The sequence below is a fragment of the Pogoniulus pusillus genome, chromosome 31 (genome assembly GCF_015220805.1).
Source record: "Pogoniulus pusillus isolate bPogPus1 chromosome 31, bPogPus1.pri, whole genome shotgun sequence".
Classification (NCBI taxonomy): domain Eukaryota; kingdom Metazoa; phylum Chordata; class Aves; order Piciformes; family Lybiidae; genus Pogoniulus; species Pogoniulus pusillus.
This window is the reverse complement of record NC_087294.1, coordinates 11,937,161-12,009,249: the sequence shown is the minus strand read 5'-3', so window position 1 is coordinate 12,009,249 and position 72,089 is coordinate 11,937,161.

Here is a 72,089-nt window from a genome sequence, read left to right as displayed (position 1 = left end):
AAGATATTTCAATCTCTTCCATTAATGACTGATTAATGATCTATGGAATTTCTCTACCTGCTGAAGATATGCCCGTGGAGTTACAAACCTTTTCATGACTGCTTATTCTGTTTTATTATGATGTCCCAAAAGACTTTGCTCTACATTGCACAGAGGAAATATCTGCCTGATTTGTTGCATTTTTTTACCAGCTCCTAGCAATACCAGCAAATTGTAACTCACTCTTCCTCACCTTTATCCTATGTTATTTTTGCTTCCATGTTTCTCTTTCTTTGTAATTTCATAATTTCATGGATTTTTTTTCTTACTTTAACTGGATGAGGCACTTGGTGCCATAATCTAGTTGACTGGATAGGGCTGGGGAATAGGTTGGCCTGGATGATCTTGGAGGTCTCTTCCAACCTGGTTGATTCAATGATTCTATGATTCTATGATTCTGATTACTTTTATAAGCTAATTACTGCCCAATTTTAATTCTAAGCAATCAGTGTACATGGTATATTACATGGAAATATCACACTTATTCCAACAACATTCACTATATACTTCATACAGTTAGAATCATAGCATCAGTCAGGGTTGGAAGGGACCACAAGGATCAGACAGTTCCAAACCCCCTGCCATGCCCAGGGACACCCTGCTCTAGATCAGGCTGCACACAGCCTCATCCAGCCTGGCCTTAAACACCTCCAGGGATGGGGCCTCACCCACCTCCCTGGGCAACCCAGTCCAGCCTCTCACCACCCTCATACTGAAGAACTTCTTCCAACATCCAGTCTGAATCTCCCCACCTCCAGCTTTGCTCCATTCCCCCCAGTCCTGTCACTCCCTGACAGTCTAAAAAGTCCCTTCCCAGCTTTCTTGTAGCCCACTTCAGATACTGGAAGGCCACAAGAAGGTCACCTAGGAGCCTCCTCTTCTCCAGACTGCACAGCTCCAACTCTTTCAGTCTGTCCTCTGAGCATCCTTGTGGCCCTTCTCTGGACACACTCCAGCATCTCCACATCCCTCTTGTAATAGGGGCTCCAGAACTGGATGCAGTTAAATGAACAATAAAATCTTTTCCCTTTTTCACATATTGTAAGCAGGTTATTTATCCACCTCTAGTAACTAATCTACTATTTTATTCCTTCAGTAAACACAGAAAGGAAAAAAACCCACCCAAATAAATAAAACTCCCTTTATGTCCCTTTAAAAGTAATATATTTTCTCTTTCAAGATAAATACAGAATAAACAGTTGTGATAATGCTAAGATACAACTCCAGAAAAAATATTTTACTTCTGGTGATTATATTTCCCCCCCTCAAGGAGCTGAAATTTAAACTGAACAGACACAGAGGAGTGTTTTGCCACACTGAATATTTCTGGTTTGCTTGGTTGTTTTTCTCATAGTGAACAACAATGAGATCTTAATCTTAAATTTCTTTTGAAATTGAAAATTCAGCTCTCAACTCTACTCTAACTTAAATGCCACTCTAAATCAGGTTAATATTTAACAGAATGGAGCCTGTGAAAGATCCAGCAGCAATCAGATTACAATATAACAAATAATATACTTAATAATAAAGCAATCTCAATTAGGCAACACATCCTTGTACCTTCAGAACTAATCATGAACCCACATTCACATATGTTGTCACTGGCATTAATCCAATGATACTGTAGCCATTTATTCCTTGTTTATACATATATGGGGAGCGAGAAAGGTATTGTCTCTGAGTGAGTGATGTCCCTGGAGGTGCTCAAGCAAAACCTGGATGAGGCACTTAGTGCCATGGTCTGGTTGATTAGCTAGGGCTGGGTGCTAGGTTGGACAGGATGATCTTGGAGGTTTCTTCCAACCTGATTGATTCTATGATTCTTACTGGGTCTATTCTAACATTAAAACTGCAAAGCTTGATGTATATGAGAGAGCTTAAATGTTTTTGTTACACTTCATTTGTACAGGCTGGCCTTCCTTTGTTGATTTTGCTTTATATTGACTGTAAGAATCACAGACATTAGAGAGCAAAGGTTCAGATTGATCATCTGCTACATTTTTATGCTAGAGCTGTTTTGGGTTTTTTTATCTATAACATCTCTGAGTAATTTGTCCAGCATACTTTTAAATCATCCTTTTCCACTTCTTCAGACTTACAGAGCTGTTTCTGCTTACATTCATGCAGCATATTGCAGCACTCAGTTTCATCCAAGTACTTCTACCTAATACTGCGCTTAGATTATGCTACAAATGTTGGGGGAGAGTTGTTTGTTTGTTGGATTTGTTTGTTTTTCTGATTGATTGTTTTCCTCAGGCAAATTTTTGACCTCTGAAATGCATAAGTATCTCACTTTGAAGCCAGGAGGATGTGTGTGTGTGTGTATGTTAAAGAATTAACCTGCTTCTTACTATTTACAGTAATGGTAACTCCCTTTCCCTCTATCATTCTTGAATCAATAGAGACTATATGGGATCTTTCAAATGAAATCAGATATGTGCCCTGGTGTGTCTAATTCAGATATTCTAATAAGCACTTTCTCAACACCTGTCTCCCAAGAGAATACCCCCAGCTTAGAGAAAATATCCAAACCCCAATGTAAAATGCATGAAGCGAGGTAAGCACTACAGAAAAGCACATAAAAAGAACCTGCATTCTCCTGCTTAGAGCCTAATAAATAGGCAACAGTGAATGTAAATGTAAAACTAGGATTTTTCCCATCACTGAATCTATGGCTTTTCAGCTCTTGGCAACTGCTTCCACCCACTCCATATGTAGCATCTCAAATAATCTTTGAGGGAAAAAAAAAAGCTTTTGTTCTAAAATATGAGCCACCAAAACGTCATCAACAATTAAAACCCAAACAAAAGAAACAAAGCAGAAGACTTCAAACCCAATATCTTATACAGCTGCTCATACTAAGGAGACAGGATCACCTGCTTCATAGCAGTAGTTCCCAGAGTCAAGGAGAAAATGTTAAGCACTGCTCACAACTTTCCATCCTTTAAAAATGTTTCAGGGTGGGTACAAACTATTTGTGGCTCAATCTGAACAAAAACAAACAATCAAACAAAATAAAACCAACAGCAAACCAAACAAAAAAAAACCCCACACACAGAAACTGGAAAAAAAAAAAAACCACACAAAACCCTAAAATAAAGCACACAAAATCCCCTAAAAACACACACACACACACACACACACAAAAACAACACACAAACCCCCTAAAAAAAACACACACAACCCCCCCTACACAAAACCCCCTAAAAATAAAACCCACACACAAAAAAAAGCTAAAATAAAACCACATAAAATCACCTTAAAAAAAAGCACACCAAAAAAATTAAAATAAAGCACACAAAACCCCCTAAAAAAACCCACACAAAACCCCCCTAAAATAAAACACACAAAACTCCCTTAAAAAAACCACAAAAAACCTAAAATAAAACACACAACCCCCCCTAAAAAAAAAAACACAAAAAAACCTAAAATAAAACACACAAAAGTCTCTTAAAAAAACACAAAACACCCTAAAAAAAAAGAAACCCACACCAAAAAAACCCTAAAACATAACACACAACCCCCCCTAAAAAACACACACACAAAAAAAACCCCTAAAATAAAACACATAAAATCCCCTAAAAAAACACACACAATAAAAACTAAAACACACAAAACCCCCTAAAAAAACACACACAAAACCCCCCTAAAATAAAGCACACAAAACCCCCTAAAAGCACACACACAAAAAAACCTAAAATAAAACACACAAAATCCCCTAAAAAAACACACACAAAAAAACCCTAAAATAAAACACACAAAACCCCCTAAAAAAACCCCACACAAAATAAACTAAAATAAAACACACAAATCCCCCTAAAAAAAACACACACAAAAAACCCTAAAATAAAACACACAAATCCCCCTAAAAAAAACACACACAAAAACCCCTAAAATAAACCACACAAAACCCCCTAACCCCCCCCCAAAACCTAAAATAAAACACACAAAAGCCCCTAAAAAAAAAAAACCACAAAAAAAAACCCTCCCACAAACCCCCCTAAAAATAAAACCCACACACACACAAAAAAACCCTAAAATAAAACCACATAAAATCCCCTAAGAAAAAAGCACACAAAAAACCTAAAATAAAGCATACACCCCCCCCTAAAAAAAAAACCCCCACAAAAAAACCTAAACCAAAACACACAAAACCCCCTAAAAAAAAAACCACACAAAAAAGCCTAATTAAAAAAAAACAACCCAACAAACCAAAGAACCAACAAATCAGATGATTATTACCTTTCTGATGAAATATGATATTCATTCTTGAATCATTTTCTCTCTAGATACAACTTCACTTTCATGGAAAAAAACAAAAGATTGTTTTGAAACAATCTCATGGCCCCAAAAGCTGAACTTAAGGAACGAAAAACACCAAACTCAAACACACATTGTTAATAGTCATTAAAAAATATTAAAGTTGGCAGTACTCACATGTAATGCTTTTCATCCAAGGACTTAAAAGGATTTGACCAAATTAAATTAGGCCTCTCAATACTCATGAAGATCAGATAGGCTGCTCTTATGGACGGCAAAAGAGAGGTTTGGGGAGGTTAAATGTTTTAGCAAAGTTCACCAAACAAAACAGACTTAAAGCTGGGAGAATTCATGAGTTCTTATGACATTCAGCTTCACTATGAGACTTCTCACATATATCTATTTAAACATTATGTATAGTATATACATAGCATATAATAATATTATATATTATATACATACCTAATAATAATAATAATAATAATAATAATAATAATAATGACGATGTTAACAACAATAACAATAAAAATATTATAACAATAACATAGCATTAATATTATATAGTGTAGCATATTACAATATTATTATTAATAAATTTATATATAGAGAGAAAGATATTTGCTGTCAAAATAAACTCAAAAAATCTCCATGCAGTTCTAAACTTAAGTCTTTAAGTTTAGAACTTAAATATACATATATATGTTTAGAACTTATATAATATAAATATATATATAAGTTTAGAACTTAAACATACAGATATCTATATCTATCTATATCTATAGATAGATATTGATAGATAGCTACAGATAGATTTAGATAGATATAGATATCTCTATCTATGTCTATAGATATAGACAGATATAGATATCTATATCTACATATATCAATAGATAGATATATATAGATAGACAGCTACAGATAGATATAGATATCTATATCTATTTATATCTATAGATGGATAGATATCTATATCTATCTATGTCCATAGATATAGATAGATATAGATATCTATATCTACATATATCTATAGATAGATATATATAGATAGACAGCTACAGATAGATATAGATATCTATATCTCTTTATATCTATAGATGGATAGATATAGATAGATATAGATTTCTATATCTACCTATATCTATATATAGGCATATGTAGATGGATATAGATATAGATATAGATCACAGTATCACAGTATATAGATATAGATATCTATCAATCAATATCTATAGATATATGTTTAGAACTTATATAATATATATATACAAGTTTAGAACTTAAGCATATAGATATCTGTATCTATCTATAGATATAGACAGATAGCTACAGATTGATATAGATATCTATATCTATATCTATATTTATAGATAGATATAGGTATCTATATGTTCAAATTCTAAACATATATATATAAGTTTAGAATTTATATAATATAAATATATGTATATGTTTAGATCTTAAATATATATACAGACAGCTATATTTATCTATCTATATCTGTCTCTATATATACAGAGAGAGATGTTTATGATAGATCCTGTGTTATGGTATTGATGTTTCCACCCCTCTCTATTTTTCATTGTTGTGGCTTGCTATAACAGCCTTGTACCATCATGCATCTCCTATATTAGCTTCTCAGTGAATGATCAAAACCTTGGGAAATGACTCGTCCATGTCTCTTGCTCACTCATACCTAAGAAATATGTGGAAAAAAATCATTTGGATCCAGTATTTTGTCAGCATTTCAGTTTATCTTCCTTTCTAGATACACTATGATCATAAAACTATTATACAAACCCCTGTTCCTCCCCTAGGATGTTTCCTAGATTTGATCTTCACTTGAGAAGGGAATAAATTCACACTCACAGTAATGTCAAATGATGGTTTGGGTGTTTCTTGCCCCCCCCCCCACACTTTGGGAATCACCCAGACTAGATTCAGCCAGCTCTGGAAATTGAATGAAGCTTATTTACAGCTTAGCAGAATAGACAAGCAGATATTTACAGTATATACAGTTATAGACAGAAATATACAAGGGAAAAGGTAATACAGAAACACAACAGCCCTCCCAGAAACCTGAGTCCCCAGGAGGGGCTCCCAACCGCCCCTTCACCTTTCCCCTACCCCTCTCAACCTTACTCCAGTCCCAAGGAAGAATGGAGGTTAGGACAGAGGGGTTAGGATGTAAAGTGGATTAGGAATGAAAAATGGAGGGTGAGGTTAGAGAGAGAGATGCAGCTTGGAGCTCCCCAGCAGGAGAAGTGCCTTATCTATGTTTTGATTCCTATTCTTCTACATCTCAGCAAGCCAATGAGTGAGGTAGACATCAGCCTTGTTTTCCTTCCACAGCCTATAATCTAACTCTTCTCACCAAAACATTCTAGCTAGGCTCAAACTAACATAATCACTTATTTACTATGTTTTTTTCTTTTCATTCTGATGACATAGCTTTATTTCCGCCCCCCTGCTATTCAAGAAGATATTTCCTGGTGTTTTAGATGCCCCTGGATACTTTATCTTAGTTTAGAAGGTTCTAAAAGGAGGCATCAACAGACAGGGGAAAAAAAAATCTCTAATCTCTGTATTCCATGTGTTATATATTTTCTCAAGAGATAAAACTTGTCTTGAATCTCTCATTTTGTCAAGAGATTTGCTACCCAATAACAATGCAGTCTTTTGGGACAGGTCAGCTAGGAGGTCCACATTAGTATTATCAGACACACACCACAATGTCCATGTATTATTGCCACCAAAAGAAAAATGCCCATGTGTGGTGGGTTGAAAATTGACCCCCAAAAATAAAATCCCCAGACTAGCTCATAAGATTTAGAAGCAAAATGAAGCTATATTTACAGCAAAGCTCAACTCTAAAAGAAGGTCATTACAGTGGGGGTGGTGAGACACTGGCACAGGTTGCCCAGGGAGGTTGTGCACAGAGTTCCCCCTCCTCTTTCTTTGATGTTTGAATGCTCATTATAGGGAAATGAAGTAGTAGTACAAAGTTCATTCAAAAACTAAAGATTTCATTAGACAGTAGGATTTCTGTGTGCATGGTTTGCTGCTTTCACTGGAGAAGACCAAATCCTACTAAATCTCTATTAGCCTGAAAAGACATAGCGATAACATGAGACTTTGCTGATTGAAGCTGTGTACAAAATGCATGGCAAATTGGAGTTTGACAGAATCCTTAGTTAGTCACAGCAATATCTTGTTGCCATACAGTTCAATTCAATGACTAATTCTTTGTCTGCAGTCAGAAAAACTGCCATATCTAATACATGATACTATTCTCATCTAAATTGTCTTTATTGATTGGGATCTCAGCTAGCTGAACAATTAAAATAAGATATTTAATCTGCATTTCAGCAGCAGCAAGCAGACTTCAACAGATGCATTGCTTTGCTATGCTTTTTCACATAAAATCCCAGGGTGAAAGAAACAGTGTGGCCAGGTGGGGGTTGGTATCTTCTCCCAGGCAACCAGTGACAGAACAAGAGGACACAGTCTCAGGTTCTGGCAGGAGAGAGGTCTAGGCTGGATGTCAGGAGGAAGTTGTTGGCAGAGAGAGTGATTGGCATTGGAATGGGCTGTCCAGAGAGGTGGTGGAGTTGCCATTTCTGGAGGTGTTCAAGCAAAGCCTGGCTGAGGCACTTAATGCCATAGTCTGGTTGATTGGCTAGAGATGGGTGCTAGGTTGGGCTGGATGATCTTGGAGGTCTCTTCCAACCTGGTTGATTCTATGATTCTGTGGTCTAATTAATTGAATAGGGCTGGGTGATAGGTTGGGCTGGATGATCTTGGGGGTCTCCTTCAACCTGAGTGGTTCTATGAAAAGAGAAACATAGGCAGTGCGGTGCTGAAATTTCCTTCACATAATCACTACTTTCCCATTCAGATGCACACAAAAAAGCCCCAAAACAAAAAACAACCAATAGTAACCTCCAAAAAAAACCAAACAAGCAAACAAAAAACCCTGGTTAAGATGTTTAAGGTGTTTAGAGGCAGAATAAACAAAAAAAAAAGCAATGCTCTTGTTGCATCACCTTCTTTTTGCTATTCATTGGCTTAAACGACCCCAGAGCAGGTACTTGTGCTATTTTAGTTACTCTAGGTGGTCAGATTAAAACACTAGTTGGAATGCTACTGGTGACTCAGAGAGAATAGTCAATATGATGTGTGTGTGCTGTGCAGTCCCTTAAGACAGCTAATATATCCATGTAGCTAAGCAGGTACTTTGCCTCTTTCTTGCTGAAGAGATGTTCAGATGCTTAGTCAGAATAATTTAACAGTTCCTCTGAGAAATGGGAAGTGTTCAAAGAAATGTTATCATGGATGAAGATCTCATCTGATGTCTTTCCACCTCCTCATAGATTTTTTTTTTCCTTCAAGCCAGGCTTATATTCTACCTGATGTGCTGAGGTTCCTTCCTGCAAATCCAATTTCCCTTCAAATATTTGGCACCGCTTCAAGGAAAATGATCAAATGATCAAGTTCACCTTGATCCCTTAATTTTGAAATTGCTTGGCTTGCTGTTTTTTCCCACAGTGTTGGGTCAAGATTTTCTTCTCAGGGTGAGTTTCAGTTCATATTCTCTATTTTTGCCAGCTGACTTGCAGATTTGTAGTATGTCTGTCAGTTTGTTGTAGCCTTTTTCTTTTTTTTAAAGTGTGTCAGGCTGCTTGTCCTTGAGTGTTTGCCAGTGTGAGGAAAAGAGAAAATACCTAACCAGCTAAAGGAAGAAGAGAATTCTAAGTGTGCAATTAAAAGATGAGTTCAAAAGTAATTGCACTTTTTCTTCTCTCTTTCTCTCTTTCTCTCTTTCTCTCTTTCTCTCTTTCATTTTCCTTCTTTCTCTCCTTCTTTCACACCTTTTCTCTTTCTCTCTTTCTCTCTTTGGTGTTGTTTCAGATTTTCCCTTCCCATCCCTTCTGTTTTCATCCCTTCCCTTTTTATCCCCTCCCTCTCTTTCCCTTTCCCTTGCCCTTGCCCTTGCTGTTTCCCTTCCCCTTCCCTTCCCTTCCCTTCCCTTCCCTTCCCTTCCCTTCCCTTCCCTTCCCTTCCCTTCCCTTCCCTTCCCTTCCCTTCCCTTCCCTTCCCTTCCCTTCCCTTCCCTTCCCTTCCCTTCCCTTCCCTTCCCTTCCCTTCCCTTCCCTTCCCTTCCCTTCCCTCTTCCCTTCCCTCTTCCCTTCCCTTCCCTTCCCTCTTCCCTTCCCTTCCCTTCCCTTCCCTTCCCTTCCCTTCCCTTCCCTTCCCTTCCCTTCCCTTCCCTTCCCTTCCCTTCCCTTCCCTCTTCCCTTCCCTCTTCCCTTCCCTTTCCCTCTCTCTCTTTCTTCATGTAGGCACTGTCTTTTCAAGAAAAGGATGATATAAAACCTGCAATAAAACTCCATTTTCAACCAGAATTAAGAACGCTCTTCCCGTGCCACCTCTCCTATACAATATGTGCTATTGTAATTTATTTTCCCTTATTTGTAACTGAGCATTTATTTTTTTTCTTTGCTGATGGGCTCTGCTGCCAGATGAGATATTTCCCAAAGCAGTTTGCTGACAGATAATTGACCATTTGACCACTGGTCCACATTGCTGTGGAGATGTGAGTATAACTTTCAACTCCCTTTCCCCCCCCCTCCTCCCCTCCTGTCCGTCTGCTTGCAATTTCATAGCATTCTGGAATGTCCTTTCCCTGCAGAATTGCCAAGAAAGAGCACAGTAATAGAGGTCATCTGTGAATGTAATGAAAAGTCTCATAGGAATTACTCTGCGTGCACAATGTCAGTGGAGGTGTGAGCTTTGCTGTGATTTTATTCCAAGCTTGGAGAGCTCTGGTTCCTTCTATACAACTCTTTTTTATGGCCCCTAGTTCACATCATGTCAACAGTTTTGCTTAAGACTCTCTTAGTTCTTTACTCTTTTTGTAGGTCTACAGTTAACTATCACACTCTCATTCTAAATTGAAAGGCAAAAGCTAAGAAGGTTGTTCTACAGAGGTTTCCACATCCTATTTTTTAAAAAGAAGAAAATAATATCATTTCCATTGAAAGATCCAAACCAGTTTTGCAATTAAGCATAGAATGGTTTAGGTTGGAAGGGACCTCAAAGATCATCTAGTCCCAAAATCCCACCATGGGTAGGAACACCTTTCATTAGAACAGGTCACTCAAGGCCTCATCCAACCTGGCCTTGAACACCTTCAGGGAGATCGTGGAGCACAGAGTCCTTCCTCAGCTTTTTTTCTAGCCCCCCTTCAGATATTGGTAGGCCATAATAAGGTCACCTCTGGACTGAACAGCCCCAACTCTCTGTCTGTCCTCATGGCAGAGCTGCTGCAGCCCTCTGAGCATCCTCGTGGCCCTTCTCTGGACATGCTCCAGCATCTCCACATCCTTCTTGTAATAGAGGCTCCAGAACTGGATGCAGTGCTCCAGGTGAGGTCTCAGCAGAGCAGAGTAGAGGAGGAGAATCACCTCCCTCGACCTGCTGGCCACACTTCTGGTGCAGCCCAGGCTCTGCTTGGCTTTCTGGGCTGCAAGTGCACACTGCTGGCTCATACTGAGCTTCTCATCCAGCAGCACCCCCAAGTCCCTCACCTCTGGACTGCTCTCCAGCCACTCACTGCCCAGCCTGGATTTGTGCTTGGCATTGCCTTGACCCAGATGCAGGACTTGATCTTGTTGAATCTTATGATACTGGCTTGTGCCCACCTCTCCAGCCTGTCCAGGTCCCTCTGGATGGCATCCCTGTCCTCCAGCATGTCACAGCTTGATGTTGTCAGCAAATTTGCTGAGGGTGCACTCAGTGCCACCATCCATGGCACTGACAAAGATGTTGAACCACTGCGTGCCTTGCAGCAGAAACCACTGAACGTTGGTGAATCGAATACCATGTCTCCAGGTTTGTAAAAATCCATGTACTCTATGACAAAAATGACTAAGAAATTGAGCTGCAGTTGTCAATATCCTGGCCCAGACCATGGCATCCTGTCAGAATTAAACATTAGGGCAAGAATGATGTGCATGTGGTTCGGCAAAGACAGCAAGTGTCATTGGGCACGGCATTAATGAGAACAAATAATGTTCCTCAGAGACCAGAATGGCTATGCTAATGTACCCAGTGAAGTCCTGAGCATGTTCAGCATGTACTATTTGTTTCAAAGGCCTGCTCAAAGATGAATCATTATGATTATACAATAGATGAAAAACTCTCATAGCTACTTGAATTTCCAATTCCTCAAACAGAATGGTTCAAAACCACTGCTTCTGCTAATGACTAAAGCTAAACAGACTGTACAAGAAATTTACTTTGCTTCTCCAGGCAAATGTTTCTGATTTTCTTTTTCTTGTTCATCCTGCATCTGTGCAAGCAGCAGATATTACCATTAAAGATAGGAGAAGTTTCATTTGCACAAAATCTGTATAATGGAGGCTGCAAAGATTTCCATCTGCAACTTACTAACCTTCCCACGGGGAGGTTAGCAATGCTATCCTAATAACCATCCTAATAGTGCTAGCCTAATGCTACCCTAATGCTATCCTAATAACTGCATCTCACTGCAAAGCCTTTTCCTGAAGGGGGCCTACAATAAAGCTGGGGAGGGACTTTTCAGGTTATCAGGTAGTGAAAGGGCTAGGGGGAGTGGAGCGAAGCTGGAAATGGGTACGTTCAGATTGGACATGAGGAAGAAATTCTTCAGCATAAGAGTGGTGAGAGCCTGGAATGGGTTGCTAGGGGAGGCAGTTAGGGCCCCATCCCTGGAGGTGTTTAAGGACAGGCTGGATTGGGCTCTGGTTAGCCTGATCTAGGGCAGGGTGTCCCTATGTCTATGTCTATGTCAGGGAGGTTGGAACTAGATGATCCTTGTGGTCCCCTCCAACCCTGACTGATTCTATGATTCTAATGGAGTGTAATGAAAGGAATATGTTGTTGCATTTTCATATTAACTCAAGTAAAGTCCCTGCTTTTCTTTAATATTCTCCAGTTTAGCACTGAGTTATCAAAAAAATAAATCTCTTCTCAATGAATTTCACAGCTCCATGTTTTATTTTAAGGAAGATGAAATGGAAAGCACTTGCCTTTGAAAATGACCCTCTGACACTGTGCCGAGAACTTCTTTCTATTCTGATCTTTTTGATGACTTCCTTCACAAGTTTTCATTTGCTAACCCCTCTAGTGTCCTTACTCCTCAAGGTCCCCTTTAGAAAACATAATTTTCTGCCTTTTTCAGTGAGCAATAACAGCAACTATTATTGGCATTTATTGTTACATGCTGAGTCTTATGGCAGGAAGTCAGATATTCTCTGTAACTTTCTCTGTTTGCCCAATTGACCAAAGTTTTACTGCTGAAGCTAACAGTAAGGTAGTTAGGTTTCTATTCTGCAGAACTGTAGTTATAAGGTTACTACTCTCTTGAGTTTTGGGTTTGATTTTGGGTTTATTTTTTTAAACTTAAAACAAAATAAAATTACAGACAAGCAAATAAACAAACAAAAAAACCAACCCAACCCTGTTAATTGAGCTGGGGTTGTTTAGCCTGTAGAAAAGGAGGCTTGGGAGGACCTCATTGCTGTCTACAACTACCTGTAGGGAGGCTGTAGCCAGGTGGGAATTGGTCTCTTCTGCCAGACAACCAGGGATAGAACAAGGGGACACAGGCTCAAGTTGTGCCAGGGGAGGTCTAGGCTGGATGTTAGGAGGAAGTTGTTGGCAGAGAGAGTGATTGGCATTGGAATGGGCTGCCCAGGGAGGTGGTGGAGTCGCTGTCCCTGGAGGTGTTCAAGCAAAGCCTGGCTGAGACACTTGGTGCCATGGTCTAGTTGACTGGCGTGGGCTGGGTGCTAGGTTGGACTGGATGATCTTGGAGGTCTCTTCCAACCTGTTTGATTTTATGATTCTATGATTCTATGAATTACCTAATAGTAAGTAAATTAATTACCTAATAATAAAACCTTTATTTTTAAAATAATTACAATCCAACACTGCAACAAATGAAATAGCCTTCTGCACACACAGAGTCACACTCCTGTAGCAATGTAATTTATCAGTGTAAAGCCACCATCAAAACTAAAATAGCAAGATGCAGGCATTTTAGACCAATTTAGGAAGAGGAATTCTCTTTTCAGAAAGCTCTTCCTTAGCAGCTTACTGCACATAAAGCATCCAAAATGCAGATTAAAAAAAAAAAGCAGGCTGAAAACACCTCATACCACAGTTCACAGAATCACAGACATGTTCTGGTTGGAAAAGACCTTCAGGATCACCAAGCCCAAACGATATCCCTGCTCTACTGGGTTTAAGCCAAATGGTATCCCCAAGCAACACATCTGAACGACCATGAACACATCCAGGGTTGGTGACTCCACCACCTCCCTGGGCAGCCCACTCCAATGCCTGACCACTGTTGCTGGGAAAATAAATTCCCCCCTGTTCTATCACTATTTACCTATGAGAAGAGACCAGCACCAACCTCTCCATAGTGTCCTTTCAGGTAGCTGAATGTTCTTGAAGGAGATTTATACAGAAGTGTCTTTTTAAATACCCACTTTCCAGCCACATTTTCTTACAGTTGCATTCAACTCAGCTCTCATTCTACTGCCCTGTTTAATTCGATTATGTGGAGGTTTATTTGCTTGACAGACATAATAGTCAATTAATGCTAACACATGCTAAATCCTGTAACATCTTCTGCTCTGATATCCAACCCAAAGTACCTCTGATAGTGTCAGCAGTTCACATTCTAAATTTAGACAAAATAATTATCTGAAGAATGATAGGTTTTTATACATATCAGCAGCCATTCATGCAGGGGGATCTGCTATGGTCCATTGTGTTTGTAATCCAGGGATTACATTCTGAGTGCTCATTGACACGAGCAACAGTAACAACTCCATTATGGCCTAGCATCCCAACCAGCCATGAAGCTGAAAATGGTCTCCTATGTGATCTTCTTCTATCCAATTCTTTTCATTACTATGTGAAAATAAAAGTACAAATTAAGTATAGAAATTGTAAAATGGTCTTCAATTCTAAAACCTTACAAATGTTTGTACAGAACAAAAGGAACGAATGTCAGGTTTGAATCACTGCTCCAATTATGCCATTTAGGGTTCCCGTGCTGCAGCATCTGTCACTTCACCCTAGTCTGAGGCCAAAAAAAGCACTTTATTGAAACAAAATCAAGTGAAACCTTGAAGGGTTGAGTGCTCTTTTTAGTGAGAAACCCATCTACAACAAAAAAGAAGCTGAGTCAAATCTTCAGCTCTTGTAGAGTTGTCAATGATCATTTTCATGGCTGTAAGTCGCCATCCCTGGAGGTGTTCAAGCAAAGACTGGATAAGGCACTTAGTGCCATGGTCTGGTTGACTGGACAGAGCTGGGTGCTAGGTTGGATTGGCTGATCTTGGAGGTCTCTTCCAACCTGGTTGATTCTATGATTAATCCTTCAAGAAAACTTCATCTAATGGGTCAGAGTTTTGCTGTCTTCAACTGAATATCTGTGCTTTGACTGACTACCAAAGTCAGACCCTACTGTTTCTCTTTGCTCAGGACAAGATGGCCAGATTCAAGTTGCCTAAAATCTCCTGCACAGATTAACTTGCATGACCATTTCTTTTCCCTACAGAGTTTTTTTTTTCTGCAGTAGAGAATTTAATCCAAACATGCATATACACAAGATGACTGTAATTGTATATATGTCAAAGACAAGATGTAAACTTTATCAGAAGATACACTTCCTTTATTTATTCTGCTCAAATAATTCAAGAGCAAATGCTGACTTCATCCACTCTGTGGCTGACAGCTGTCTTTCCATTTATTTTGAATGGATCTGAAATATATATACACATGTAAGTCAGTCATAGTTCCTGCAGAGATCATATCTGTGTGCCTAATCAGGTATAGTTTTGTAAGCTGAGTACTGGAGATTGAGCGCAGTCATGCTGCAACCAATTTGGAAGGCAAACTATTGAAGTTTTAGCCTAGAAGTATTGTTTATTTGTTGTTTTATTCTTCACTAGTTACACAGCTGAACTATATTTGTAATGATTGTGTCCCAAGAGTGTTCTTGGATATGCTAACTCACAGAATCATAGAATTAACCAGGTTGCAAAAGACCTTCAAGATCACTGAGTCCCACCTATCACCTGAGACCTTCTTATTAACTAAACCATGGCACTAAGTGCCTCATCCAGCCTCCTTTTAAACACCTCCAGGGACAGGGATTCCACCACCTTCCTGGGCAGCCCATTCCAATGGCAAATCACTCTTGCTGTGAAGAACTTCCTAACATCCACACTAAACCTGTCCTGGTGCAGCTTAAGAATGCATCCCCTCATTTTGTCACTGGTTACCTGGCAGAAGAGAGTGACCCCTACCTGACTGCAACCTCATTTCAGGTAGTTGTAAAAAGCAATAAGATTTCCCCTGAGCCTCCTCTTCTCCAGGCTAAACACCCCCAGCTCCCTCAGCTACTTCTTGTAGGGCTGTGCTCCAGCCCCCTCCCCAGCCTTGATGTACTTCTCTGGACACATTCAACCACCTCAATATCTTTCTTAAACTGAGAGGCCGAAAACTGGACACAGTACTCAAGGTGTGGCCTGACCAGTGCTGAGTACAGAAGCAGAAGGAATTCTCTATTCCTGATACAGGCCAGGATGCTATTTGCCTTCTTGGCCACCTGGAAGAACTATTTTCCCTGTTGGATAAAATACATGACCTCTGAAATTGGGATGCTTTCTCACTAAACTTTATAGATGACTGATTTCAAACCATTCCTGTAATTTGTAGTTATTTTGGAACAGAAAACCTTCAATATTTCAATATATTATTTTCCTTGTCAAATCTTTTCAGGTATAATATATTCCCTGTTTCTGAACCAGCATGTGCTTAAATTTGTTGTCTTTAAACCCTCTAACAACGCACAATACATGACAATACATCTAATACAGTCCTCAAAGTGTATGTTTTCTCTGTTCCAGAGTAAACTCATCAGTAAATAAAGATAAAGTGGGAGGATATTAGTGCTAGAAGCAACAGAAATGGAAAAGGTGGCATATATATTGCTGTGTGATATATCTAAATGCCAAACATTTTCCCATGTGGCTGTTAGAGCTAGATTTCTAGCTCAGACATAAGGCAGGGGTGAACATTCTAGGGATAGGCCATAGAATGGCAACAATGGATAAGTTAATATCATTTCAATGTTGCATCAAGAGCTTTATGTCTAGAATCATAGAATCAACCAGGTTGGAAGAGACCTCCAAGATCATCCAGTCCTATCCCCCAGCCCTGTCCAGTCAACCAGACCATGGCACCAGGTGCCTCATCCAGTCTTCTCTCGAAGACCTCCAGGGACTATGCCTCCACCACCTCCCTGGGCAGCTCATTCCAATGGGAAACCACTCTCTCTGTGAAGAACTTCCTCCTAGAAGCACAGCTTGGACCTTCCCCTTGCTGCTTCTGCCGCTTCAGCTACGCCCGCTGCTATCTTCCCCCGCTGCTGTTTTGGCTGCTGCTGCTTCACCACTGCTTGACCCCATCCCCATCTTCATAAAGATTATTATATTTGATGACACAAAGCAGTGATCAGTACCAAAAAAATATTACATGTTGCAGTTCAGAAATGATTTTCTGATCAGAAGTCAAATACCAGTGCTGAATCAGGAGGCAAAGAGCTGATAATCACTCATTATCCTGTGATTCATAATTTAAATGTTCACCTCAGTACTACAGAACAAATACTGAGCTGGGACTATTTCTTTTTTAAAGCCTAAATCTGACCCTGCCATTCTCCAGGTGAAAGTGCTGCAAATTCAGCACATGTGAGGTTCAGTATAGGTACAACTGAAGTGTGTAAGACAGCTTGAACAAGCAAATCAGAAGAGGTTTTGCCTTGGTAGGATATTTCATAAATAGCTGAGGTAATTCCCTTGTACATCATGCATTTATCTTTGCAGTTTAATAATTCAGATGATTCTGGTTTCACCACGGTGTAAAATTTAAGAGCTGAAAGAGGCAGAACCTTCTCCTATCTACTCTCGTCAGCAGAATTTGGGGCAAGATTGCACAATACCACTAAGACCCTGGGGGTGATATATCAGTAGGCTGTGTTGAGGCTAGGAAATAAAATTGGTGTCATAACACAGTTGCCCTAAGGAATTCACGGTCTAAAGTCTCTTTCCTGCAAGAAGCTCCACATGTGAACTGTCATCAGATACACACTGCAGCCTGTACAAACAAAGTTTAATAATGAGAAATAAAATGGGGGGAAAAAGGCAAACCAAACCTCAAACAAACAAACAAACCCCCCACAAACACGCACAAAAAAAACCCCACCCGAGCCACAAACCCTAAGAAGCCTGCATAAAATGTCATTATCTTTAATATGTTAAACACAATTGAAATGGATTTAATTAAACCATTCTCTTTTTCAATTTTCTCATGTGAAAATAGTGGGTACCTAAATTAAGTGCATTTGTATTTGAATGAAAGTACAGTGTTACAGTGCTTTTCACATGAGGGTTGTCAGATATTTTCAGGGACCTCAAAAAGAGAAAGGAAGCTGTAAGAGGAAAAATATTAAGAGGTTATACCTATGGATTAACTAAAAATATGTTTTTCTCTTAGTCAAAACCATGGCATTAGCTTCTATTAAATCTGAAGTGATCTGTTCCTTTTTTTTGTGTCAGGTGTGATAGATTTATGCAGACAAAACTTTTCCCAGCCATTTCTTCAGGGGCTATGAATTGACTTAAGAAGGAATCACTGTGTTTGTATTGGAAAGTAATTAATTCTCCATGCTATGGTCCCAGCAAGAGTTCTGGTCTCCTGCAATGATGTACGATGGCTCTGTAATGTGAGCTACTATGGGAAAAATACAAATCAGAAACTCTCAAATGCTTTCCAAAACTATGCATCAGGCTTTAGCTAGGGCAGAAGCTCATGTAGGGCTTCATCCAGCATATCAAACTAGACATCAGAGCCTAGGGGGAAAAAAGAAAAGAAGGCTTTGGCAGAAATCAGTGCCAAATATAAGCTTTTGTTTTGATGTTTAAATTTAAGATGTGCTAAACATCTTGAAAACAATTATTGGTGATTAGTTCAATCTGCTGGTTCCTGAAAGATGCAGATGGTACAGCACTAATGACAGTAATTACAGTTCAGATACTTTAAATCCAGTTGCAATGTACGCACTTTGAAACTTTTTTTATGAATGAGAGAGATGAAAAGTGTCTGTGCAAAAATAAAACCCCCTCCATCCTATATCCTGCTCAACAGAGAACTTATCTTAATATCCTTACAAATTGGGCACTTTAAATAAGCAATAATGTGGCTGAGATGCGCACGGAACATGCACGGCTAAAGAGAATGGAGCTCTCAATACAGTTTTGTTTTCACATGGGGTTTGCAATGACTATAAACACAGCATTGATGCAAGGGACTGAACACTTTATTGTGATTTATAACAATGTAAAAATGCTCTCATCTGCTATTTTGGGTGCTGTTATTCGAAGGAACAATTCAACCATCAGCTGTATGAATGCGAGGTGAATAAAGCTTCCACAAAACCGTCACATTAAGGAGGAATGAATTACATCTCTTTCTTCAAAAGGTTTCATTCTCACAGAATTTTCATTCAAAAGCTGAGAAAGAAAGGCCTGTTATTTAGGTTGATGCATGTCAGTGGTCAGGCTTCATCCCAGAGCCGAGATGCTGTGGTCTTAATAAGGATGTAAACTCAGAGTCGGCGCTAATTGAATGTACGCAAGTTTCAGATCGCAGCTGTACGAATGGCATTGCTGATTAGCTGTCATGTTAGTTAGCATCAAATATCACAAGAAGGATTAAGCAAGCAGTGTGTTTGTCATATCACAATACGACAACAAGGCATTAAGATAAGTGGGGCAGGAAAACATTTCAGAAACTCCTGCCTGCTAATACGCAGGCATTTCTTGAGGGAAGCACCAACAAAACCCAGTGTTAAGACAGAAAGGGGGAAAAAAGTCCCAGTTGCTGAGAACACAAACCCTATGAGGAGAAGCTGAGGGTGCTGGGGTTGTTTAGCCTAGAGGAGGCTCAGGGGAGACCTCATTGCTGTCTACAACTACCTGAAGGGGGGTTGTAGCCAGGTGGGGGTTGGTCTCTTCTCCCAGGCAACCAGCAATAGAACAAGGGGACACAGGCTCAAGTTGTGCAGGGGAAAGTACAGGCTGGATGTTAAGAGGAAGTTCTTGACAGAAAGAATGATTGGCATTGGAATGGGCAGTCCAGGGAGGTGGTGGAGTCACCGTCCCTGGAGGTGTTGAAGAAAAGCCTGGCTGAGGCACTTAGTGCCATGGTCTAGTTGATTGGCTAGGGCTGGGTGCTAGGTTGGCCTGGATGATCTTGGAGGTCTCTTCCAATCTGGTTGATTCTATGATTCTATGAACACTCTCAAAGGAAACATAACTGATTAACTTTAATAGTTTTCACTCATGGGTAGGAATAAATTATAAGGCATTGTATATATTAGTATGTGTTTAATCTGAAAGCATGCAGAAAACAGTAGTTACATTTAAACAATGGAAGCATCAATATTTCAAAGCACTTTCTTAAAGCTATGTGTGTTTTCTGCTAAATGTCCTCTAAGTAAACATGTCTGAAGATATTCTGGCAAAGTCAAGCACTCCATTATTTATAAGGCAGTCTTTAAATAGGAAACCAATGACATCTATATGATTTTTTTTTTTCTTCATAATTTTTTTCCCCCTTATAAATGCTGATAGAAGTCTTAGGATGCCTGGAACAATATAAATAGCAGTTCAGTAAGTGTGAAGGGAGATGGTTCACCTTGAAGCTTCTGTTAGTCACTTCCCAGCTGGATGCCTCATGGGCGGTTTACTTTACCAGTAATTTAACCTCAACAGAAAAGGCCTATTTTTGCTTGCTGCACTTCAAGCTATCCTTTATCTCTGACCTCAAACTGACTTGGTAGTTTTTCTCCACAACAGATGCTGCTAAGTTGTTGAACATACACAACTTTGCTTTACATCCTTTTGCGATGAAGCATAGGTGTTCCCAGCATCAGTAGGAAATAGGGCATTCTGTGGTTCTAAAATGCATAAGCTGCCAGCGTACTCAGTGACTCAGGTTCAGTATTTAGCCATGTGTGCAAGGTATCTAACCACTTTCATTCACATTTAACTAGAGTACATTCAGCTTTTCACTGAGGCAGTGAGTACTGTATCTGTTTTGCATAGAGATTCACTGACATAAGGACAACTCCAGTGACTTGCTTGAGGCCATATAATAGCACACACACACCAAAAAAACTCCATTTGTAAAAGTGCTTTTGCAAATTATTCTTTCATTATTCGTTAATGATTGCTTTTTATAACCAGAATTTGCCAAAGTGCTTTGCAGAACTTCTATTTACACACACCACAGTGTGTGTATATGAATGTGCAAGGAGCTTTTGTGTGCATTCATGCTCCTTTTGAACCCACAGGGCTTTTTTTTCTTGCACAATTCTCTAGTACATTTTGCACTCCAATTGATCTAAGGTAGGGGGGGAAATGGACTTTGTTATTTTAGATTTTACTTCAAGGAAAAAAAGCCCTCCCAAAAAAAATCCCAAGCTAACAAATCCATGAATGAACAAGAAAATGATTAATAAAATGCATGGTGATAAAAATCATTGGATCAAAACCATCAATGAGTAGCTATCTCAAGGTATATATTAATAAAATGTCAAATAGGATCTGTCTCAAAGTGTATATTAAATCCCAAGCTAACAAATCCATGAATGAACAAGAAAATGATTAACAAAGTGCATGATGATAAAAATCATTGGATCAAAACCATCAATGAGTAGCTATCCCAAGGTATATATTAATAAAATGTCAAATAGGATCTGTCTCAAAGTGTATATTAATAAAATATTTTGGCACCTTATACAAAATAGTAGTATATTAGCAGTGATTGTTGGTTTTTCTTGTGTATTTCAAACAGGAATGATATAATGTTGCTGTAAAAAAATATATTAAGTAGACAGTTCAAAGAACTAAAGCTGGAGACCTCACTGCTGTCTACAACAGGGGAAGAATAACCTCCCTTGTCCTACTGGCCCCACTGTTCCTGGTACAGAGCTAGTTCCTGATCCAGAGCTAGTGAGCATTTTTTGTACATGATTGGGACCTGCTGGAGCAGGCTGCCCAGGGTGGTTGTGGAGTCTCCCTCTCTGAAGATATTCAGAATCCACTGGGATATGTTCCTGTGCAATCTGGTCTAGTTGATCCTTCTCTGGCAGGATCTGGATTTGATGAGCTTTCGAGGTCCCTCCCAGCCCCTGACATTCTGTGATTGTGTGATGGACACATTTTTGCTTTGCTTTAGATCACACAGTGGCAAGTGAGGTGTGCAGATACTCTGTCCTCCATATGGCTTTGGTATCCTGGTATACTTTGAATGAATTAGTCAGCTGCAGGAGGGAGAAATAATAAGAAAAACAAATTGGTTCTCCAATGCAGAACTGCATTTCTCAGAGTCAGGGTGCTGAGATGCATAAAGGACATTTAGCAGGAGTGGGCAAAAATGTTGCCTCTTTATAGACAGGTTAGAACTATGATTGATAGCAAATTCATGATGAATGTGATTGTAACTACTCACTGAAGGCACTGGTGGAGCAAAGTTGAAAGAAAAGAAGTGGGGGAAAAAGGAAGACAATATGAAAGAAAAGCCCCAAGGAGGCATCCTTAAGGAATTAAGCTCAGTTTAAGCTGGAAAACAAAATCAGAAAAATATGTAGCTAAGACAAAAACTAGAACTGGTAAAAAAATAAACAAAAACAGTTAAATATATAGCAGATGTTGTATGAAACAGTACAGCCCAGCCAGCAACATCAATGTCCTTGTGGTTTTTGTTTCCTGAATAATAAGCCCCCTAAATTTCAGCTTCAATGCCAACTTTTTTTGTTCTTCAATGTAAATATCCTTTCAAGTGCATATCTATTTGTGAAATCCTCAGATGAAGGCAGAATCTATCTGATGCCAGGAAAAAAAATAAACATTACTCCTCCTCCTCACTGCTCCTTCAGCTATTTTCAGAGTCTGCTCTGATACAGCCATATTAAAAAAAAAAAAAAGAAAAAAAAACCTTCAATCTGAATTTTCCTTCTAAATTAACCAGAATGCTTGTGCTGAACATTAAGAGAAAAGATTCCATCCAAAGTCATATGACTTTTCTGAATGTCAAACTTCCTTTTGCAAGTGCCTACAGAAGAGTTTACAGCAGAAGAATTACAGCATGGAAGCTTTAAAACTTTAAAATTAGGAAGTGTTCAGCAGATCAAAGGAGGTTTTTCTACCCCTCTATTCTGCCCTGGGGGGACGTCATCTTGAATAGTGTGTTCAGGTTTGGGCTCCCCAGTTTAAGAGGGACAGAGATCTGCTTTAGAGGGTCCAGCGGAGGGCTATGAGGATGACTAGAGGACATGAGGGCACGGCTTATGAGGAGAGGCTGAGGGACCTGGGGCTGCTTAGTCTGGAAAAAAGAAGACTGAGAGGGGATTTGATAAATGTTTATAAATATCTGAGGGCTGCCAGGAGTGGGGGGACAGGCTCTGCTCACTGCTCCCTGTGACAGGACAAGGAGCAATGGGTATAAGTTGCAGCAAAAGAGGTTCAGCCTCAACACAAGGGGGAACTTCTTTACTGTAAGGGTCACAGAGCACTGGCACAGGCTGCCCAAAGAGGCTGTGGAGTCTCCTTCTCTGGAGCCTTTAAAGGCCTGTCTGGTTGTGTTCCTCTGTGACCTGTGTTATTATTATCCTGCTCTGGCAGGGGTGGTTGGACTCAATGATCTCCTTGGGTCCTTTCCAACCCCTGACATTCTGTGATCCTGTAATCTGTGATCCTGTGAAACAAGCAAGCAACCAAGATACATCCATATGAAATCAGGACTTACTCACTTTATGGTGCTTCTTTCCAAAGAGCAGAATAATGGTACAATATTGAACCTCAACCTGTTAATGACCCATTACTAAATTAATTAGAAGTAGACAAGCATTGCAATTGAGTCAGTTTGGAAAATAAATTATTTTAACCTGACATTTTAGCATTTGCTTGTACTCAGCACTGGTCAGGCCACACCTCGAGTGCTGTGTCCAGTTCTGGGCTCCTCAGTTCAAGAGAGATGTTGAGGTGCTGGAATGTGTCCAGAGAAGGGCAACAAAGCTGGTGAGGGGCGTGGAACACAAACCCTATGAGGAGAGGATGAGGGAGCTGGGGGTGTGCAGCCTGCAGAAGAGGAGGCTCAGGGCTGACCTCATTGCTGTCTACAACTACCTGAAGGGAGGCTGTAGCCAGGTGGGGTTGGGCTCTTCTGCCAAGCAACCAGCAACAGAACAAAGGGAACAAGTCTCAAGTTGTGCCAGGGGAGGTCTAGGCTGGATGTTAGGAGGAAGTTCTTGCCAGAGAGAGTGATTGGCATTGGAATGCGCTGCCCAGGGAGGTGGTGGAGTCACCATCCCTGGGGGTGTTAAAGCAAAGCCTGGCTGAGGCACTTAGTGCCATGGTCTGGTTGACTGACTAGGGCTGGGTGCTAGATTGGACTGGCTGATCTTGGAGGTCTCTTCCAACCTGCTTCATTCTATGACTCTAAGAAAAAGAAAGACATTTCTTCATTGCTAAATGCCTTTCTTCTCCTCTCTTTTCTCTGTTGCTGCTTTTGCCTTTGGGTACATAGGCTGCTCTCTTGTTGTTCTCAGTCAAACTTTAAATATTAACTTTTAAGTAGTCTGTTGGATTCAGATTATCTTTGAAAATCAGATGAGATATTCCCTATTTTTGTGTTTTTCTTGATTCACTTCTTTAAACATAGGGCAAGACATCAACCTTTTAAAGATTTAAGTTAGGGTGTTTCTTTTTTTCCTCATGTCTGGATGTTGCTTTGCCTTTAATATATACTTCTTACTTCTGCAGCTTTGCTTATAATTCTAGTCACACTTGCACTCTCCAATTTTCTCTCTCCTGTCTAATCAGCACAGCCAAGTTCAACCTCTCCTACTTAGCAAACACCTATATAAACCATATAAAAAGTCCACATAGAACAATACCTTAACAAAATACTCCTGCTCTGAACACTGGCTGGTAAGTTCAGAGGATCAACTTGTTTTAACACCCAAATGCAGAATAAATTTCCCACTGGCTTGGTGCAATTGTCAGAGTGTTCTGGGTTCAATCTTCAGTGTGGACCTGGGGGAATTCATTCAAGTTTGCAGCAGACTCCCATAATGGTATCTAAAGATTAGGAGTGATGAGAATTTTGTTTATCAGTGTTTGTAACAATGGTGAAAAGGTTCACTTCATTTCTAATTAAAAAAGGCCTTGGGAGGATTTGTTTTGTTTTTGTAAGGCTGGGGTGACATTTGTTAGTTATCTGCTTCATGGTGAAGTATTTCATTTGGCTTTATTTTAACATTTCAGCTATATCTTCCCCAATAAATACACACTTTATATCTTTAATGGAGAGAGATCTGCACAGAGCACTAAAAATAGACATAATCTAATTGAATGGCATTTTTCAAAAGATGGACAAAATTCTGAGTTCCCAATCAGTGAATTCATCATAATTCTAGGCATCTTAGCCTTCAATATTCCATTTGCAAGAAATGTTAAGATGCTGAAAAGCAATCAAAGTGGTGACTAAAGAATTCAATCACTTTTGATTCAATTGCATTTCTTGAGAAACTATCCAATAGATGGTATCATAGAATCATGGAATCAACCTGGTTGGAAGAGACCTCCAAGGTCATCCAGGCCAACATATCTCCAACGCTATCCAATCAACTAGACCAACTAGAACTGTAGGTGTTTGTCATGGAGAAGAGGAGGCTCAGTGCAGACCTCATTGCTGTCTACAACTACCTGAAGAGAGGCTGTAGCCAGGTGGGGATTGGTCTCTTCTGCCAGGTAACCAGCAACAGAACAAGGGGACTCAGTCTCAAGTTGTGCCAGAGGAAGTCTAGGTTGGATGTTAGGAGGAAGTTATTGGCAGAGAGAGTGATTGGCATTGGAATGGGCTGCCCAGGGAGGTGGTGGAGTCTCTGTCCCTGGAGGTGTTCAAGAAAAGACTTGGATGAGGCACTTAGTGCCATGGTCTAGTTGACTGGCTAGGTCTGGGTGATAGATCAGACTGGATGATCTTGGAGGTCTCTTCCAACCTGGTTGATTCTATTATTGTCTTTGTAGCTATAAAGCATGGCTGGCCAGCAGCAGATTTTACATTGCAAGCAATAACTTCTTTTTTCCATTGAATTCATCACTAAAATTCATTTGCAGTAGGATTTTCTCCTCAAGGTAGTATATGACATCTATATTTGTAATGGATATTAGAAGTTCTTAAGGACATTTTCTGTGTGCATGGCTGGGCACAGTGCATTTCCCAAAGCCCTGCAATTCTGTGCCCATTTGAGTGGGCTGCTGGAAATGGGAGCTCTTCCAGCTTTTTGCTAGTCTCAAGACGTTTTTTCCATGCCTGCTTTTTTTCCCAAGCCTTTCAGTAGCTAATGCATTCAGAAAAGGATCCTGCCAATTCCTAGCAGTTAGCACAGCTTTCACACAGGCGTCCTGCGGAATGATATCTCTAATCTCTGTTACAAGACATCTTTTGTCATTATGTAGCTATTATTCTAATGTATACTAAGTAATGCAGGAATTTTGGGATAAATCTCTCCATGGCCAGCTCAGCTGCATGGATTAAGCCTTGGCAGCTTTCAAATATCATCTATAAAAGTCATCAGGAAAGAACAGTCTGATGATCTGTAATTTACAGAGATATCTTGACTAACTTTGGTTTTGACTAACTTTCTTTTAATACCAAAATTACATATCCCACCTCTAATGTGTCCCTGCACCTGTTTGTTTGTTTGTTTCTTTTTTTTCCCCTCCTGATTTGCATTATTTCATGGTGAAAATCTCTTATGTGAGATATTCCACTAAGTGTTAATCCCTTTAAATCCTCTATTTCACCCACCCACACACTTAGGGGCCAATTTGCTCTGGTTTCATCCATCATTTTTCATAAGATCTGCAGAAGTCCCACAAAAATGCTTAATGCAGCAAAATCTGCAATAGCAATCAAGGAGTCTTCCTCATTAAAATACATTCACTCTCTCCACTTGTTTTATCTTTAATTAAGAACTTATCTAAAGTGTTGCCTACAACTACCTGAAGGGAGGCTGTAGCCAGGTAGGGGTTGGTGTCCTCTCCTAGGCAACCAGCAACAGAACAAGGGGACACAGGCTCAAGTTCTGACAGGGGGGAGGTATAGGCTGAATGTTAGGAGGAAGTTGTTGATGGAGAGAGTGATTGGCATTGGAATGGGCTGCCCAGGGAGGTGGTGGAGTCGCTGTGCCTGGAGGTGTTGAAGAAAAGCCTGGATGAGGCACTTAGTGCCATGGTCTAGTCGATTGGCTAGGGCTGGGTGCTAAGTTGGACTGAATGATCTTGGAGGTCTCCTCCAACCTGGTTGATTTGTTGATTCCATGATTCTATGATCCTATGAGCAATCTTCCTTTGCTTTCCAAAGGAAGAGGGTATGTTTTTTTTAATCTTAATTCTTTAAATAAATATGTCTTAGTTAGAAAGCAGTCCAATGTTTCAGACTAGGTAAATGCAACACAACTTTTGCTACATGTGGGTTGCAATTCAAAATATTTATTATTTTCCTTCTGAGTCCAGACCAATAATTTTTTAAAAGCATTTCATAATACTTTTTAAACTACTAGTATTTTAAATGGAGATGCCACTGAATGACTCCTTAGTTCTGCCTACATAAAAAGTCTGTTAGAAAACACATCTTTATTGAAGTGACTTTTGAAGGCTGTAGAAACAGAAAAGACAGAATGCTTTAACACTATTGAAATAGAAATTTTAGCTCTGAAACTTAAAGTGATTCAAGACTTATAGAAACTCATCAAGCAAAGTCTTACTTTGCTGCTTTTTGTAGCTGTTTGCAACAAAGCCTCTCATTGCAGAACATGGTCACATTTGACTGTGGCACTTTGACACAGCTCTTGTGACACTCCATGTTGGTTAATGTCATAGAGTCATAGGTTGGAAGAAACCTCCAAGATCACCCAGTCCAACTTAGCACCCAGCCCTATCCAGTTGACCAGACCATGGCACTAAGTGCCTCATCCAGGCTTTGCTTCAACACCTCTAGGGACGGCGACTTCACCACCTCCCTGGGCAGCCCATTCCAATGCCAATCACTCTCTCTGCCAACAACTTCCTCCTAACATCCAGCCTAGACCTCCCCCAGCACAACTTGAGACTGTGTCTCCTTGTTCTGCTGCTGCTTGCCTAGGAGAAAAGATCAGCCCCCAATACATTAAAAAATATAGTGTCATAGAATGGTCCAGGCTGGAAAGGATCTCTGAAGGCCATCTAGTCCAACACACCCTGCAGTCAGCAGGAACATCCTCAACTAGATCAGGTTGCCCAGAGCCTTTGAGTATCTCCAGGGATGGGACCACAATCACCTCCCTGGTCAACCTGTTCCAGTGTTCCATCACCCTCATAGTAAAGAACCTGATCCTAACATTAAATCTGCTCTGCTCTAGTTTAAAGTCATTGCCCTCGTCCTGTTGCTGCAGGCCCTTGCAAACAGTCTCTCTCCAGCCTTCTTGTAGCTCCTTGAGGCACTGGCAGGCTGTTATTATGTCTCCCCAGAGCCTCCTCTTCTCCAGACTGAACACCCCCAGCTCCATCAGTCTGTCTTTGTAGCAGAGCTGTTCCAACCCCCTGACCAGTTTCATGGTTCTCCTCTGGACCCACTCCATCAGGTCCATGTCGTTCCTATATTGAGAGCTTCAGAGCTGGATGCAGGACTGCAGGTGAGGTCTCACCAGAGCAAAGTGGCAGAATTATCTCTCTGGCTCTGCTGGCACCACTGCTTTTGATGCAGCCCAGGCTGCCATTTGCCTTCTGGGCTGCAAGCTCACACTGTCTGCTCATGTCTAGCTTCTCATCCATCAGCACCCCCAAGTCCTTTCCCACAGGTCTGTTTTCTCTCACCTCATCCCCCAGTCTGTATTGATAGCAAGGATTGTTCTATTGCATAGAAATTTAAGTATATTATTAAAACAAAAATTACAACACAGAAAATATCAGGTGCATTAAACACTATTTGCAGTGCCTGAAATCTGTGACAATAAAGTCATTTTGCAGAGGAAAGTGGGTCAGAGGCTGAAGGGGAAGCACCCAAATACTGAAATACTGACACACTAGCCCCTGTGTTCCTCATTATACTTTGTCTAATTCCATTCATCACTGTTCTATTTTTACTCCATATTAAGACCAGGTGTCCACCTTCAGAAAGAATACAGAATTGTGAACTACTCTTCTCTGAATTCTCTAATACAAAAGGAGAAACAAGGGGGGGGAAAACATCATTAATATAAAGAAAGAGCTTTCCATTATTGCCATCTAATTGAAATGATTCTCCAGAGCATTATATTAAAGACAATTTAGGTCAGGTCCACCTTTACTGATGTGGATCTTATTTTCAGCCCGTGCTGAAATTCATATGACCCGCTCTGGGTTCCCATTATTGGAAGGAAGTGACCCTTTTTATTTGTACAGCTTAATGATCACATGTCCATTGCCTACTATCACAGGCTATTTGTCATATTTTAGTAGCACATAATAACAGACTTCTTTAAGTGGAGGTTGTGCTAAGCATTTCAAACTGTTTCAGAGGCTGTGTAATCACTTTCATTTTCTTTGAGGGCTATGCTTATCTTTGTGGCTTCAAAAGTCTTTAATTCTGGCTTACTTTCTAGAGTGGGTTAGTAAAGCTGGAGGTGGAGCTGAAGGCAAATATATATTATATATATATGTATATAAACTGTTTGATATTTATGTATAAATAATGCCATATATAAAACATATAAAATGATATTATATGTATAAAATATGAACAATATTTACATAACACATATAAAACTGGTTAATATTTATATGTAGATAGATATAAATGTAACTTATATATAATATGTATATATATATATATATATATAAAAAACAGAAGCTTTGGCTTTATGCAGTTTTTAATGAGAAGGAGGAGAAAAGCATATTTCTATTTGAGGCACTGTGAAGATGTCTTAATATTTTCAGTGTCTGAATTGTTTGGGTTCTTTTTTAGGCTGGGACAGCAACATATATATTCAAGTTGAAGAAGGAGATGAAAGTCAAGAAGTAAATGGTCTGATGAAGCACATCTCAAGCTAAAAGCCCCACAACAATGTCACAATGCAGAGGGAGACAGGAAGCCAAGGCAAAGCCCTCTGTTAAGAGAGATGTTTTAAGATATTGGTGGTCTAATAAGTTCCTTTAGCTTGGTGCTATTCTGTATAGTCTCTATGCTTCTGTCATGGGTTGAGTGGAACCTGCTACTGCTATTCATACCATGCTGCAGTATGTCAGCTTCAGAAACAAAAGTGCTAACTGCATCCAAGTATTATGGGGCTTGAAGTTCAGATTGCAACATGAGAGGCTTCCTGTCCTGATTGTTGCTTCTGGGATCAGGGTTCTTCAGCATTCCACAGCCCAGGACCATAGTGGAGTTACTTAAAGACATTTTGAATATTTAAACTATATATATACATATATATATATATATATATATATACATATGTATTTAACATTCTGTTGAACATCCTTGTTGGTGACAAGGACAGTAGGATTGAGCATGCACTCATATGGTTTGTCAATAACACAAAGCTGTGTGGTGTCTGTAGTTCTGACAAAGATGTTAAACAGCACTGGTCCCTTGAGGGATGTCACTTCTCACTGGTGTCCATTTGGACATTGAACTGTTGACCACAACTCTCTGAGTGGGCCATGCAATGAATTCCTTGTCCAGTGAGTGGTCAAGTCTTCAAGTCCATTCATTTCCAATTTGGTGACCAGGATGTCATGTGGGACAGCTTCATTAGCTTCACAAAGATACTACTGGGGTGGATCATTGGAGCACACACGTAGGGTTGTGGGGGTTTTTAAGATTTTAGCAGACTAGACATTCATTAAAATGATTATCAATTACAACTTGATATTTAATACAGGTCATGGAATTTATCTAGAAAGTTTTACATCCCTTGACACCCTGCTGAACATTAACTTTCAAGATGACATGGGTCAATTTATCTCTCCCAGCTTTAGTAATCTAAATGTAAGGATGAATTTTAACCAAGCACCTTCTTCCCTCTACTTTCTCAAATATATATTATAATTATATTGATTACACTCTCAAAATTAATATGCACCCCCCATATGCTAAAGATAGAGCCTAGATTGCTTGGAATATTGGTATGGTTACATGTCCTAATGACATGGAATTAATCATATTTTCAGATCAATTATTCTACTGCTTCTCCTGCTATATGCTCATTATAGTCACATTAAAAATGTTTCTCTTCTCATTTTTTTTAACCTGCATTTTCAAGCTTCTTGTTACTACTACACCTTTTTCTTACTAGATTTAGGAGCCACCAACTGTGAAAAAAAGAGCCAGGGAAGCTATGCTTCATCTCCGTAACATCTGTTTGATCACGTAAAATGTGCTGAACCTCATTAGTCTCTCATTATAATGCATTCTTGTAGCTTTCCAAATCAATCTTGGGTGTCTTTGTATACCCTTTGCAATTTATCTTAAGCTTTTTAAAATATGGACACCAAAAAGAAAAAAAGGCATGCCATTGCCTTAACAACCTTCCTCTGTCATCCTGGAAGGTTAGCTTAGAGCAAGGAGGAGCATGAAACACTCCGTTTCTTCTAAATCTCCTCCTGCCTGACTGCCATGTGGCTTGTCCCTTGGGCAGAATCATAGAATCAGCCAGGTTGGAAGAGACTTCCAAAATCATCCAGTCCAACCTAGCACCCAGCCCTAGCCAATCAACTAGACCATGGCACTAAGTGCCTCAGCCAGGCTTTGCTTGAGCACCCCCAGGGACAGTGACTCCATCACCAACCTGGGCAGCCCATTCCAATGCCAATCACTCTCTCCATCAACAACTTCCTCCTAACATCCAGCCTATACTTCCCCCAGCACAACTTGAGACTGTGTCCCCTTGTTCTATTGGTGATTGCCTGGGAGAAGAGACCAACCCCATCTGGCTACAACCTCCCTTCAGGTAGTTGTAGACAGCAATGAGGTCTCCCCTGAGCCTCCTCTTCTGCAGGCTAAAAAAGCCCAGCTCCCTCAGCCTCTCCTCATAGGTTTTGTGTTCCAGGCCCCTCACCAGCTTTGTTACCCTTCTCTGGACACCTTCCAGCACCTCAACATCTCTCTTGAATTGAGGAGCCCAGAACTGGACACAGGACTCAAGGTATGGCCTGACCAGTGCTGAGTACAGGGGAAGAATAACCTCCCTTGTCCTACTGGCCACACTGTTCCTGATACAGACCAGGATGCCATTGGCTCTCTTGGCCACCTGGGCACACCGCTGGCTCATGTTCAGTTATTAACTACCAGCACCTCCAGGTCCCTTTCTGTCTGGCTGCTCTCCAGCCACTCTGTCCCCAGCCTGTAGGCTGCTTGGGTTGTTGTGGCCAAAGTGTAGAAGCCTGCACTTGGCCTTGTTAAATCTCATCCCATTGGCCTCTGCCCACCCATCCAGCCTGTCTAGGTCCCTGTGCAGGGCTCTCCTATCTTCCAACAGATCAACTGAAGACTGAAGACTGCCTGTAGGCAACCTGGCAGTGAAAACGTAGAAGATAGTTCTTATGCTTACTATCACATATGACCCTGAGGACATACTTTGGATACATTAGAATCTGGACCTGCCCAGCTTGTCCTTGCTGGTGATCTCACCCCAGAGTAACAGGTCATTGCACCAATATGGTTAGATCATTGTTCTCTATCGCAGTGATGCAGTGACATACATGCTAACGTGGAAGAGGTGTGCATAGCTAGCTTAGCTAAGTTTGGTATATGTGGAAGGTACAGGTAGGCTTAAGGTCATGTGTGAGGTACAGATAGGTTAAGCTTATATAAACAACTTGTAGGGTCAGCCTCCTGCAGCCAGCAGACCCTGCCTCCTGCAGCTGGGCGTGGGGGATTGCTTCACCATCTTAGATCGTGCCTCTGGGATAGGCTCAAGGACACTCTGCAGCACTAGTTGCTCATGTTTATCAATTCATGTCCTCTGTTAGCAAGAAATCCATCCACATGTCCTCAGCAGAAAATGTAGACCTGTACACCTAAGCCTAGTCTTAAAGTCTGCTCTAGTCTTAAAGATGTTTTTCTGCTATATAGAGAGGCCTCTTTCTTTTCTTCCCCTTCCTCCCCACCATTATGTCTATTCCAATTTCCTCACTCATCTTGATAATTTCACTTTGATAAAGTGCATAATTATGCCCTATAACACTGTGGTTATATCTTGTCCTCATTAGATTGGAATTATTTCAGGTCTAGAGATCAGTCATTCACTTCCTACAACCAGCTGTACTATTGATCACTCAAGATTTATATCAATACACCAAAAATCAATGCGTCCTGAGCCATTACCCAAACAAGTTCCCTCAGTTATTAGCTTGAGATGCACATCTTGTTTTCATATTGGTCCTGCAGGCAGCATGATCATGGGTATTGTTTCTGCATGTGTCTGTACAATCTGGATGACCATTAGAGAAATAGCAGACAGGGCTATCAGATAACCATATTTACAACCAGCAAATCATATTTATAGATCATCAAACCTTAAGTGAATCTACATCCCTCTTAAGATGGGAAATGAGATTTATTTGTTTGTTATATTTTTTCTGCAATATATTGAAAACTCCTCCAGAATCACAACATCACTGAGGCAGAAACAAATGTCTGACATAACTGCCTAACATAATTCCTTTTCACTCTCTTCTTACATCCTTTTCTAAAGGGATGATAAGTCCTGCCCCAGCTCCTGAAACGCTCTCCATTTATTCCATCTACCTGTTCTGGCAAGCAGCTAAGGTCCAAAAACTGTCTGGAATCCCCTCTGAACATCTCACATTGGCTTAATAGGGAACGAAGCAGAAAAGCCTGAGACTGAGGCTATGATGACATTCAAGAGAGGGAAGTAGAGGACTTTTGTTTATGGACTGACTGCAGTCTACAGACTCCTCAGCATCCACAGTGCCCAGGGAGTGGTTGTGTTCACTGAAGAAAGCTCCACTTGAGACAACTTTGGAAAAAAGGGAGAGAATACAATGTCATTCTCTGGTTCACTTTTGTTTTGTTGTTTGGTTTTCTCTGTGTGTGCATGTTGTTGTTTGGTTTTTGTTTTGGGTTGGGTTGAGGTTTTTTTTTGGGGGGGGGTCTTTTGGTTTGGTTGGATTGGGTTTGTTTGAGTGTTTTGATCATTTTTTGAGTGTCTGGAGACATGAAACACATTTTGGTATCAGCAATTCTGAGCTGCCCTTATATCTCTCAACAAATTGGTCAATGATATTCTTTTTTCTTTCCAGCATTTATGGAAGATATAGCAGCCCCATTCTCACTGAAAAACATCCTAACCTACTGGTGAACCATATCATAGCAATATTGCTGCTTACCAGAAACTCTGGAGTCAGTTTATGAGGGAGTCAGATGTCCTGGGTAGCAAAAGGACCCTCCATCATGTGCTTGCAAAGACTTCCACAGACATTGCTGACAAGCTTTATTTTAGGCATCTGGGACTCCAAAAATAATCTGGTGGAGTGACAACCCTGATCTACCTGAAAAAGCCTCTGACATTGCTGAACCACAAATCTTTTCTGAGACCACTGCCTTTTTATTCTCCCCAGCCAAATGCTTCACATCATTTCATCAGACTTTAAAGCATCTTGCTGGTTTACCTACATGCCTGAAAAAACATTCATGCTCAGTTTGTTCCATTTACCATTCTTTTGTCCTGTCCTAGTGCAGAACAGTCAGAAGAAAAGGTAAGAAATCCCTGTAGGCTGGCATGTTTCAGCTGACAGCTCATTGAAGACATAAAGTGAAGAATCCTCTACGGGCTGATGTGCATGGATTGATGAATTGTGTTTAATAGCCACTGACGGAGTCCAATGTTGCAACTGTGAATTTCCTTACACCTTCCTTTCCCCCTTATGGATTCCACAGCCTAGAAAACAGTTCTCACACATAACTCAAACTGCTGGTGATCCACCTGGCCTACTGCAGACCAAAGCCCAGCATGAAAATGGGGAGACAGCTTTATCAGAGTATGTAAGGTTTTACCACTCGATAAGGAAAATTATTGAAAGGAGATTTTCTCCCCCTCTTTAATGAATCTGGCTTCTTTGTGTGAATGATTTCTCTTTTCTCTGCCTTGCTTTCTATATTGTCTTCTGAGGATACACAACTGCTACACATAAACGAGATCTTCAGTACAATTAAAATATGTAGTCCTAGCTTCCTCTCATTCATTTGCAGTACAGCAGCTCAGCCAGCTGCTGAATCTATTTGCAGCAAGAAGAGCAACACACACAATTCAGGGCTAAGATAGAGATAAGAGTTTAATGTAATATAAGATATCACAAGCACAATGCATAATTAGCTAGTAATCTAATTACAATCTAATAATACAGTGAATTATTACCTTAGCTTAGACCGTTTGCAGAAGCGCAAATACACAGGGGGTTAGGAACAGCATGAAGCAGAAAGGAAAAGGACCTGAGGATCTGGGTTGATGAAAAGCTCAACATGAGCTGGCAGTGACCAGACAGCAACCATGTCCTGGGCTGCAGCAAGAGAAGTGTGACCAGCAGGACAAGAGAAGGGATTCTGCCTCTTTACTCTGCTCTTGTCAGACCCGACCTGGTGTACTGAATACACTTCTGGAGCCCCCAACACAAGAAAGACATCGAATTGTTGGAGAGGACCACAAAGATGCTCAGAGGGCTGCAGCAGCTCTGCTATGATGACAGACTACAAAAGTTGGAGCTCTTCAGCCTAGAGAAGGTTTTGAGGAGACCTTGTAGTGGCCTTCAGAATCTGAAGGGGACCGACAGGAGGGCTGGGGAGGGATTTTTTACAAGGTCTCGTAATGACAGGAAAAGGGGTAATGGGTTTAAACTGGAGAGGGGAGATTTAAACTGGATCTTAGAAAGAAGTTCTTTACAGTAAGGGTGGTGAGACACTGGCACAGGTTGCCTAAGGAGGTTGTGGCTGCTCCCTCCCTGAAGGTGTTCAAAGCCAGGTTGGATGAGGCTTTGAACAGCCTGTTCCAGTGAGAGATGTCCCTGCCTATGGCAGGGGGTTGGAATTCAGTGATCTTTGAGGTCACTTCCAACCTAGACTATTCTATGATTCTATTCTATGGTTCTGATACATTGCTCCAGTCAGCACTTTCAATTTTGAAGCTGGCATGCCTGCAGCACCGTGTGAGTAACAGCAACAGGTTCAATTCAATCCATGACAAGTGGTGAAAGTGATATTCTGCTATAGGAAAAATGGCAAAAAATGTCCACTCCCAGGTATAATTTTAAGTCATAGCTTACTGAAATCATCAGGACAAAATAATGCTTGATGTATCTGCACTGAATATATGTAAACTGTGAAATAAGCTTCTATCAGCTTTGAGGTTTATTTAGGTGTTTGGATACCCCCCCCCCCCCTCCAGATAGTGGAAGAAATATTTTGGCATCATAGGTAAGTGCCAAAACATGGTGTTTCCATGGCAGCCAAGTATTCTGAGTACCACAGCAGCTGTCTCTGAACTTCAAATGCACTTTGAATTTTATTTAGCCACTCTCTTTAAAATCATAGAATCACAGAATCAACCAGGTTAGAAGAGACCTCCAAGATCGTCCAGTCCAAACTAACACCCAGCCCTAGCCAGTCAACTAGACCATGGCACTAAGTGCTTATCCAGACATTTCTTGGACACCTGCAGGGATGGTGACTCCACCACCTTTCTGGGCAGCCCATTCCAATGCCAATCACTCTCTCTGCCAACAACTTCCTCCTAACATCCAGCCTAGACCTCCCCTGGCACAGGTTGAGACTGTGTCCCCTTGTTCTGTTGCTGCTTGCCTGGGAGGAGAGACCAACCCCCAGTACTAGCTCTTTGATCCATATTCTCTCTCTGGTTTAAGAATCTGTTGTAGCCAGTGATAGAGACTGCTAAGAAATAAAGAAGCAAGTGATATCCCATTTTGTTCTGTCACATTATTTATTTCTTAATAGGATTCCTTTCCTACTGTCAGAAAGACTGTGAAAGAGCCAGAAAGCTTGGCCACTAGAGCCATGATTTCCAGTGTCTGACTAGCGGAGTATCTGTGGTAACTGTGAATATTGGTGACTGCTGTTGACCTACCTGTGCCATTGAATATGCTTTTAAATGACCTTCAAGATGTGGGGAATAAGTGAGTAGTAAGCTGACAAACTTTATCAATAAGAGGGAAATGTTCAAGAGAGTCTCTCATGCAGAATTTCAAAACTGCCTTAAAACCTGAGCGACTGGGAAATGAAATGTCAAATTAAGTTGAATGTTGGTAAGTACAGCCATGCACTTTCCCACAGTGGGAAAGAAAACAATAATGATTTCACATCCAAAATGGTGAGCAGATGATTAACATTTGCCCCAAGACCTTAGAGAATGTTCAATGAAAGCAGCAACTTAGCGCTCAGTAGTGCTCGAGAAGGTGATAAAAGGTTAGGGATTGCAATGAAAGAGAGAACATGAAAGACCACAGGAATATTCTACTGTATAAATTCATGGTACTCATACTGTGAGTATTACATGTAGCTCTCTTGACTTCATGTCAAAATAATTACCACTGCAAAGGTTTCAGGGAAAGGCACCAAGGAATATAAAGAATATGAAACTACTTAGAGGATAATTCATTAAGCTATGAGTCCTCATTCTGCAGAAGAGGCAACTAAGAAATAGTGCAATAGAGATTGAAAGATATATGGGGTGTTGTGAAAGGTCGGCAAGAGGGGTTAGAAGAAGAATGATTAGCTTCAAGTTACATAGGTTTGGGCAGAGATAGTGAAGTAAGTGACAGCCAGGCAGAGGCTGACAATCTTTGTTATAGATTTTTGGGTTATGTCCCTAAGCAAAACCAACAGGTAATGTAGATATCACTATCATTTTCTTTTCTCAGCCAATGATCTCATTTCTCTCATTAAAATCATAGAATCAACCAGATTGGAAGAGACTTCCAAGATCATCCAGATCCACCCAACCCTAGCCAATCAACTAGACCATGGCACTAGTTGCCTCATCCAGGCTTTGCTTGAGCACCTCCAGGGACTGAGACTCCACCACCTCCCTGCGCAGCCCATTCCAATGGCAAATCACTCTCTCTGTGAAGAACTTCCTCCTAACATTCAGCAAATTTGAACTAACCAGAAGTCATTTCAATGCAGTTTAAGAAATTATGGTATGCTCATCTTATGACAGTTATTTTTGACCCATTTCATACACTTGCATTTTGCAAGGAGGATCAATCAAACCCAGGAGACTGATGCATTCATGTTCAAGAGTTAAGGCTTCAGTAATTCACCATCTACTTTTAAAGAAATGAAGTGTACTGTGATAAAATTGGATTATAAGTTGTTTACATGTTTCAGAAGCATAGTTCTGTGCTCCTTAATTCAAGAGAGATGTTGAGATGCTGGAATGTGTCCAGAGAAGGGAGGCAAAGCTGGTGAGGGGCCTGGAACACAAACCCTATGAGGAGAGGCTGAGGGAGCTGGGGGTGTGCAGCCTGCAGAAGAGAAGGCTCAGGGGAGACCTCATTGCTGTCTACCACTACCTGAAAGGAGGTTGCAGCCAGGTGGGGCTCAGTCTTTTCTGACAGGCATCCAGCAACAGGACAAGGGGACACAGTCTCAAGTTATGCTGGAGGAGGTCTAGGCTGGATGTTAGTAGGAAGTTGTTGCCAGAGAAAGTAATTTGCATTGGAATGGGCTGCCCAGGGAGGTGGTGGAGTCGCTATCCCTGGAGGTGTTCAAGAAAAGACTGAATGAGGCACTTGGTGCCATGGTCTACTTGACTGGATAGGGCTGGGTGCTAGGTTGGATTGATCTTGGAGGTCACTTCCAAACTGGTAGATTCTGTGATTCTCTGATTCATAATGTATCAGTCCTAGCAATCACATGATCAGTTGACATACTCCCAGCAGAAATAATGATTAATGCATTGGGCATCATAAAAAAGTTTCTAACACCTGCCACCCGAGATGCAGCTGATAATGTTCTTTATTTCCTGAGTAATGAGGCAGAACTGGAAAGAGAGGTTCTTTGTTTATCTCAGCTCTCACATTTTCCTTTGTTTTATCTTGTTTCTTGACATTAATGGCTGTAGCAGAAAGACCATCTCTTGAGCACTGACGGATATGTTTTGTCTGAAGTCCAGTGCTTTGGGCCATGTATTTGTCATTTGCCGTCTTGCTTGTGGGTAAGTGCATTACAGCAAAACTTTAAAAGGCTTTCCAGTTAATTTGGAGGAAGTATTGGCATTGCTTAGTGATATTTTGCCATTTGCAAGTAATGGATATACAAACTTCAACCAACTTTTAATGTGTGATGTAAAGTGGAGCTTGAAAGAATTAACATCTACTCTTAGCTCGCCTTACGCTGTATCAGCCACGCAGAAAGTTGTCTGACTATGGAAGGGTTTGCATTTTTAAGCTAAAGTAAGTGTCTAAATGTAAGAGAGAGTGTTCAGGGATATATAACATCCTCTGAAATGTTGGGGTTTAATGTGACATGCCCTAGAAAAGATTGTTCCATTAGTACAGGGATTCTGGTTTAAATTGGGTATAAGCAATGCTATTGTTTAACAGAGACATTTAGATGCTCTCACACAGAGGAACTAAACTGGAATACTGGAACAGGCTGCCCAGGGGAGTTGTGGAGTCTTCCTCTCTAGAGATATTCAAGACCTGCCTGAGTGCATTCCTGTGTGATCTGCTCTAGGTGATCCTGCTCTGGCGGGGGGGTTAGACTGGATGAGCTTTTGCAGTCCCTTTCAGCTCATAACCTTCTGTGTTTCCCTGAAGTGCCTGGGGAACAACTTTTATGAGGAGTGTCTGTGGGAACTGGGGATGTTTATTATGAAAAAAAAGAGGCTGAAGGAAGACCCTTATTGCTCTCTACACCTACCTGAAGGGAGGTTGTCCTGAGGTGGACATTGATCTTTTCTCCCAAGTAACAAGATACAGAACAATAAGGATCAGCCTCAAGCTGCACCAGAGGCAGTTCAGGCTGGAGATTAGGAAAACCAAAAATCTCTATAAACATTGTCAGGCATTGAAACAGGCTGCCCAGGCTGGTGGTTGAGCCACCATGTCTGGATGTGTGTAAAAGTTGTATGGATGTTGTGATTGAGGATATGGCTTAGTGGCAGACTTGATAGGGTAGGGTTAATGGTTGGACTAGATGATCTTTTAGACCTTTTCAACAATTCTATGGTTTATGTTAGGAAAGAGAAAGCTAAAGAATTGCAGCAGGCACTGGGCAGGAAGGCTGTGAGGTTTATGGCGATATTTAGCTCTCATGAGACCAGTTTGTGACCATTGCTAGGCATGAGCATTTGTGAAGTATCTGTATTTCCATAAATGAAGCTTAATTATAGCAAACATTTGGGTTACACCTTCATGGATTACATGTGAGCAAAAATGGTCTGTGTTGATTGAAACTATAAAATAAGTTTACCTTTTTTACACAAACAATTTTATATAAACCAAAGTATTCCTAGTAAAAAAGATGTTGGAAACCCAGAATCTGGTTATAATTAATTTTAACAGCATTAGTAACACTTAATTGTTACTACCATCATTGTTTCTACTTTTACCTTGCTAACCAACCTAACAATTTGATTTCCCTCTGATTAATACCTGAAAGAGTTTTAAAATCAAGCAAAAGCAGTGCCATGGTTTAGTTAATTAGAAGGGTTAGGTGATAGGTTGGACTTGATGATCCTAGAGGTCTTTTCCAACCTGGTTGATTCTGTGATTCTGTGAAAATGTTTTCATGTTTGTCTACATTTACACAGACAAAAAGACTTGAAATAGTCTTCATTTGGTGATATTTTATTTCTGTTCTTCGTTGCAAGACTTTTTTTGCACAACTTTAATATTAATTTGTAGCAAAGTAAAAAGAAATAAAGGGATCTGTCCAGGCCAGGAAATGAAACCATTGACATTTCTTCATTACTGGATATTGACCTCTGTGTTACACATGGAGCTTTACTGGGGTATGTTAAATGGAGAATTTATGAAGTTAAAGATCTTTTTCTGCTGACTGCTGTCCCCTCCTGCTTCTGCACCGCAGCACGTTGATCCTTCAATCTCCAGCTTAGCCTTGCCACTTCAGCCTGACCCCACACCCTGTCCTCTTTCTTGTGTGGGGAAACAGCACACGTGTTGAAATGGGATCCTTTCACACCACGAATATGGAGGGGGATTTGCTTCTTAATGCTAATCATGCTTTCCAAAATAGACTATAAGGCTGTGCTCTCGACGTTAATCCTGCAGAGACATTCATAGGACACCTGTTCTGGATTAGACTGCTAGATTGATTTTGCAACACAGTAGTTGCAAAAAAAAAATGCTTATAGACCATATATAGACATGTGAGAAGGTTAAGTACAGACCAGATTTGGTAAAAAATATCATTCCAAAAACTCTGTCCAAGGGAGATCTGTGGGCTGAGATTTGTGGTTTAGATGAAACCTTTTTCGCTGGTCATTGGCAGTTCATCTGATTAAATGCTGCCCAAAAGGTTAAAACAGATTTTTGGCCTATAAACATGCATTCATTTCCTAGGTGCTTCATCCATGGCAGAGAGGAGCTTAGCTGTGATGTTTGCTTTCTTTCTGCCTAGCTGTTTCTCTCTCTCTTCCTCTCTCTGTGTAGCTTCCAAATGAAATGTAAATCATATCAGCGTACTCCAGCACGTTATTATTGTATCATTGTATCGTTGAAAAGTGACACAACTGTTAGTGATTCTCTGTTTTCCTGTGGACATTCCTACTTTCAGCAGCTTCCATGATTATACAATTTCTTTCATAGTCATAACCATTCAAAAGTTTAAAGAGGTATTATAGCTGGAGAATTCCACATGCAGGGAAAAGGTATGGCAGTTCTAGGAGAGCAAAATGCACTTTCCTTGAGATATGATCTAGCTTTTCAATTTACTCCAAGCAATACAATATAAAAAATGAATCATTTTAATTTGTTCCATGTGTCACCAATGAAGAAAAATATTTTTTCCCACATGAGTTTATAAAAACATCCAGAGGCTCAGATGCTTCATACATTCAGCATATTCAACTTTCTGATAATCTGTGGTAGGTTAGTAGGGTTGATTCAAACATATGCTGTCTACCACTACCTGAAGGGAGGCTGTAGCCAGGTGGGGATTGGTCTCTTCTCCCAGACAAGCAGCAACAGAACAAGGGGACAAAGTTTCAAGTTGTGCCAGGGGAGGTCTAGGCTGGATGTTAGGAGGAAGTTGATGGCAGAGAGAGTGATTGGCATTGGAATGGGTTTCCCAGAGAGGTGGTGGAGTTGCCATCCTTGGAGGTGTTCAAAAAAGCCTGGCTGAGGCACTTAGTGCCATGGTCTAGTTGATTGGACGGGGCTGGGTGATAGGTTGGTCTGGATGATCTTAGAGGTCTCCTCCAAACTGGTTGATTCTATGATTCTAGATATTGAAATCTGGGCAGATTGGAATGCTGAATGAAGGCCAACCACATCATGTTCAATAAGGATAACTGAAGGGTCCTGCATCTGGGGAAGAATAACAGACACCAGCACAGGCTGGGGGCTCTTCTGCTGGAAGGCAGCTCCATGAATAAAGATCTTGGACTCCTGGTGGAGATCAAGTTCTCCATGAGCCAGCAATGTGCCTTTATGGCCAAGAGAGCCAATGGCATCCTGGTCTGCATCAGGAAAAAGTGTGGCCAGCAGGGCTAGGGAGGTTCTTTTATCTCTCTACTCTGCCCTAGTGAGACCACACCTGCAATACTGTGCCCAGTTTTGGGCTCCCCAGTTCAAGAGAGACAGAGACCTGCTGGAAAGACTCCAGTGGAGAGCCATGAGGATGACTGGGGAAAGAGACTGTGAACCATGGTGCTGCTTAGTCTGGAGAAGATTGAGAGGGGACCTGATCAATGTCTATAAATATCTGAGGGGTGGGCTTCAAGTGGATGGGACCAATCTCTTTTCAGTGGTCAGAAGTAATAAGACAAGGAACAATGGATACAAACTTGAACACAGAAAGTTTCACCTCAACATGAGAAGAAACTTCTTTACAGGGAGCCTGACAGCACTGGGACAGGCTGCCCTGGGGAGGCTGTGGAATCTCCTTCTCTGGAGACTTTCAAAACCCACCTGGATGCATTCTTGTGCAGACTACCTTATGTGATCCTGTTTTGGCAGGAGGGTTGGACTCAATCTTTAAAGGTCCCTTCCAATCTCTAATGTTTTGTGATTCTGTGTCAGAGAATCATAAAATCAACCGGGTTGAAAGAGACCTCCAAGATCATCCAGTCCAACCTAGCACCCAGCCCTATTCAGTCAACCAGACCATGGCACTAAGTGCCTCATCCAGGCTTTTCTTCAACACCTCCAGGGATGGTGCCTCCACCACCTCCCTGGGCAGCCCATTCCAATGGGAAATCACTCTCTCTGTCAAGAACTTCCTCCTAAAAGAAGAAATTGACAATAATCTTAACTAAAATGTAAGGTAACACACATCATAAGCAATCTACATAGCATTCCATCATACATTCTCAGTATTCCTCTGTTTATTTATAACACAAATCACACAATATTCAATATCAGAGTGTTTTTACATAATACACTCTCTTACTTTTTATACACTTTTGTCAGGAATCCAAACCTCTTATTTGCCTGGGTTGCAGTTTTTGTGGGCTTTTTGAAAGTGGTTTTAATCATGAGAGTGCAAGTTGTAGCAGATAACAGATATGTAACTGAAGTAGTTGCATGGAAGAAACAATCTCTAAAGTAGATGGCCTGTAGCAGCATAAACATTACTAATTTAAATGGATAGTTAGGTTATATTGTTATGCTTTGTTCTATTTAAAACTAAGGGTAATAAAGTAGGCAGGGGGTCAAGCAATTACACACCAGAAACCGTTGCCAGCTACTTATCTAATTCTGGAGTTGGTCAGTAGTCACTTAAATTTGATCACTTAGATAGAATCCTAGGCTTGTGCCAACCTCTATTGGTTTTGAGCATTTCCCATGTAAAACATGGATTAAACAAAGAAAGCCTTAATGAAATCCAGAGAGTTTCTGAAGCTCTCCTTTTATTGCAGTAAAATTGCTGTGTTTTTGTTGCTTGTTTAAATGCTACCATAACTATTACTGTTGCCCTAGTTCAGAAGATGTCTTTGTGAGTTCTCAGATTAATCACCTTGACTAGTGTGTCCAGTTCAGGAGAGATGTTGTGGTACTGAAATGTGTCCAGAGAAGGGAGACAAATCTGGTGAGGGGCCTGGAACACAAACCCTATGAGGAGAGGCTGAGGGAGCTGGGGTTGTATAGCCTGGAGAAGAGGAGGCTCAGGGGGGACCTCATTGATGTCTACAACTACTTGAAGGGAGGCTGTAGCCAGGTGGGGGTTTGTCTCTTCTGCCAGGCAACCAGCAATAGAACAAGGGGGCACAGTCTCAAGTTGTGCTGGGGGAAGTATAGGCTGGATGTTAGGAGGAAGTTGGTGTCAGAGAGAGTGATTGGCATTGGAATGGGCTGCCCAGGGAGGTGGTGGAGTCACCATCCCTGGGGGTGTTCAAGGAAAGTTTGGATGAGGCACTTAGTGCCATGGTCTAGTTGACTGGATAGGGCTGGGTGCTAGGTTGGACTGGATGATCTTGGAGATCTCTTCCAACATGAAAACAGCTAATTAGAAACAAAGCAGCTTGATGGATGAAGAAGTTAAGCAGTGCAAATACTTAACTTTAGAAGTGTCATTGTAAGTCACCCCTGTTCATTTCTCCAGGTGAAATCCAGTGGGTTACATCTGTAAATGGCAGATTGCTTACCTAAATTTCTTTCAGACTTGTGTATCTTCCACAACAGGAACAATTCTATGCAGACCAGATCGTAGCAATGGTGACACCTTGGTAATTCCAGTGAGTTATGGTAGCACAAGCAAGGATGTGGCTATGTAACTAGAAATGAACAGGCATATTGACAATGTACAAAGCAGGTGATGTTCCCTTTTCAAACCTGGCTTGATCTTGTGAAGCACAAATGAGAGAGAGAGAAAAATAAATGTTTAAATCATTAGAGATCAGTTTAATTAAACAGCAAGGCACAGATCCATACAATTTAAATATATATTTTATTCCAAATCAATTTGCATAGCAAATTTATACCATAACTCTTAATGTGGACCACATTATGCCTGCAGAAACAACACATCAGTATCGCCAGGATGTCTTTGCTAGACCTTCCCATGTAGTCACACAGGAATTAGTAGAATGAAAAAGGGTACAAGCAGGTAGGAAGCAGGAGTTGAAGTCCCTTCTCAGTGGTCATTGGTCAGAATCATTAAGGGCTGTTACTGACATATAAATATACATCTTTTTTATTTCCCTGAAAGCAGAAAAGAAACAAGCTTGGATAGTGAAATTCAGGTTGTGACATTCAGTTTCTACTGCTCCCAGTGCACACTGCCATCAGGATTATGTTTTCTCATGTCATAGCTTTTCAGAGCCCTTACATACTGCTCAATTTTTCCTTCTCTTTACATGAAAGTTAGAAAATGTGATAAGTAAGCAGCAAAATCAAAGCACAGATTAAATACAATGCAAATAAAATGGGGTTTGGGTTTGTTGGGGTTTTTTTACAAGAGGTCAGACATAGATATTTATGTTCACATGGATATGGGAAATATTTTGTTGCATTTGTAGATTATGAAAAATATAATGCTTAAAAAAAGTAAGTTCTACCACTTTTTATTTACATTTAGTGTATTGTTTGCTTCTATGGATTTTTTTTTCAGCTTGGAAAGAGATCTCATCTGTTTTCATTTACATACAACAGCAAATATCAAACTCCACTGCTGTAGATCAACCCAAATGTGTTGCTAATTCTTGGGGTCGCCACCAGATCTTTTTATTTCCTGAGGACAGAGTGGGGAAAAGAATCCAACAATCAAAAAATGAAGCAAAACCCAAAATGCACACAAGGCTGTGGGACCAGATGGGCTACACCTAAGGATGCTTGAAGGAGCTGGCAGATGTGTTTACCATGCCACTCTTCATCATTTACCTGAACTCCTGGCTAACTGGGGAGGTGCCAATGGACTGGAGGGTAGCAAATGTAACACCTAGCTACAAAAAGAGGAAGAAAGGAGGATCCAGGAAACCACAGATCTGTCAGTCTGGGTCCCTAGTCCCACAGCACTAGGGAAGATCGTGGAGCAGGTCATCTCAAGTGCTCTGTAGAAAACAACCAGGGAATCAGGCTCAGTCAGCACGGGTTTATGAAGGGCAGGTCCTGCACAATGATCCTTGTGTGACAGGATGACCCAGCTATTGGATGAGGGAAAGGCTGTGGATATTGTCTACCTAGACTTTTGAAAAGCCTTGGACATTGTTCCCCACAGAATTCTCAGGGACACACTGACTGGTCATGGCTTGGATGAGCACAGCTCTGCTGGATAAAGCACTGTCTGGATGAAAGGGCACAAAAGTGGTGGTCAATAGAGTTAAATCCAGCTGGTGGCCAATCACAAGTGGTATTCCTTGGGATTCAGTGTTGGAACCACTTCTCTTTAACATCTCTCTTGATGACCTTGATGAAGATGGAGAGTGTGCCTTCAGTAGTTTGCAGGTGACACTAAGATAGGTGGCAGTATTTATCTTTAAGATGGGAGGGTGGCTCTATAGAGGGACTTGGATAGGTGGGATTGATGGACCAGCTTCAACAAGGCCAAATGCCAGGTCCTGCACTTGAATTGCTAAAACCCCAAGCAAGGCTACAGGCTTGGGGCTGTGTGGCTGGAAAGCTATCTAGCTGAAAGGGACCTAAGGGTTCTAATCAACAGGCAGCTGAGCACGAGCAAGCTGTGTGTCCAGGTGGCAAAGAAAGCCAATGGCATCCTGGCTTGAACTAGAAATGCTCTGTCCAGCAGGAGCAGGGAGGTGATGTCCCTTTGCACTATACTCTGCTGAGGCCACAACTCAAGTATTGTGTTCAGTTTTGGGCACTTCAATACAAGAGAGATGTGGAGGAGCTGAAGCAAGTGCAAAGGTGGGCAAGGAATTTGGGGAAGGGCCTGGAGATTAAATCTGATGAGGAGTGACTTAAGGAGCTGGGGCTGGGTAGTTTGAAAATGAGGAGGCTGAGGAGGCTCATCGCTTTCTACAGCTACCTGAAAGGATATTGTGGAGAGGTTGGTGCTGGTCTCTTCTCACAGGTAATTAGAGATAAAATAAGAGGGAATGGTCTCAAGCTATGACTGGCTAGGTTTAAACTGGACATTAGGAACATTTTTTCAGAGCAGGAATGGTCAGGCATTGGAATGAGCTGCCCAGGCAGGTGGTTCAGCCATCAACCCTGAATGTGTTTAAAAGCTGTTTGGATGTGGTGCTTGGGGATATGGTTTAGGGTGCACCTTGCAGAGTTGGGATGTCAGCTGGACTGGGGATCCTAAGGATCTTTTCCAACTTGAATGTTCCTGTGATTCTGTGAAGTATTCCTATCATCTTTAGTTATTATTACTCTTATTGTTTCTACCTTTGAAAAAATACCTTTAAAATTCAGCCATGAAAGGTAATAACTCTCAGATAACTCCTGGTGGCTACAGGGCACGCAGAGTTGTCATTTAGAAAGTGGATAAGACTGCACTTCCAAATTAGATTTTAACATTGTTGGATATTTAGATTCCTCTCTCGTGTTTAGAAATTCACATTTCCATTGAATAATGAGATGCTTTATGCAATTTTGGTTTTATTTCAGCATTCATACTTATGTTTAGATGCAAATGGGTTTTGTTAGCTGAAGAAATAAATATTCCAAGTTTAGTCACAGTTTCCCTGCAACAGCAGCTGGAAATCGTGAAGGAAATGCACCCCCTGAACTCTGAAGCAGGAGACAAAGAAGTAACTGCTGCAGTGGTATTGACTGCAGCAATGTTTTCCCTGAATGCACTATGCTCATCTGTCTCTGTTTTGACTGCCAAAGATTCATTTTCTGCAATACATTAAACTAGTCATTTTCTAGACAAAGATGAGTATTTCTCCATTAAGGTATCTTTTAATGCATTATACTTCACCTCCCAAAACTGGTCTTGTCTTTCCCTTTCCCTCTCCTCTCCCCTCCCCTCCTCTCCTCGAGTCTCCTTTCCTCGAGTGTCCTCCCCTTTCCCTTTCCCTTTCCCTTTCCCTTTCCCTTTCCCTTTCCCTTTCCCTTTCCCTTTCCCTTTCCCTTTCCCTTTCCCTTTCCCTTTCCCTTTCCCTTTCCCTTTCCCTTTCCTCTCCTCTCCTCTCCTCTCCTCTCCTCTCCTCTCCTCTCCTCTCCTCTCCTCTCCTCTCCTCTCCTCTCCTCTCCTCTCCTCTCCTCTCCTCTCCTCTCCTCTCCTCTCCTCTCCTCTCCTCTCCTCTCCTCTCCTCTCCTCTCCTCTCCTCTCCTCTCCTCTCCTCTCCTCTCCTCTCCTCTCCTCTCCTCTCCTCTCCTCTCCTCTCCTCTCCTCTCCTCTCCTCTCAATAATTGTCCCACAAACCCATAAGACCTCATGCAATAAATTGCTAATTGACATAAAGTGTTTACAAATATTTCTACCCGAGTAAATAATTTCTTTCTAAACACAGTCCTTAATAGCTAATTAGATTTTATAATAACACTGGTTACCATCATGGGGATTATGTATGAAAACTGTTCCATCAGCAAAATTAAAGGATAAAGTACTTAATATATTTTTTTACAGTGTTTCATGCTTCACTGATTAATTTTTGTCTTACTTTTAGAAATGCAGACACTGCCTTTAAAGACAGCATATTAACCCTTTCCATGCTGTAAATAAAGCAGACACATGTCAGCCTGGATGGTCTAGTTGCAGTTATGAACATTCAGATTTGCAACAAACCTCACACTAACCTCAGAATCTTCTTAAAGAATCATAGTAATGACATTTTTTTAAAAGTATAACACTTATAACACAACCTTTTAAAACCTCTAAGAGAACCACAGAACATTAGAGGTTGAAAGGGACCTCCAGAGATCACTGAGTCCAACCCCTCCTGCCAAAGCAGGATCACCCAGGGTAGTTCACACAGGAATGCGTCCAGGCAGGTTTGGAAAGGCTCCAGAAAAGGAGACTCCACAACCTCTCTGGGCAGCCTGGTCCAGGGCTCTGTCACCCTCACTGTAAGGAAGTTTCTCTTCATGTTGAGGTGAAGCCTTCTATGCACCAGTTTGCAGCCATTACTACTTGTCTTATTGCTGCTGACCACCAAAAAGAGCTCGGCCCCTTCCACTTGACACCCATCCCTCAGATACTTGTGCACATTGACCAGATGCCCTCTCAGTCCCTCTAGACTAAACAGCTCCAGGGCTCAGCCTCTCTTCAGAGAGGAGATGCTCAAGTCCCCCAGTCACCCTTGTGGCTCTCTGCTAGAGTCTTCCCAGTAGGTCTCTGTCTCTCTTGAACTGGGGAGCCCAAAAGTGGACACAGTATTGCAAGTGTGGTCTCACTAGGGCAGAGTAGAGGGATAGAAGAACCTCTCTAACCCTGCTGGCCACACTCTTCTTGATGCAGCCCAGGATGCCATTGGCTCTCTTGGCCACAAGGACACATTGCTGGCCCATGCAGAACTTGCTGTCCACCAGGACTCCAAGGTCTTTCTCTATAGAACTGTTTTCCAGCAGGACAGCCCCAAATCTGCACTGGTGCCTGTGAAAATAAACACAAATATCCTGCCTGTGGGTGAATTTCAGGTTCTATCAGATCCTACCTATGCTTTGTATGTTTCATAAGCACATTTGCTATTTGCTACATATTAATAAATAGCAGATCTTAGTATCACCTATTTTGAAATCTAAGAACTGAGTTTTGGCAAATAATTTTCCAAGCTTAAGAGTGGGAAAATAGTATCTGAAAATTAAGCAGAGTCTTTTAAGCTTTGAAATTTAAAAGAAGCAGAGATTAAGAAATCATGCAAAGAATATTGTTAAAGTTTTGAATTTTTAATGAACATATAATGAATTCAGGGGTCTGGCACATAACTGAATTTGATCCTTTGTAATGTGAGGAACAGATGTTCAGGAAACTTTTTTCTTCTTAGCTTCCCCCTGCACTAATTTTTCCTTCTCTGTACAATTATCTCATGTATTTATTTCCTGTATGAAGCAGATCTACACCACAGTGCAACTCACCACCCACAGTTAAGGAGAAGTATTCTGCCACATGAAAATAAAGAAATGTATCCTGTATCAGCTGCTTTCCATTCAATGAAAAAAGAAATATGTTTCCAACCTTCCAGCTTGACAAGTTATGTATAAACCACAGAGCATATCCCTATTTATTTATTTTTCCTTTGTCAGCCACTAGGATGATTATATTTATATATACAAATTATATAATGAAAAGCAGGGGGGGGAGAATGGATAGGAAAGATGGATGTAATTACTTCAGTCCTCTTTGTAATTGCCTCCAGACAGAATATCCTCATCTCATGCACTTAGACAAAATATGATGCTTTAGATGTGGAGAGATGCTTGTTATTTGCCTTTTCTGGAACACCTGAAAAAACTGTATAGCTACATCTTGTTCTTGTTGATGATGCTTCTCTCTACATTTACATGAACAATAGGCTCCCTTTCCTAAATTACTTTGAATTTCTGAGGCAATTGAATCTCCTGAATGTAAGAATAGGCAGATTGGGTCAGTCTAGTGGGTCAATCTCATTCTACATTTTATAAGCAAATATGACCATGAGTGAAGGAAAATGAAACCAAAACAAAAGCCCAAACCAAACCTAACCAACCAACCAAAAAAAAAAACAACAAACCCCAAACAAACCCAAAAAACCAACAAAAAAGCAAACAAACAAAAACACCAAACAAAAGCAATGAACAGAAGAACATCACCAACAAAACAGCACATACACACACACACAAACCAAAACCAAAACCAAAACCAACCTCTGATGATTTCAACCATCAAACTTTTCCAGCCAGTGCACACAATTTGTATCTACCAAAACTTTCCTGTAGAAGACTCCCAGGCAAGCAGCAACAGAACAAGGGGACACAGTCTCAAGTTGTGCCAGGGGAGGTCTAGGCTGGATGTTAAGAAGAAGTTGTTGGCAGAGAGAGTGATTGGCATATGAATGGGCTGCCCAGGGAGGTGGTGGAGTTGCCTTCCCTGGAGGTGTTCAAGAGAAGACTGAATGAGGCACTTAGTGCCATGGTCTGATTGATTGGACAGGGCTGGGTGCTAGGTTGGACTGGATGATCTTGGTGGTTTCTTCCAACCTGGTTGACTCTATGATTTCATGACTCCAGGCTTTTCAGGCCCCCTGAAAGCTGTGAACTATGGCTGGTATGTTTATCCCCCTTTTCTTTGCACAGAAAGCAGAGAATGTTGGCCCTCACCTGACCAGAGAGACAGGATTATCACAATCAGAAGCCAGACTAAGAAACGTTTCCAGAGCCTATTATGTGAATGCATTTTATAATTCCAGTGTGAATGTATTTTATCATACCTTATTTCATTGGGTTTGTTTTTCAGTTTTATTTGGAAGAGTTTATCTCTCAGTAGGTTCAGAGGTAGATCCAAAGGGAAAAAGCACATCGACTGAGATACTGGGAAAGAAATAAGCACACCCAAAGACTGATTCATCTCACTTATCGCAGGCACCTATCTTACAATGAAGTGAATCACACTCCTCAGAGCCCCATTTATCTCCATTGATTTCACAGGAATGCTTGGGTGACTGACTTAGGCATAAATAACCAACTTTCAGTTACTGTGCCACACTGGGAGAATCACATTGTTGGAGCACTGGTACGTATGCAGAAACAATCTGCTATGCTTTTATTGCTCTTGTTTGATTTTGCTTCAGAAGGTATCAAAACTAGAGGTGAAAATGCTTCCAAATGTTTAAATGCATTCTAACTTTTATTCAGAAACCAGGAACTTGCTAAAATTTTGCTCTGAATATACTTGATGTATATGAAAGGAGTGTGCAAGCTATGCTGATGCACAAACAGAAAAACAGAGGTAATTAATTTTGTTAGATATACCTGGGAAAACAGCACAAAGATGCTGTGGTATCAGAAACAACAGACAGTGAAGTAGATGTGATGTCATACAGTTTGGCCATGCAACAATATCAGATGTAGCTAAGTGATGATGTATCTGCACACCTGTGGATCTGAACCCAAACCTGCAAGTCAGAGGGATCATAGAATCATAGAATCAAGCAGGTTGAAAGAGACCTCCAAGCTCATCCAGTCCAACCTATCCCCCAGCTCTATCCAGTCAACTAGACCATGGTACTAAGTGCAATACCTTGCTGATGGGTTTGATTGAAATCAACTTTAGAGCTGTTTTTAACACTTTTATCACTTTGCTAGAAAAAATGTCTCTTTGTTTCTTTTCAATAGCTAGATTTAAATAGTTGTTTGGGTTTGTTTTGTCTTTGTTTTAATTAAACTGTATTATTCATGTAAATAAAGCAATGTTTCACTTTAAAATGATAAAAAAAAAAAAAAAAAAAAGAATCACAGAATTATCAGGGCTGGAAGGGACCTCAAGGATCATCTAGTTCCACTCCCCTTGCCATGGGCTAGGACACCTCATACTAGATCAAGTTGCTCAAAGCCACATCTTAGCCTGGCCTTAAAAGATTCCAGGGATGAGGTTTTAGCCACCTCCCTGGGCAACCTATTCCAGTGTCTCACCACCCTCATGGTGAAGAATTTCTTCCTAACATCCAACTTGAATCTACCTACTTCTAGTTTTCTTCCATTCTCCCTAGTCCTACCTGACATCCTAAAAAGTCTCTCACCAGCTTTCCTGTAGGCCCCCTTCAGATATTGGAAGGCCACAAGAAAGCCTCCTTGGAGCCTTTTCTTCTCTAGACTGAACAATCCCAACTCTCTCAGTCTGTCTCCATAGGAGAGGTGCTCCAGCCCTCTGATCATCCCTGTGGCCCTTCCCTGGACACATTCCAGCATATCCAGATCCTTCTTGTAATAGGGTCTCCAGAACCAGATGCAGTACTCCAGGTGGGGTCTCACTAGAGTGGTGTGGAGAGGCAGAATCCCCTCCTTTGCTCTGCTGGCCACACTTCTCTTGTTGCAGCCCAGAATCTGGTTGGCTTCCTGGGACAAGGGGTAATAGGTATGAACTACAGCACAGGAAGTTCCACCTCAACGTGAGGAAGAACTTTATTCTAAGGGTCCCAGAGCATTGGCACAGGCTGCCCAGAGAGGTTGTGGAGTCTGCTTCTCTGGAGACTTTTAAGCCCTGTCTGGATGTGTTCCTATGTGACCTGAGCTAGATTCAATGGTTTTGCTCTGGCCTGAGGTTTGACCTCCTCTCTGGAGGTCCCTTCCAACCTCTAACATCCTGTGATCCTGTGATCACAGAATCATGGAATAATCCAAACTGGAAGGGGCCTCCAAAGCTATATAGTCCAATGCCCTACGCAAAGGGGATCTGATCAGATCAGGTTGCTCAGGTTGTCCAGAGAAGTCTGTGTGCTGCAAAGAGACATAAGAATATCTGCATCTTTTGTTTCACTGTTCCAGATTATCTTAATGATAGACTCTAAAATATCAATGTGAAACTTTTTCCTGTATGGAGTGCAAACAAGCTTGGAAGAAGTTATACAGAGCACTCACTATAGCTGCTGAAACATGGTAGATTGATGCCAAAACTAGCCAGATACACTGACTTCCAGAAGTGTTTAACCCTCTAGCATCTCATTTCAGCATCATCACAGTAAATCAAAATCTTCAAAAGATGAACAATAGAAAGAAGCTCAAGCCAGGAACGAGGGAAATGAGAGAAGTGAGTAAATATCTTCCAGCAAATGACGGAAGTTTTGTTCTTGAGCACATATGCTGTAAGAGTGTCACAAAACCTTTGAACTGCAGCCTCATTACTCCTAAGCCAGATACCATTCCATGAGTGATTAGAAAAAGAAGTTGTAATCATATTTTCAAGGGCAACAAGAAAAACATGGTGGCCATATGCCTTGGTTTCCTTAATGTGATTGTAATTTTCTTTGGGCTTGAAAACAAGGAAAAAAAAAAAAGGAATAAAGTCTCTTTTTGTGAATTTCCAAACAAATGACCACTGTGCAGGCTTAGTTTATCTGCACATGTTCTATACAGCTTACTTGAACATGTCCAGTAGAGGGAATATCTTCCAGATGCACTGAGATCACTATGCATGATCCCATATTTACACTGAATCACAGAGCGGCAGAGGTTGGAAGGGAGCTCCAGATATCACTGAATCAAATCTCCTTGACAGAAGCAGGATTCCCTAGGGTAGTCCAAAAAGGAATGTATCCAGACAAGTCTTGAAAGGCTCCAGGGAAGAAAACTCTACAAACCCCCTGGGCAGCCTGTTCCAGTGCTCTGTCACCCTCACAGTAAAGAAGATTCTCCTCATGTTGAGGTGAAACCTTCTATGATAAAGTTCATGTCCACTGTTCCTTGTATCACAGTATCACAGTATCACCAAGGTTGGAAGAGACCTCACAGATCATCAAGTCCAACCCTTTACCACAGAGCTCAAGGCTAGACCATGGCACCAAGTGCCACATCCAACCTTGCCTTGAACTGCCCCAGGGACGACGACTCCACCACCTCCCCGGGCAGCCCATTCCAGTGTCCAATGACTCTCTCAGTGAAGAACTTTCTCCTCACCTCGAGCCGAAATTTCCCCTGGCGCAGCCTGAGGCTGTGTCCTCTCGTTCTGGAGCTGGCCACCTGAGAGAAGAGATCAACCTCCCTCTGGCCACAATCACCCTTCAGTTTTTTACTGTGCACCACTAAAAAGAGATTGGCCCTCTCCACTTAACACTGACCCCTCAGATATTTGCAGACATTGATCAGACACCCTCTCAGTCTTCTCCCCTCAAGATCAAGCAGCTCCAGGTCTTTCAGTCTCTCTTCATGGGGGAGATGCTCATGTCCCCCAGTCATCCTTGTGCTCTCTGCTGGACTCATTCCATCAGGTCCCTGTCTCTCTTAAATCAGGGAGCCCAAAGCTGGACACAATACTCCAGGTGTGGTAGCATATAGACAGTGTAGAGAGGGAGAAGAACCTCCCTAGACCTGCTGGACACACTTTTCTTCATGTCAGGATACCATTAGCCCCTTGGCCACAAAGGCACATTGCTGTCACGTGGAGAACTTGCTATTCACTAGAACGCCAAAGTCTTTCTCTGTGGAGCTACTCTCTCATAGGGCAACCACTAACCTATACTGATGCCTGCTGTTATTCTTCCCCAGGTGCAGGACCCTGCACTTATCCTTATTGAACTTCATGAGGCTTGCCTTCACTCAACACTCCAGCCTGTTCAGATCTCATTGGATGGCAGCACAGCCTAAAGAGGTGCCAGCAACCCCTCCATAGAATCATATAATCAACCAGGTTGGAAGAGACCTCCAAGATCATCCAATCCAACCTATCACCCAGACTTAGCCAATCAACTATACCATGGCACTAAGTGTCTCTGCCAGGCTTTTCTTGAACACCTCCTGAAAAACTTTTCTTTCTCAAAGTATTTTAAACCAGTCACAAATCTCCTTAAGACTTCCATGAATCAAGTTAAAATATGTTTATTTCTCCTCTGATGTAGTTGAGGGGGGATGGTGATGCTGTGCTTGTTTTTAAATTACCCTTTTACTTCATTTAAGCATGAGGAAACTCTTATTTTGAGTCACTGAGAGCTTTAACTTCAATGAAGTTGTGAAGCCCAGCATTGCTAAACTTTATGGTCTCAGCCTCCAAGAGTTTGGAGAGGCAACTTTTCAGCACCCTTCCTTTCAGATCACATTTTTATTGATCTGGAATGCAAGTAGCACAGCAAAATTAGTGTTTCACTCTGGTGTGCCTTAATGGGGCTGTAGATTGTTCTTTTCATTCATTTTCCAGAGTCAATGTCTTCCTACTTCCAACAGCCTGATAATATGCTCTTCATGTCATTAATTATTTTGTTGTTTGCTGTAGGCTTCTAGATTTCCCAGAAGTGTAACAGATAACAAATGGAGTCTTCCAGACAACTGGAAAAAACTTCATGAACTGAACTGTCAATGGCCCAAGAGGCTTGGCTGCAGCAGATCACTCCTAATTCACAGAAGAGTCTTCTAAGGGAAACTCTCCACATGCTGCTTAGGAAACAACAATAACCAGGAGCAGACTCATCTCGTGTTGCCATGGGAATACTTTTTGTTATATGTCTGGACAGTGTAGAAGTATTTATGAGTCATCTCTATAAACCACAGAATGAAAAAACCAGGCAGGAATAAGGCTGATATGCATAGTTTATGCAGAACATGATTCACTACACACAGATAATTTTGGAAGATCTGCCTGTCAGAAATCACCCTTGGTTTACTGAGGAAAGAGGTCAACATAGTAATTTTAAGATTCTTTTGAACAATCCATGTTTCAAACCAAGACAGTACAAAGAGAATTGCCACTCAAGTGCTCTGCTAAGGTCACTTGGGTTTTTCTTTCTTCTCTGTAAAAGAAGGAGTCAACATAGGAAATGGTCAAGATGGATTTCTCAATGGAAAATCATGCCTTACAGCCTGTGCACCTTCAACAATGAGATGATTGACCTGGTAGATGAGAGGTACAGTGGATTCTGTCTTTGTTGGCTTTTGTAAAGTCTTCAGTATCCAGGGCAGTCTGTACAGGAATGCATCCAGGCAGGTTTGGAAAGTCTCCAGAAAAGGAGACTCCACAACCTCTCCAGGCAGCCTGGTCCAGGGCTCTGTCATCCCTACCATAAGGAAGTTTCTAATGTTAAGGTGAAACTGTCTATGTTCCAGTTTGTACCCAATGCTCTTTGTCTTATTACTGCATGCCACCAAAAAGAGCTTGGCCCCTTCCACTCAACACCCATCCCTCAGATACTTGTGCACATTGACCAGATGCCCTCTCAGTCCCTCTAGACTAAACAGCTCCAGGGCTCAGTCTCTCTTCAGAGGGGAGATGCTCAAGTCCCCTCAGTCACCCTCGTGGCTCTCTGCTACAGTCTTCCCAGCAGGTCTCTGTCTCTCTTGATTTGGGGAGCCCAAAAGTGGACACAGTATTGCAAGTGTTGTCTCACTAGGGCAGAGTAGAGGGATAGAAGAACCTCCCTAGCCCTGCTGGCCACACTTTTCTTGATGCAGCCCAGGATGCCATTGACTCTCTTGGCTGCAGAGGCACATTGCTGGCCCATGTAGAACTTGCTGAAAGACCTCTCATTCTGTGTATATTTTACTCTTTATTTCCTCATTCTTTCCTCTTAGACAGGTGTGCCTTGCTCTTCTCCAGCCAACATAGTGACCTGGTGAAGATGCCTGGTTACTACTCCAAGCAGAAATGAGAAAGGGTTGGTCATGCAGAGGCTGGCTTCAGTGCAAACACTACAATCCAGTTTTCAGTTTTACAATTTTTTTTAATCTCACTTCTCCTCCCATCTTCCTCCTTTTCTCTTCATCTCCCATTTTCTCTCATCTTCCTCCTTTTCTTTCTATCTCCTTCGCTTCCTATCCATATTCCTCTTTCCCCCATCTTCTTCCTTTCCTCTCCATCTCCTTCCTTTCTCCCCATCTTCCTCTTATTATCTCTATTCTTCTCCTCGACATCTACCCTCCTTTCATCACCATCTCCCCCTACCTACTATAGCTGACCCTTTCCCACCCCACATTTTCCCCTTTTTTCCTCCAAACCTAGAGCACCTGGGATCTGTTGAAGACTCCTCCCACCCCAAGTGTGACCACTTTGCCCTCCCTGCCCACTCCCATTTATAGTCTGGCCCAGGAAAGGCAGAAGCCCCAGGCTGTGCCCAACTGGGCAGAGGAGTCCTCCTCCTGTCGTCACTGGTGAGTCCCCATGGTGCACACCAGGGTGAATGGGAGTGGGATCTAAAGGCCGGGGGGCCTGGTTGGCCCCTCGGTTAGACAGGCTAGTGGACACTTTAATGTCACACCTGGGTGCTGGCTGGGCTGCCTTACTTAGGCTGAGCTTATCTCTCTTTAGCTGCTGCTTTCTGCTCACTTGTAAAGCTGTAAAAAATGCCAGGAAGAAATCTGCAACATTTTGAGAGGCATTGAATTAGCTTGGGGAAATCATAGACTCATAGAATTGTCAGGGTTGGAAAGGACCTCAAGGATTGTCCATTTCCAGTCCCCCTGTCATGGGCAGGGACACCTCACACTAGATCAAGCTGTCTAGAGCCTCATCCAGCCTGGCCTTAAACCCCTCCAGGGATAGGGCTTCTCCCACTTCCCTGGGCAACCTGTTCCAGTGTCTCAGCACCCTCGTGGTGAAGAACTTCCTCCCAGCACCTGAACTGACTCTATCCACCCTTAACTTTCCTCTATTGCCCCCCGGTCATATCACCTCCTGACATCCCAAAAAGGTCCCCACCAGCTTTTCTTGTAGGCTCCCTTCAGGTACTGGAAAATCACAATAAGGTCTCCTGGGAGACTTCTCGTCTCCAAACTGAACAACTTAAAGTCTCTCAGCCTGTCCTCACAGGAGAGGTACTCTAGTTCATAACTGGTTGCAAGCAGTTTCACATTTGGATCACTAATGCTGAAATATTTGCCATTCCAGCACTGTCTTTCATTTGTAGCTCTTGTCCCAGAGGTTCTCGGTGTGTGTGGAGGGTAACTTCCTGACCCAAATGGTGATGGAGCCAGCCACAGAAGGGGAACTCCTGGACCAGCTTCTTGTGAACAGGAGGACCTCATGGAGGAAATAAAGATTGGTGACCATCTGGGGCTGAGTGATCACGAGAGGATCAAATTCTCTGTCTTTGGGGAAAGGAGAGTGGCTAATAAAACTGTCACCCTGCACTTCTGGAGGGCAAGCTTTAGCCTATTCAGGAGACTAACAAGAAGACAAAGTCCCTTGGGAGACCACCTTGAGGGACACAGGAGTCCAAGAAGGCTGGACATCTTTCAAGAGGGAAGTCCAAAAGGCACAGGAGCAGACTGTCCCTGTGTGCTGAAAAATGAGATGAATGGAGATATTTGGCTGGACCTCAAGAACAAAAGGAGAATCTATGGTCTTTGGAAGAGGGGACAGACCTCTCATGAGGACTGTAAAACTGTAGTGAAGCTATGCATGGAGAAGATTAGGAGAGTCTGTCCTTGCACACAAGCTTATTACATGTGGCTTAGATAAAGTAAGAGACTGGAGTGGATCTAGAACCAGGAAAGCTACAGGGTTCAAAGGGTTGTGGTCAATGGAATGAAGTCCAGGTGCATCTAAGTCATTAGCAGTGGGCCACAGAGGGTGATATGGGAGCAGAAATCAGCTACTTATGGAAACAAGTTTAATGAAAACAACCTTGGGTGAATATGACATTTTTTCCATGGAGTATTGTTGATGAACATGTACATCCAGTAGTGCAATTCCTATATCTCTCATATAGAAAGGTTTTAAAAGTAATAAGTAATAATCAAAATATTATTATATATATTACTCAGAATTGATTCAAGTAGTTCTAAATAAAGGCAGAGATGAACCTTCTAGATCTCCTGGGTTGAGAGAAAACATTCTCAAAAGGTAAGGCTTGGGATCACTCTTCAGGATCTGCTTCCTGAACTACAGTATTTTGGTACTTCTTCCTCTTCTTAACCTATTTACCTTTAAAGGTAAATCAAGGTTGGGGTTTAAATGTTATTGGAACGGGTGAAAGAGAAATATTGTGGGACTTATTGGGTAGAAGGATTATAGGAGACTAAATTAAGTCGACAAAAATGAAAATATAATTTAGTCCATATTCCTTGTTTATCTATTTGGCACATTTTAGCATTCTTTGAGGGATATAGAACAGATATGAGTTTAAAAGGGAAGCCAAGAATAATGCTAATTATATTAAAAGAAGAGGGGAAAAAAAATGTGATCACAGGAAAAATAAGCTACTAAGTCAAGTTAATGTTGCTTGAGAGAGAAAAATGCATACAGATGGAGCCTATCTTACAGAAATTCATAATCTCATAGTTACTGGTCCAGATACAAATTACATGGCATAAAGGTACACAGATCTGTGTCAGTACCTGCAGCAGACTCAGCTCTGGTTTGCTGTAGAAATATGCTGTGGAAGAAGCCTGAGTGAGAGAAGCTGTGAAATAACCTCTCACCTGAACTGCTCAGTCATGCAGTTGAGTGTGGTTTTTCATCCAAAGTGAAACATTTCACCTTAACATCTTCATTATGATTTGAGATACCTCTCTGAAATCATCCTGGAGCTGATGTCGTCTTATTGCCAGCTCTTCCTCTGCAACCTTCAATTGTTCTTTCTGTGGTGTATGCGGTGTGTATTTACACACTTGTTAAGGGGAACAATGAAGTGCTGCTACACCTGCAAGTGGCACCATCTATCCTTCAGTTCTCCTTTAGAGAAGAAACATCACATGCCCATTCAGGATAACTTTTCACTTACACATGACATCTTTGTCTCCCTAGATAAGACTCTGCATGAGTGTCTACTTAACCCCACTCTTCTAGAGAACATAAATTCCTCGTCTCTTCTGTGACTTTTACATTGGGTTCATTTTATCTTTATTTGGCTTTGTTTTCTGTTTTTTCAAGGTTTGTTTGCTGTAGCAGTTTGGGTGTTGCCTGCCCCTCCACACTTAAGAAGTCAGCCAGCTAAAAGGTAAGGAATGAAGCTATACTGAAAGCTTAGCACAATATACAGGCATATATGCACAAATATATACAGTTATATACAAGGTAAAAGTAATACAGAAACACAATACCCATCCCAGAAGCAGAGTCCCCAGGAGGCTCCTGACCCAAACCCCCTCCCTCATTCCCCCCTTTCAGAAATAGCTAGATCAACCCACATATATATATATATATATATCTCAGGTGATAAACCTGGAGATCTGAGGTGAGATGTCAACACAAAAAGATGACAAGAGGTTAGAGGAAAAAGGGGTTAGGTCTGATCAGAGTTAAGGTAGAGACAGCCACACAGACCAGACCGAAACAAGGAACAGCTGGAAGTGAGACCTGAGAAGTGAGCATCTTAGCTATATTTTGACTAGTTACATTTCTCAGAAGAAGAATTATGATATTGATTATTGCTTGTTTGTTTTTTTTTTTCCTTCTCACAGCTAAGAATTTAATTTCTTTCAGTAAAATATTCCAATTAGCCTCAAACAATCACATTTGGTGTGGGGTTTGTTTGGTTTTGTTTGCCTTTTTTTTTTTCCTGTGGTGGTGATAGTATGTGTGACTAGGAAGGAAATCTTAGCTTCATTGCAAAGTAATTTCATGTTCAGCAATATTAAGTTTAATGACTCACCCCTATGAGCATGAAGATCTAGGAGTTGGGTTTGGGGCTACTTTCTTGGTATCTCTATCTTTTACACACTTAAAATGAATAGTTCTATAGACAAAAAAATATGCATTACACAATGTGAATTTACTAAAAAGATATGCAAAACATCAATAAAAAACAGTTAGGTGATATGAAGAGTTATGTCACTTAGTCTAACTGTACCCTCACACTGCTAAAGGTAGGAAGATGTTGCACAAAGTAACAATTACATCACAGAGGAGAATCTTCAATGAGACAGAACTAAACTGTTCCAGAAAACTGATGTGAGCAAGAGAAAAATCAGACACATTGAGTTACTTCTGAACAAAATCAATTACTTAACTTCCTTGATTTATCCCACAAGCTTAGCTGTGAAGTCAAATCACAGTGGTTTGCATCAATAGAGTAACAACACAAAATGTTAGTGTAGCACAGATTTCTTCTAAAGTTGCCTTGAAAGACTCTCTGGTTGCTTAGATGCCCTTCACAGAACATAGAATCAGTCAGGGTTGGAAGGGACCACAAGGATCATCTAGTTCCAATCCCTTTGCCATGAGATTAGCGACTGCAGAAAATAAATGTGGGGGGTTTGTTTCCAATTCACATTGTTGTAATTGTTGTTATTTTTATTAATAGAAGTGCTTACAAGAAGAGCAGAAGGGCAGAAAAGCATGCAAGAGTCTGATCAGCTACTACTTATATGACTGTCAGGAAAAGCAAGCTACTGATCAGACAGCATTTTTCCTCCAGAGATCAGAACAACATATCTGTGTCCAAAGTTTACAGATTGTTAGTTCTCTATGAAACTGCCATTTATTTTAGCATCTCTCTTTCAATCTAAGGTCTTCAGATATTCTATTTGGCTGCTGTTTGTCCCACTAAGAGTGAGATAAAAGAAACCACTGAGAATATGGCTGATATGAATAATCAGATGAAAGAGAAAAACAGTCACATTGTGTTCTGACAGTGATTCAGCATCATTCATTCTTCTACCATTCTTTTCATACTGTAAGTGGATGTATCACAGAAATATGTTACATCCCAGCCACAAGAAGACTAAGCTGTGGAAATAGTTACAGAATCAGATGATAGTTCCAAACTCCTGCCATAGGCAGGGGCACCTCCCACTAGAACAGGTCGCTCAAGGCTTCATCCAACCTGGTCTTAAACACCTCCAGGGAGGGAGCAGTCACAGCCTCCCTGGGCAACCTGTTCTGCCTTCACTGTTACAAAAAAAACCAAAATAAAACAAACCAAAAAAAAAAACCAAAACCCTTCTTCCTAACATCTAGTTTGAATCTCCCCTCTGCCAGTTCAAACCCATTACTCTTCATCCTTATAGTCCCTCCCCAGCCTTCCTGTAGGTGGCCTTCAGATTCTGGTTTGGGAATTACTCCACCACTCTTTTGAAATCACCCAGGCTAGACTTAGCTGGCTGAAAGCTAAGGAATTTTTACAGCTTAGCACAATATATACAGCTATATACAGAAATATGCAAGTTAAAGGTATAATACAGAAATGCAACAGCCCTCCCTGAAATCAGACTCCTCAGGAGGGGCTCCCAACTACCTTTCCACCTCTCTACCTTATCTGAGACTTTGCCTTTACAAGGTGAAGTTAGAGGATTGGAAAAGAGGGTTAGAAAGCAGAAGCATTAGTTACACAGAAGCAGCCCAGGGAGAAAGCACAGAGACCCACTGTGACAAAGACACACACACACTGACTCTCCTGTTCTGTCTTATCTATGTTTTGTGTTCGTGTTTCTGTACATCTCAGCAAGCTTATGAGTGAAGTAGACATCACTATAACTTTCAAGTAGAGGTCTTTCCTCAGCTTTCTCTTCTCCAGATTCAGCAATCCCAGTTCCCCCAGCTGCTTCTCCTAAGAACCTCCAGGGTCTTCAGCAGCTTTGTTGACTTTCTCTGGAGGCACTCCAGCACCTCAATGTCTTTCTGTAACAAGAGGCTCCAAAACTGAACAAAGCATTCGAGATGTGGCCTCACCAGTGCTGAGTATGAAGGGATGGTTGCTCTGGCACGCCTCCTTCCTTCCCTCCTCACTGACCTTGGTGTCTGCTTGGTTATCACGCTCTCAGAATCACAGAAACATCCAAGTTGGAAAAGACCCCCAGGATAACCAAGTCCAACTGATAACCCTACTCTACAGAATTCACCTTAAACTGTATCCATAAGCACAACATCCAAATGACCCTTGAACACATTCAGGGTGGGCAACTCAACCACCTCCCTGGGCAGCTCATTCCAGTGCCTGACCACTCTCCATGAAAAACTTTTTCCTAATGACCAATCTAAATCTACCCTGTGTCAGCTTGAGGCTATTTCCCCTTGTTCTATCTCCAATTACCTGTGAGAAGAGACTAGTATCAGCCTCTCCCCAATGTGCCTTCGGGTAGTCGTAGCCTACCCATTCCTCTCACAAACAAGACAAACCCCAAGACAAAAGAACCTGCTTCACAGTTTGGTTTTTTCCACCTAAGCACCTTATCACAGAAGCACTGATTTGCTCAGCCTTGGCTAGAGGTGGGTTTGACTTGGAGCTGTGGAACTTCTTGAAGCTTCTTGCAGGAGATTTTCCAGTAGCCCTTTACCCTGCTACCAAAAGCCCATCAGACACAAACTCAGCACATTGATCATCTGAGATATTGCTTTACTCAGTACAAACTCTGGCTTTCTTGATGATGATTTATCTTCAACAATGAGTAGCAAATAGCCTTCAATGAATAATGTTCTATTCACTGTGGTCCAATAGTGGTCTCAAGCAAATTGCACATTAATTAATTAAACACTGTGATGGCTTTAAAAACTTATTACTTCTTAAAGTTTCCTGTTCAGTTCCAAACATAATTGCCTTAGCTTCTAGTCTCTCAGGGCACATATTGGTCTCTCACATACTGGCCTGTTGACACAGATGTAGGATTTAGCAAGATTATCATAGTCATCAAAACCAGAAAAATGCAAAATTAGCTTAAAAACATGTAGATAAGTTCTTTGCAAAAATTATGGCATTACGGTGTAATAGTACACAAGGTGATACAGAACTTGCCTATATCAGCTTCTTACAAGAGTGAAATAATCACTTGCCCTATTTCAGAAAACTTCTTTGTGAGTTCTCAGATTAAGCACCTTGAGTACTGTGTCCAGTTCAGGAGAGATGTTGAGGTACAGAAATGTGTCCAGAGTAGGGTGACAAAGCTGGTGAGGGGCCTGGAGCACAGCCCTGTGAGGAGAAGCTGAGGGAGCTGGAGGTGTGCAGCCTGCAGCAGAGGAGGCTCAGGGGAGACCTCATTGCTGTCTACAACTACCTGGAGGGAGACTGTAGCCAGGTGGGGTTGGTCTCTTCTCCCAGGCAACCAGCAACTGAACAAGGGGACATAGTCTCAAGTTGTGCCAGGGGAGGTCTAGGCTGGATGTTAGGAGGAAATTGTTGCCAGAGAGAGTGATTGGCATTGGAATGGGCTGCCCAGGGAGGTGGTGGAGTTGCCATTCCTGGAGGTGTTGAAGCAAAGACTGAATGAGGCACTTAGTGCCATGGTCTGATTGATTGGACAGGGCTGAGTGCTAGGTTGGCCTGGATGATCTTGGAGGTCTCTTCCAACCTGGCTGATTCTATGATTCTAAGCCATATTTTTAACTAAAACTCCAGTTTAAGAATGCTAACACCAGCTTGCCTTTCACTGGGTCTGTGTCACTCCTGGTTTTTCATATTGCCTTTTCTTGTAGTAGTAGTTCTCCAGTAACTACACAGCTTCAGTTTTTATGCCATAACTCTTGAAAAAGTTTTGAAATAACAAAAATGTCTGCTGAAAGGTAATTTTGCAGATCACTTGTCCAGAAGGACCTGGACAAGCTGGAGAGGTGGGCCCAGGTGAACTTCATGAGGTTCAACAAGAACAAGTACACATCCCTAGGTTAGAATGATCCTTACTATCCACACAGAATGGGGAATGAGGTAATAGAAGGCAGCCATGCAGAAAAGTACTTGGGGGTGATGGTGGATGAGGAGCTGGATGTGAGCAAAAAGTATGTGCTTGCATACGAGAAGGCAAATCATGTCCTGAGCTGCATCAAAAGAAGGGTGGCCAGCAGATCCAGAGAGGTGATTCTGACACTGTTCTGCTCTGGTAAGACCTTACCTGGAGCACTGAGGTAGTACTCACCTGGAGTATTACCTCACTCTGGAGCTCATTCACTTGATGGAGCAAGCCCAGAGGAGGGCCACAAAATCAGGGGGCTGGAACATCTCTGCTATGAAGAGAAGCTGAAAGAGATGGAGAAGAGAAAGCTCTGGGGAAACCCAACAATGTCTTTCTGGTATCTAAAAGGGACCTATGAGAAGGATGGAGAGAGGCTATTTAGAGAAGCCTGTAGTGATAGGATGAAGGACTTCAAACCAGAGTAGGTTGAGTTTGGATGCTAGGAACCAATTAATTCTTTACCATGGAGAACCAGTTCTTCCATGCCCAGGAAGACAGCTGAGGTCCCATCCCTGGAGATTTGCAAGGTGAGGCTTGATAAGGCAACCTGATCTAGTTGAGGATGCCCTTGCTTTCTGCAGAGAGGTTGGACTAGATGACTTTTGGAGGTCTCTTGCAACTCAAACCATATATGATTCAATGAAATAGCAGTTACAGGCAAGATAATCTGATTAAATTGAGTATCTTAGTGTAGGATGTATGTTCAGTATCTCTCTATTCCTCTTCTCTAGGAGTCTCATTCATCCCTTAAGGCTGCAGTATTATGTTATATATTTGTGTATATTTGTATGCAACTGTGAATGATTGTAAAGCATAGAGAGCACATACAGTTCACTACCTTTAGTTTCTCACATTAATTAAAAGAAAAAAAGAGAGATAATAGCACATCACAAATGTTCATTTTTAAAAGTTGAGAGATTTTGGCATACAAATACTAAGCCTAGGCAAAGCTGTTATTTGCCACCACTTTAGCTATTAATCGTGCAGGTCAATAAGCCTGATTTATCATTAGCTATGTTTTGAAGAAGATGAAGCCTGTTTCCCATGGGATCATTTATCAGTATTAGGACACTTCAGCTTAGTGGAAAACCCACACTCTCTTAAGCTCTTCTCTGGGATTATATTCTTTTACCAATCAATAGTTAGTTTTAAGATTTGAAATCACAGCAGTTGCACACTGGTTGGTAGTTACTTTGGTGGGTAGGAGAGGATATTGTTCAGTCTTGGGATTTTATGTAACTGTAAGCAGAAACTAATATATATTTTAAAAGCACTTCAAAAGTCCCTGTATATTTGAGTTCAGGGGATTAGTGATCTTCTTCAACTTGATCTTTCATCCTTGTCCTATTCCTTCCCAGGAAAAGGTCTAGGTTGGAGAATGGTGACATCAGTTAAAGTTATCTCCTCAAAAAGTGCAGGGGAGAAAAGGAGGTAAATCTTTATGTTCCTTTCAAATTGGTGACATATAACAGACATTTTTGACTACACAACCAGACATGAAATAGATTGATTAGGTTAGGACTTGAACAAAATATTACTCTTTCAAGTATATTGGGAAAGTAGGCACACAATTTTTTAACTGCTTGGAGGAAAGTGCTTTGAAAGCAAGGCAATGGGACAACTGCTCATACACTTTTACTGTTTCAGCCTACAATAATTCCCTTATGAAACCACACACATTTGCCTGTATCAACCATAACTGCTGCCACATTTTTTCCTACTGCCCTGAGAGACCAAAGTTTAGCAAAGGAGGTTCATATCTAGCTTTGCAGTTTAGCTATAGGATGTTAAGCCTCATGTTGGTAAATTACAGGGATGTTAGCCAGTTGCTAAACCTTACTCCTTTCTGCAGTTTAAGAAAGCAAGTTTCTTTTCCTTTTCTTGCCTTACTGCTTTTCATATATTTTTTCTCTCAAATCCTAAGATACCCACTCTTTTGTAAGACACTGTATCTGCCAGAGGCACATGGCTACATATTAAAGTAATCTCTTCTTTTGAGCCACAAGTTACTCGTTGTCACTCCTGGACATGGACAAGGTTTGCAAACCTTAACACTCTCTCATGGAGAGAGTGGTCAGGCACTGGAATGAGCTGCCCAGGGAGGTGGTGGAGTCACTCACCCTGGATGTGTTTAAGGGTCATTTGGGTGTTGTGTTTAGGGATACAGTTTAAGATGAATCGTGTATAGAATGGTTACAGGTTGGATTTGGTGATCCTGAGGGTCTTTTCCAACCTGGATGCTTTGTGATTCTGTGGAACAACAGAATGTGAACATTTAGTTAATGTGCTGGCATTCTAAACACCGAAGCAGAGTGTAATGGGTTAAAGAAATACACACACTAGACCTGAACAATGCAACAGATTCCACATTCTAAACAAATTTAAGCGAGTTTATACTTCATAAATAAATTCTGTATTTTTTTCCCTCGGCTTCTAAATCTATTCTCAATTTTAAATGGAGCTTTCTGCATTCCCTGTTTTGCAACCTTTCCACATAATATCTTCTCTCTCAATGTCCAGCTCCTGTATTACTCATCCTTTATCATTTTCTTGTATTTGTTTGCTAGTTGAATTGCTGTTCACACAATAATCTCACAGACCTCTCATTTTGCAATGGTTCAGGAAGAAGTCTTTGAGAATAATCAATATGTGAAATTTGAATGTCATTGGTTATCTTTGATTGAATATCTGATGCAGGGAGTATGTTTTTATTCCAGAACTGAATCAGTATGACTTTTCTGCTTTGGTTCAAATAATTGCCTTTACAAATGTCTATGAATATAATTAATTTAAATGAACTCTCTGAGTGAGCAATCTGCTAGTAAACTCTTGTATGATAATACTCAAAAAAAGAGAGTAAAGAAAATTATATTCATGACTATTCTTTTAGCATTTGTTCTGCTCTCATTTCAGCTAGAGGAAAGAGCTGAAATTGTAGGAATTCCAAGTACGACAATCCCTTAGGAATACAAGTGTCCAATTGTCACTTGTCAAACCATCTTTGAAGGATTATAAGAAGAAACATTATTTCCAAATAGTATAAGCAATAATCACCAGTACAAAGCTCTGTTCCAGTCTGTGAAAATATATCCTGAAATATACAAGATTATATCCTGAGGCAATTCTATTTTTAGCTTAATAAATGGTGTAAGAATCGGGGGTCATTAAGTAGAGCCATTTAAATGTCATTAATCTTTGGTTTAAAAGTCATCACAGATACTTGGAACCTAACTTATCCCCAGTGAGTTTTCAGGTCCTGATGTATTGAATTCTGTCCTGAGTTGTAGGAAAGAAATGCAGCAAGTAGAGCAACAAGAACGTCTGGAAATACTTCTGCTCTTCGTTGGCACAAAGAAGCTGCTTGGAAAGCTTACAGATGCACAAATGTGAGAAACCACAGTCTGTAGAAAATTAACTTGGACAGCTGGCATTGACCAAGTGCCTGATCCCAGGGACTAGAGTGCCAGGTCACTGAGGTAAATCAGAATTTACTCGCAGTGGTCTTTTCCTCATTAAATTCAGTCTTAATGAATAAGTTGCTTTTGCCATCAGTTGTCGCTACAATGAGCAGAACGCTTTGAAAAAAGTTATGATATAGAGGCTTTTATCATTTTCAGTCCTCCAGACATGGCTCTGTAACATCAGTCTTAATTACTCCTGATGTTGCAGCCATCCTGTCATGAGACTCCTTGTCAAGAAATAATAACAACCAAGCAAACAAAAAATGCAGCAACTTTTCTCTTTCTTTTTTTCTTGTCTGTTTAACTTCTAAATCCAGTTCAGTCCTTCCTCATTAAAATCTGTTGAAAGACAAGAACACCTTCAAAAGGAGAACTCAACATCAGTTTAGAGCAGCATGCTTCAGAAAAGATGTGGCCCAGCTGGAGGAAATCCAGAGAGGAGTAACAAATAAGATCAGCAATCAAAAAAATTCAATTATGAGGAGAGACAGGATTTGTACTGTTTAGTCTGAAGAAGAATATACAGAATGAGAATGCAACAATAAACTTCAAATACATAAAATATTACTGTAAATAAGAAAAAGAAGAAAGAAACTATCTCCACATCTCAGTTGGGACTAAGAGTAGAAATAATAGGATTAAACTGCAGCTAAAGTGATTTAGTTCAGCCCAATACAAAAAAAAATTGCTTGTCTGGGGAGGCTCTGGATTATTCTCAGAGAATTTTGCAAATGTTTTTCAGTGGCAAGGGATAACAAGGGTGAAGTCAGAGGACAACTCTACAAGGGGACAATTTACTGGAGAAAGTAATCTGTCATTGTAGCAGAAATCTTTTGGGTTATATGTGAAAGAAATCTCTCTCTTTCTTGAAATTAGTTGCTCATTTTGCTTTAGGTGTACAGTGATTTTAACCAAGTAAGTTTCTGCCTATGTGTTCAGTGGATAAGGGAAGAACAACTGATGCCATCTACTTGGACTTGTGCAATGCATTTGATACTGTCCTGTGTGACATCCTGATCATCAATTTGGAAACATAGGGACTTGAGGGGTGGACCACTCACTGGATAAGGAATTGGCTGGGTGACTGCACTCAGAGTTGCTACCAACAGCCAAATGTCCAAATGGAGACCAGTGACAAGTGGTGTCCCTCAAGGGTCAGTAATGGGACCTGACTTATTTAGTGTTTTAGTTAGTAATATGGACAGTGGGATTCAGTGTGCCCTCAGCAACTTTGCAGATGACACCAAGCTGCATGGTTGGCAAGCTGGAGGGAAGGAATGTCATCCAGAGGGGCCTGAACGGGCTTGAGAGGTGGTCCCAAGATAACTTCATGAAGTTCAACAAGGCCAAATGTAAGGTAAGAGTCATTTGCCATTGGAATGGGCTGCTCAGGTAGTGGAGTCACCACTGGAGGTGTTCAAAAATGACTGCATGAGGCACTTAGTGCCATGGTCTAGTTGATTGGCTAGGGCTGGGTGATAGGTTGGACTGGATGATCTCTTCCAACCTGGTTGCTTCTATGATCTGAATGAAATGTCCAGAGAAAGGTCACAAGGATAATCAGAGGGCTGAAGCTTCTCTCCTGTGAGGATAGGATGAGAGAGTTTGGGTTATTTGCTTTGGAGAATAGAAGACTCCCAAGAGACCTTATTGTGGCTTTCCAGCATCTGAAGGAGGCCTACAAGAAAGCTGGTGAGGGACTTTTTGGGGTGTCAGGTAGACTAAGGAGAATGGATGCAATCTAGAGGAGGGCATATTTAAATTAGGCATTAAGAAGAAGTTCTTCAGCATGAAGGTGGTGAGACACTGGAACAGGTTGCCCAGGGAGGTGGTGGAAGCTCCATTCCTGGATATTTTTAAGGCTAGGATGGATGTGGCTTTGGGTGACCTGATCTAGTGTGAGGTGTCCCTGCTCACAGTAGGAGGTTGGGACTAAATCATCCTGGGGCTCCCTTCCAACCCTGACAATTCTGTGATCCTGTGATCTAGAACAAAGCAGGTCAACATGGCTGCAGAGGTGAGTGAATATGCATTAGGCTCTTTGGAATTACAGGATAATTACTTTGTATAAAGCAACAAAATCTTAAGCTTCCCTAAATTGTCTACTAGCCTTCCTCTAAGGACAAAAGTAGACAAAAAGACAATTTTTAACCACCTCCAGACCTCCTCTTCACTCAGGTGGCTTACTTGAATATAAAAGGGCAGTCTGTAGAAGGTGAAATCAACAGAGTGACAAGCTGAACAGTAACAAATGATATCTGTATGAAAGAAATCCTAATTTTTTCCTCAGAGGAAGTTTTTTTTTATGATTCAGAGCTGTAACATATGAGCACTCCAAGGGATATTCACAAGGCCAACACATGGGGTCACCTAGATGGTCCCAGCTATTATGGCAGGACCAGTACTGGCTTGTGAGGGGAGGAAACCATGTTAAAGAGGAGGTGAAACTCCAGTTGTATTAAATGAGGGAACTAACCAGGTGAAGAGAAATCCTGTTGAATTCTTAGACTAAAAGGAATCTAGCCTGGGAAAAGGTACAGAGGCAGCACAAAGAACTGTCAGGTGGAGGGACTCCAGAAGGGGACTGGCAGTAGTGGTGCCTGACAGCTCCCACTCCAATAGGACTGGGCAGGCATGGGGATATGTAGGGACTGACACGGTTGGGGTTGGTACCTGTGCTCCATGGGCCAGGGACAGAGTGTGGTGAGCTGGGGGCTGTGCTAGGATGTATAGTCTTGGGATTAGTTTCTGAGGCTGGGGAAAGCATAGCTGTTTATTGATGCTCTGCAAGTGTCTGATACCATGATTTATCTGTTATATTACCTATATTGATCCTGAAAGTATAGTGCACTGTGGGTTAATTACATGTCATTAGCAGATTAATAAAGTGCTTCAATTCTTATTCTGGCCTAAACCATGTGAACTAACCAGCTTTTTCCTGGTGACTTTGTGCTCAGTTTTGGACCCCTCAGTTCAAGAAGGGCAGGGAATTGCTTGAAAGAGTCCAGCACAGAGTCACAAAGATGATTAAGGGAGCAGAACACCTCCCTTATGAGGAAAAGATGGAGGAGCTGGGTCTCTTTAACCCAGAGAAAAGGAGAGTGAGGGGTGACATTATGAATATTTATTAATATGTAAAGGGTGAGTCTTAGGAAGGATGGAGTCAGGCTCTGCTCAGTGATGCCCAATGACAGAACAAGGGGACAGAACAAGGGGACAGTGGGTGCAAGCTGGAGCATAGCATGTTCTACATAAACATAAGGAAAAACCTTTTCACTCAGTGACAGAGCACTGGAACAGACTGGCCAGAATGATTGCAGATTCTCCTTCTCTGGTGACATTCAAAACCCACCCAGATGCATTTCTAGATGACCTAGTCTGGGTGAGGTGGGGGTTGGACCAGATGATCTTTTGAGGTCACTTCCAACCCCTAATGTTCTGTGATTCTATGACTGCCTTTTCTATGGAAGCATACTTAGCAACTAATTACAATGGCAGTGGATCATTTGAACAGTTGAAATAATAAGGGCAAATACTGTTGATTCTTAGGAGTAACAGTCAGAACCATAAAAAGATTCAGATTATATATAGGAGTAACTGGAAAGTTCACAAAGTAGCTTGAAATACTTGGGATTGCCAAAGGATTTTATTTCCATATTTCTCTCATCAGTATTCACAAGACTATGAGTCTTAATAATTTTTAATGAATATATGTCATTAGTTCCCAGCATTGATATCAAGACACAGTATTAATAGGAATAGAACTATCCTTTTATCTTACCCACTCTACACTGATGAATTTTTCTGTTGTAATTCTGCCGGGTTTTGA